This window comes from Fringilla coelebs (assembly GCF_963513975.1).
Source record: "Fringilla coelebs genome assembly, chromosome: 2".
NCBI classification, from domain to species: domain Eukaryota; kingdom Metazoa; phylum Chordata; class Aves; order Passeriformes; family Fringillidae; genus Fringilla; species Fringilla coelebs.
The window spans coordinates 311,848-380,767 of NC_140029.1; the positions used below are offsets into that span (position 1 = coordinate 311,848).

General features: G+C 59.2%; 3 protein-coding genes across 3 annotated transcripts; 2 read left to right on the plus strand and 1 right to left on the minus strand.

The window, feature by feature from the left end:
- Window positions 1–3,598: 3,598 nt before the first annotated feature.
- On the plus strand, window positions 3,599–7,119 carry LOC311166382 (olfactory receptor 52B2-like; the record flags this gene model as incomplete). Its single annotated transcript, XM_084226327.1, has 2 exons — window positions 3,599–3,671; window positions 6,131–7,119. Exon 2 carries the CDS (start codon window positions 6,166–6,168, stop codon window positions 7,117–7,119), a length of 954 nt encoding a protein of 317 aa, XP_084082453.1. The 5' UTR covers window positions 3,599–3,671; window positions 6,131–6,165.
- An 18,864-nt stretch (window positions 7,120–25,983) lies between these two features.
- LOC311166383 (olfactory receptor 52B2-like) lies at window positions 25,984–26,940 on the plus strand (the record flags this gene model as incomplete). The annotated part of the gene is made up of 1 exon (XM_084226328.1): window positions 25,984–26,940. One exon carries the CDS (start codon window positions 25,984–25,986, stop codon window positions 26,938–26,940), a length of 957 nt encoding a protein of 318 aa, XP_084082454.1.
- Window positions 26,941–34,915: 7,975 nt separating this feature from the next.
- Window positions 34,916–47,664, minus strand: LOC311166384 (folate receptor alpha-like; the record flags this gene model as incomplete). The annotated part of the gene is made up of 5 exons (XM_084226329.1): window positions 34,916–35,390; window positions 44,796–45,054; window positions 45,891–46,026; window positions 46,471–46,659; window positions 47,521–47,664. The coding sequence occupies 5 exons, from the start codon at window positions 47,662–47,664 to the stop codon at window positions 34,916–34,918; spliced, it is 1,203 nt and encodes a 400-aa protein (XP_084082455.1).
- Window positions 47,665–68,920: the final 21,256 nt, after the last annotated feature.

Here is a 68,920-nt window from a genome sequence, read left to right on the forward strand (position 1 = left end):
TTGGTTTGAGGGAGAAGGACCAAACCTGGCCCCCTGAGACCTGGGCTGAGCCCCAGAGGAGGTTTTGGGGGTGCTGCTGCTGCCCCTTCTCGCTGGAATCCGCTCTGACACCGTTCCTGTGGGAACCCCTTGCTCTGGAGCCCTGCTCAGCCAGGGGCTCCCTCTGTGGGATCCCCCACCCCTCCCTGCAGCCCTCCAGGGCTGGAGATGGGCTGCAGGAGGGGGCTGTGAGGCTGGGGGGGCAGGGGGCTGCTGGGGGCTCCCAGAGCTCAGTGCCAGCAGGACCTGGGGCTCCAGGGCAGGCTGAAGTAACCAGAGCCAGCAGGGAGGGCTCAGCTCCCGTGGGTGACACCCCCTCCCGCCCTGGGTCACACCCTGGGTCACACCTGCCCAGGGGAGCTGCACATCTTTAGGCCTGGCTCACCTTGTGGGGGAAGAGAAACCCCAAAGCCAGAGTGAGAAACCCCTGTGCCATCAGCCCAGAGCTCGGCTCAGTCACCCAGCCTGGCTGAGCCCTCAGAGGGGCCACCCCCATCCCATCCCCAACCCCATCCCATCCCCATCCCATCCCATCCCATCCCCATCCCCATCCCATCCCCATCCCCATCCCCATACCCATCCCCATCCCCATCCCCATCCCCATCCCATCCCCATCCCATCCCCATCCCCATCCCATCCCCATCCCCATCCCCATCCCCATCCCCATCCCCATCCCATCCCATCCCATCCCCATCTCCATCCCCATCCCATCCCATCCCCATCCCATCCCCATCCCATCCCCATCCCCATCCCCATCCCCATCCCCATCCCCATCCCCATCCCCATCCCCATCCCCATCCCCATCCCCATCCCCATCCCATCCCCATCCCATCCCATCCCATCCCATCCCATCCCATCCCCATTCCATCCCCATCCCCATCCCCATCCCCATCCCATCCCATCCCATCCCCATCCCCATCCCATCCCCATCCCCATCCCATCCCATTCCCAGCCCATCCCATCCCTGCTGGCCCTGCTGTCCATGTCACCGCTGTCCGTGTCCCTGCTGTCACCCTGGCGCCGGGATGGGCACAGTGACCCTCAGAAGGGTCTGGCCCGGCAGGGACAGCAAAGCTCCTCCTGTGCCACCCCTTGCGGGGCAGGGACACCTCCCACGGGGACAGCTGCTCCTGCCTGGCTGGGGACACTTTGGGTCCTTGTCCCTGGAGCTGTGCTGGGGCCAGAGCCTGCTCCAGCCCTGGTGTCACACCCCTCACACCCTGGAGCAATGCCCCTCACCCCGAGGGGATGGGGCTCAGGGAGGGGCTGCCCGGGACAGACTAGGGACAGACCAGGGACAGACCACGGACACACCAGGGACAGAGCAGGGCGTGCTCCTCTTCCTCCGGCCAGCCCTAGAGCGTGTGCCCCGCTCTGGGGACAGCAGGGACAGCCCCACACTCGCTGCTGCCAGCACACCCTCCCCGCGGGGCTCCGTCCCTGGGCTGGGCTGGCTCTGGGCTCCCCCGGCACCCCTGAAGCCCCCGGGCTGTGTGGGGCGGGCTGGGGCTGCGCAGGGGACAGGGAGGAGATGAACCAGCACTGTCACTGTGCCCATCCCCTGCCCTGTCACTGTGTCACTGTGCCCATCTCCTGCCCTGTCACTGTGCCCATCCCCTGCCCTGTCACTGTGCCCATCCCCTGCCCTGTCACTGTGCCCACCCCCTGCCCTGTCACTGTGCCCATCTCCTGCCCTGTCACTGTGCCCCCCTCCTGCCCTGTCACTGTGCCCATCCCCTGCCCTGTCACTGTGCCCCTCTCCTGCCCTGTCACTGTGCCCATCCCCTGCCCTGTCACTGTGTCACTGTGCCCCTCTCCTGCCCTGTCACTGTGCCCATCCCCTGCCCTGTCACTGTGTCACTGTGCCCATCCCCTGCCCTGTCACTGTGCCCATCCCCTGCCCTGTCACTGTGTCACTGTGCCCATCCCCTGCCCTGTCACTGTGCCCCTCTCCTGCCCTGTCACTGTGTCACTGTGCCCATCTCCTGCCCTGTCACTGTGCCCATCCCCTGCCCTGTCACTGTGCCCATCTCCTGCTCTGTCACTGTGTCACTGTGCCCATCCCCTGCCCTGTCACTGTGCCCCTCTCCTGCCCTGTCACTGTGTCACTGTGCCCATCTCCTGCCCTGTCACTGTGTCACTGTGCCCCTCTCCTGCCCTGTCACTGTGCCCCTCTCCTGCCCTGTCACTGTGTCACTGTGCCCCTCTCCTGCCCTGTCACTGTGTCACTGTGCCCATCCCCTGCCCTGTCACTGTGCCCCTCTCCTGCCCTGTCACTGTGTCACTGTGCCCATCTCCAGCCCTGTCACTGTGCCCCTCTCCTGCCCTGTCACTGTGCCAATCCCCTGCCCTGTCACTGTGCCCATCTCCTGCCCTGTCACTGTGTCACTGTGCCCCTCTCCTGCCCTGTCACTGTGCCCATCTCCTGCCCTGTCACTGTGTCACTGTGCCCATCCCCTGCCCTGTCACTGTGTCACTGTGCCCATCTCCTGCCCTGTCACTGTGCCCATCTCCTGCCCTGTCACTGTGCCCACCTCCTGCCCTGTCACTGTGCCCATCTCCTGCCCTGTCACTGTGTCACTGTGCCCATCTCCTGCCCTGTCACTGTGCCCATCCCCTGCCCTGTCACTGTGTCACTGTGCCCATCTCCAGCCCTGTCACTGTGCCCCTCTCCTGCTCTGTCACTGTGCCACTGTGCCCATCCCCTGCCCTGTCACTGTGCCCCTCTCCTGCCCTGTCACTGTGCCCCTCTCCTGCCCTGTCACTGTGCCCATCTCCTGCCCTGTCACTGTGTCACTGTGCCCATCTCCAGCCCTGTCACTGTGCCCATCTCCAGCCCTGTCACTGTGCCCACCTCCTGCCCTGTCACTGTGCCCATCCCCTGCCCTGTCACTGTGCCCCTCTCCTGCCCTGTCACTGTGCCCATCTCCTGCCCTGTCACTGTGTCACTGTGCCCATCCCCTGCCCTGTCACTGTGCCCATCCCCTGCCCTGTCACTGTGCCCATCCCCTGCCCTGTCACTGTGCCCCTCTCCTGCCCTGTCACTGTGCCCCTCTCCTGCCCTGTCACTGTGCCCCTCTCCTGCCCTGTCACTGTGCCCATCTCCTGCCCTGTCACTGTGCCCATCCCCTGCCCTGTCACTGTGCCCATCCCCTGCCCTGTCACTGTGTCACTGTGCCCCTCTCCTGCCCTGTCACTGTGTCACTGTGCCCACCTCCTGCCCTGTCACTGTGCCCATCCCCTGCCCTGTCACTGTGTCACTGTGCCCCTCTCCTGCCCTGTCACTGTGTCACTGTGCCCCTCTCCTGCCCTGTCACTGTGCCCATCCCCTGCCCTGTCACTGTGCCCATCTCCTGCCCTGTCACAGTGCCCATCTCCTCCCAGCTCTTCCAGCCCGGCCCAGGGTCGGGCGCCCGAGGAGAGAGGAAAATCACTTGCAATGCAAATGCTGGGAAAGCAGGAACTGCCCCAGCGCAGTGTTAACTGCTGTTAATGGTTAATGCGCCGCAATTTAAGCTGCCCGGGCGCGGGGCCCGGTGCTGCTCCGCGGCGTGCGGAGGGAAGGATCGGCACCCTCGGGGGGCTCCGGGCTGCCCCGGCCCGGCTCCTCTTCCCAGCGCGGGCGGCCCTCGGTGAGTCCTGCTCCGGCACCGCTGCTGCTGGGCTGGGGGCAGCCAGCCTGCAGGAGGCTGAAGGGCGGCACAGAGGTGTGTGAGAGGAATAATTTCCATGTTTCTGGGAAGCGGAGGCGGAAAGCCTTGCTGAGCTGCTCTGTAGCCCGCACACGCTCCCAGGCTGGGAACGCGCCCGGGCAGATTTAATCCCCTGCTCGGGACCCGCGCTGGCTCGATGCGCCCGGGTGACACGGGTCTGCAAGCGGGAGAGGCGGCTGGACAAATATTGGCCATGAGCTGAAGGTCTTTTCTGCCCTGAGCCGGGTTTTCTGCGGGCTTTTGGTTCAGGGAGCCGAGAGCCCTTAATGGAAGCGCTCAGAAATGCAAACGCGTCTGGCTCGGGTACCTGCGGCTGGCAAGGAAAGTCAATCAGGCTGCGAGCAGGGAAGGTTGGTCCGAATCCAACTGGTTTTCCTCCATCCCTGCCCTGGCCCGGAGCTTTTCTGATGTGTGATGGGGTTTACACAGGGCAGCGTGGGGGCCGGGGGTGAGGTGGGGGACCCAGCAGTCCTGTGGTGGGATCTGCCCAAAGCCCTTCCCAAGGCAGGAGGATTTGCAGCTTGGCTGGTTTGCATTATTCAGATCTTCAGAGATGCCCTCAGGCCATCAGTCATGGGACAGTGCTTCCAGGTGGGGATCCCAGCTCCGGCTGCCCCCGCGCCTCGGGAGCCGGGAAAACTGAGCTCAGAGCCTGGAGGGGCTGCGGGGCCAGCACCAGAGCAGAGCTCTGTGCTTGGGGCGTCCCCTGGGCTGCTTCTGCTCTGGGCCAGGATTTCTTCGTCCAAGGATCACTCTGTGCAGACCACTGTGTCTTTGCCCCTCTTAATGAAGGAGTGGAAAAGGAATGAAGCAAAAGGCAGGAAAAGAAAGGGCTCTCTCTGCTCCAGAGCCAGGCTGGGAGAGCTGGGGCTGCTCAGGATGGAGAGGGGGACCCTGGAGCCCCTTCCAGTGCCTCAAGGGGCTCCCAGTGAGAAGTGTGACGGGTGGCACAGCCCTCAGAGGTGCAGCTGGGTGTCAGTCACATCCCAGACACTGCCCAACATCGATCCTGGGGAAGGATTTATTCCTGCATTTGGGGTTTTAAAGGAACTTTGGTCCGAGCAGGGTGACAAAGTGTGTAATTTCACCTCCCTGGAGGAACCTGGAGTGCCACCACAGACACAGCTCTGTGTGTGCTCACAGATGGAGCCACTGACTGTGACAGGGCTGAGGGTGACTTTTATGACAGTTTCAATGACTTTTACAAGGGTTTTGTGGCAGTGGATAAAGCAGAGCTGGAAAAAGGCCTGGCCTGTTTAGCAGTGGGAGAGCAGAGATGTTTTCCCTCCAGCCACACTTGGTGGGACTGGCAGGACAAACAGGATCCTCTGTACCCTGGGGGCAGAGGGCAGGAGCCTTGTCACCTGTGTCCCCCTGTGCAGCCTCTCTCAGGTGCCATGGGCACAGCCAGGCTCACAGGGGGGTCTGTCCCTTGTCCTTTGCAGTGTCTCTCAGGTGCTGTGGGCACAGCCAGGCTCACAGGGGTGGTCTGTCCCTTGTCCTTTGCAGCCTCTCTCAGGTGCTGTGGGCACAGCCAGGCTCACAGGGGTGGTCTGTCCCTTGTCCTTTGCAGTGTCTCTCAGGTGCTGTGGGCACAGCCAGGCTCACAGGGGTGGTCTGTCCCTTGTCCTTTGCAGTGTCTCTCAGGTGCTGTGGGCACAGCCAGGCTCACAGGGGGGTCTGTCCCTTGTCCTTTGCAGCCTCTCTCAGGTGCCATGGGCACAGCCAGGCTCACAGGGGGGTCTGTCCCTTGTCCTTTGCAGTGTCTCTCAGGTGCCATGAGCACAGCCAGGCTCACAGGGGTGGTCTGTCCCTTGTCCTTTGCAGTGTCTCTCAGGTGCCATGAGCACAGCCAGGCTCACAGGGGTGGTTTGTCCCTTGTCCTTTGCAGTGTCTCTCAGGTGCTGTGGGCACAGCCAGGCTCACAGGGGTGGTTTGTCCCTTGTCCTTTGCAGCCTCTCTCAGGTGCCATGGGCACAGCCAGGCTCACAGGGGTGTCTGTCCCTTTCCACTGTGCAGCCATGAGCACAGCCAGGCTCACAGGGGTGGTTTGTCCCTTGTCCTCTGCAGTGTCTCTCAGGTGCCATGAGCACAGCCAGGCTCACAGGAGGGTCTGTCCCTTGTCCTCTGCAGTGTCTCTCAGGTGCCATGGGCACAGCCAGGCTCACAGGGGTGGTTTGTCCCTTGTCCTCTGCAGTGTCTCTCAGGTGCCATGAGCACAGCCAGGCTCACAGGGGGGTCTGTCCCTTGTCCTTTGCAGTGTCTCTCAGGTGCCGTGGGCACAGCCAGGCTCACAGGGGTGTCTGTCCCTTTCCACTGTGCAGCCATGAGCACAGCCAGGCTCACAGGGGTGTCTGTCCCTTCTCCTCCCTGCACAGAGCCGAGTCAGGCGGGGGCTGAGCCCGGGGGCGCCATGTACGAGCTCAACGAGAGCAGCTTCGACCCCATCACCTTTGTGCTGACGGGCATCCCGGGCATGGAGGAGTCCCACATCTGGATCTCGGTGCCCTTCTGCCTGATGTACCTCACCGCCGTGCTCGGCAACCTGCTGCTGCTCTTCCTGATCGCCACGGACCGCAGCCTGCACGAGCCCATGTACCTGTTCCTGGCCATGCTGGCCCTCTCGGACCTGCTGCTGTCCACCGCCACTGTGCCCAAGATGCTGGCCATCTTCTGGTTCGGCGCCAGGGAGATCTCCTTCGACGCCTGCATCGCCCAGATGTTCTTCACCCACTTCAGCTTCATCGTGGAGTCCTCGGTGCTGCTGGCCATGGCCTTCGACCGCTACGTGGCCGTGTGCGCCCCGCTGCGCTACGGGGCGCTGCTGACGCCCTCGGCCATCGCCAAGGCGGCGGCGGCCGCCGTGGCCCGCGGGCTGTGCATCATGTGCCCGCCCGTGTTCCTGCTGAAGCGCCTGCCCTACTGCGGGCACAACGTCATGCCCCACACCTACTGCGAGCACATGGGCATCGCGCGCCTGGCCTGCGCCGACATCCGCGCCAACGTCTGGTACGGGCTGACCACGGCGCTGCTCTCCTCGGGGCTGGACGTGGTGCTCATCGCCGCCTCCTACGCGCTCATCCTCCGCGCCGTCTTCCGCCTGCCCACGCCGCGGGCGCGCCTCAAAACCCTGGGCACCTGCGGCTCCCACCTCTGCGTCATCCTCATGTTCTACGTGCCCGCCTTCTTCTCCTTCCTGACGCACCGCTTCGGCCGCCAGGTGCCCGGGCGGGTGCACATCCTGCTGGCCAACCTCTACGTGGTGGTGCCGCCCATGCTCAACCCCATCGTCTACGGGGTGAGGACGCGGCAGATCCGCGAGCGCGTCGCCCGCCTGCTCTGCCCCGGCTGGGGCGGCGGCTGCTGAGCCGGGAGGGCTCCGGGAGGGCTCCGGGAGGGCTCCGGGATGGAGAGCAGCCCCGAGGCCGCGGCACTGCCGGCCCGGAGGAGCCAGGCGTGCCCAAGGGCTTCCAGGGAGGCTGGAGGGGGTGGCATTTCTGGAGACACGGGCTTGGCTCATCAGCACCGCCACTGCTGCTGGTTTCTCCCGGAGCTGCTTCCCCTGAATTTCCTTCACTGGCACAGACTGGGCAGGTTCAGCTGAGAAGCATCCAGGCACTCAGACCCGCTGACTCACTGTCACCTGCTACAGCTGGTTGTGTTTGCTGTCCTACAGCTTCATTTCTGCCTGTCCTTCACCTTTCCAACAGAGCCCAGACTGTGGACACCTTGTGGGTTGCCAGACTGAAGCACGGCACACCGAGCTGGACGGGCCCCACAGTGCTCACATGGCACAGGGGGGGTTCATCCTCCTGCCCTCATTGCTGAGGGACCCTGGCACTTCCTGCTGCTGAAGGTGTTTCCCTGCTGAAGTGCCCCGAGAGCTTGGGAAAGGCTTTATTGTCCCGTGTTTGGGAGAAACAGTTCCCTTAAACCGTGACTCCCAAATGCAACTCAAACCTTCAGAGTGGTGTGTAAAGGGACAGAGGTTTCCTGCACCCACCACGTCCCACAGGGATGCTTTCTGTCTTGGCAGGACAGCTCTGCCTCATCCAGGCAGTGACCAGGGAGTGCTGGCTGTGGCGCTTAGGGAGCCCCTCCTGGGGCTCCACAGCTCTCACAGCAATGCAGGAGAGGGATGGTCTGACCCTGTGTCACCTGTGTCACCCACAAAGGGCCTGGTGGGCTCCTGGTGTCACTCCTGAGATGGAGCAGATCAGCCACTTCTGCAGAACGTCCCTTTGCCCCGACTGGGGGCAGCCAGCACTGGCAGTCCCACAGCCTGGCGGGGCTGCAGAGCCCTGTCAGACCTGCCCAGGTGGGGAAAGCACTGCTGTACACCTGGAAGGGCTGCAGAGCCCTGTGAGACCTGCCCAGGTGAGGAAAGCACTGCTGCACACCTGGCAGAGCCCTGTCACACCTGCCCAGGTGAGGAAAGCACTGCTGCACACCTGGCAGAGCCCTGTCAGAGCTGCCCAGGTGAGGAAAGCACTGCTGCACACCTGGCAGAGCCCTCTCACACCTGCCCAGGTGGGGAAAGCACTGCTGCACACCTGGCAGAGCCCTCTCACACCTGCCCAAGTGAGGAAAGCACTGCTGCACACCTGGCAGAGCCCTGTCAGAGCTGCCCAGGTGAGGAAAGCACTGCTGCACACCTGGCAGAGCCCTCTCACACCTGCCCAGGTGGGGAAAGCACTGCTGCACACCTGGCAGAGCCCTCTCACACCTGCCCAAGTGAGGAAAGCACTGCTGCACACCTGGCAGAACCCTGTCACACCTGCCCAGGTGGGGAAAGCACTGCTGCACACCTGGCAGAGCCCTGTCAGAACTGCCCAGGTGGGGAAAGCACTGCTGCACACCTGGGAGAGCCCTCTCACACCTGCCCAGGTGAGGAAAGCGCTGCTGCACCCTCGGAGGTGCCTGGTTTGGAGGGGTGGTGACCTGGGAATGGCTCTGCCAGGACCTGGGCTCTGTGAAATGCTGTGCCCTGCACCTGGGCCCTCCTGGCTGGGGCTGATCCAACCCCGTGTCCTGGGGGGGCAGGAGCCCTGGGCACACCAGGTGTGTTCAGACCTGGATGACACAGGAGCTGAGATAACCCAACAGCAAACTCTGCTCCAGCCACACCAGTGATGCTGCCACAGCTTCAAAAGAAAAGGGAGAGAGGTGGATTCATGGTTTCAGATCAAAACCCCCCAAAAGTTTTTCACTTCTGCAACACGTTTTTTGCTTTCTTTGTTTTATTTTCCTCTGATTTGATCAAAGGTGGCACCCTGTGATGGGCACAGGGGAAATGAAAGTCTGTTCATTAAAGGCTGTTTGTCTAGCAGCAGAGATAACGGGGCTGGGACAAAAGCTGCTGCTGTTGCTGGGGTTTTAATGTCCTCAGAACCTTCGTGTTTGTGTTGGCTTTCTTAGCAAAAAGGGAAAAAAAGGAGTGTTTGCACAGAGCAGCCACGTGATTTTTGGTAGGAGATGGAGCTGTGAGGAGGGAAATGTGTCAGGAGAGCAGGTTGCTGTGGGCAGCTCTAAGAGCAGTCGAGCTGCCCCCGGGATTTGTCAATTCCTGGGGCTGGAGCAGCCTGGGGCAGTGGGAGGTGTCCCTGCCACGGCAGGGCTGGGATGGGATTTAAGGTCCTTTCCAGCCCAAAGGCTCTGTGCCCCATGGCTCTGTGGATCTGTCTGCTCCTGGGTGTCCCAGGGTGGTGTTACACCAAGGAGGAGGCAGGATGGTGTTACACCATGGAGCAGGCAGGACGGTGTTACACCATGGAGCAGGCAGGATGGTGTTACACCAAGGAGCAGGATGGTGTTACACCATGGAGCAGGCAGGATGGTGTTACACCAAGGAGCAGGCAGGATGGTGTTACACCATGGAGCAGGATGGTGTTACACCATGGAGCAGGATGGTGTTACACCAAGGAGCAGGATGGTGTTACACCAAGGAGCAGGCAGGATGGTGTTACACCATGGAGCAGGATGGTGTTACACCAAGGAGCAGGATGGTGTTACACCAAGGAGCAGGCAGGATGGTGTTACACCATGGAGGAGGAGGCAGGATGGTGTTACACCAAGGAGCAGGCAGGATGGTGTTACACCAAGGAGCAGGATGGTGTTACACCATGGAGCAGGCAGGACGGTGTTACACCATGGAGGAGGAGGCAGGATGGTGTTACACCAAGGAGCAGGCAGGATGGTGTTACACCAAGGAGCAGGATGGTGTTACACCATGGAGCAGGATGGTGTTACACCATGGAGCAGGCAGGATGGTGTTACACCAAGGAGGAGGCAGGATGGTGTTACACCAAGGAGCAGGCAGGATGGTGTTACACCATGGAGCAGGCAGGACGGTGTTACACCAAGGAGCAGGCAGGATGGTGTTACACCAAGGAGCAGGACGGTGTTACACCATGGAGCAGGCAGGATGGTGTTACACCATGGAGGAGGCAGGATGGTGTTACACCAAGGAGCAGGCAGGATGGTGTTACACCATGGAGCAGGCAGGATGGTGTTACACCAAGGAGCAGGCAGGATGGTGTTACACCAAGGAGCAGGCAGGATGGTGTTACACCATGGAGCAGGCAGGATGGTGTTACACCAAGGAGCAGGACGGTGTTACACCAAGGAGCAGGCAGGATGGTGTTACACCATGGAGCAGGCAGGATGGTGTTACACCAAGGAGCAGGCAGGACGGTGTTACACCAAGGAGGAGGCAGGATGGTGTTACACCATGGAGCAGGATGGTGTTACACCAAGGAGCAGGATGGTGTTACACCAAGGAGCAGGATGGTGTTACACCAAGGAGCAGGCAGGATGGTGTTACACCATGGAGCAGGCAGGATGGTGTTACACCATGGAGCAGGATGGTGTTACACCAAGGAGCAGGCAGGACGGTGTTACACCAAGGAGCAGGATGGTGTTACACCAAGGAGCAGGCAGGATGGTGTTACACCATGGAGGAGGCAGGATGGTGTTACACCAAGGAGGAGGCAGGATGGTGTTACACCAAGGAGCAGGATGGTGTTACACCAAGGAGCAGGCAGGATGGTGTTACACCATGGAGCAGGATGGTGTTACACCAAGGAGCAGGATGGTGTTACACCATGGAGCAGGCAGGATGGTGTTACACCAAGGAGGAGGCAGGATGGTGTTACACCGTGGAGCAGGATGGTGTTACACCAAGGAGCAGGCAGACCTGAGTCTGAACTCCCTGCCTTGCTCCCTGGCTGGAGGGGGGCCAGGTCAGGAGGACCTGCCCAGGAAATGTCCCCAGGTGAATGAATCACCAGCTGGGCCATTCCTGGCCAGGGGCCCGTGCCTAATGGGGCATTAGCCAGCCAAGCAGGGAGATTTATATTTCAAGGTGGTTAAAATGTCAGCTTAATAACTCACACGGGGTGGGAAAACACTGCTCCTTCCCTTCATTTTTTTTTCCCCCCAAATCTGGAGACAGCCATTGTGTTTCTAGCTCGGGTCATGGCTCTTGTGAGTGTGTTTGGATGACAGGGACAGGGACAGGGCTGGGGTGTGCCCTGTCCCCCCCAGCTCTGTGCCTGCTCACAGACAGTGGTGCTGGGTTCCTCACCCAGGGCAGAGCTCCCTGCTCTGAGCTCTCCTCCCTCAGCCCTGCCTGGCAAAGGGCAGCAGGGGCTCCTGGCAGGGATGGGTGGGCAGGGGCAGGGTCCCCCTCAGTGCCAGGGAGCGCTGGGGGCGTGGAGCCCACCTGGGAAGGGTGAGGAACCCGCTGGGAGCTCCTGGGTCAGGATGCCCCTGGATCCTGGAGGTGTTCCAGGCCAGGCTGGATGGAGCTTGGAGCAGCCTGCTCCGGTGGAAGGGGGAGAACCAGGATGACTCCATCATTCTGTGCAATGTTAATTTAATAAAATCCCATGGGAATAAATCACACGGGCTCCATTTTCTTCACGGTGGAAAAAGCCTCTCCTTTATTCACGGAACTGGTTTTTATATAATTTTTACAGACCTCGTGTGTGACCCCAGTTGGTCAGGAGCTTTCTTGCCAATTCCTTTATTGGTTAATAACAAGTTGTTACCCTCTATTGATTGGCCACTCAAACCCCGGGGTGCAGCTGCAGGGACAGCTGTTTGTAAAAGAGAGTTTCCATTTTTCCATCTGAGGGTGCAAAAACAGTTTACACAAGTGCTGGTTGTTTTTCACCCAGGAGCAGATTGTTGTGCTAACGAACTGCTCACGCCAGGGCTGCTTTCACATGGGAACGTGCAAAGGGCTGGCTTCGACAGGGCCAGCCACTGATTCCAGGAGAGCAGGCTTGGTTTTATGGAGCCTTTCTTTGTGGTTTTTCTACCTTACTACATCAAAATCCCACTTCACAGGAGGCAGATGATAAACAGCACCACCTCCTTGCTGAAATGAGATGGTAGCTCAGCCTTCGGGGCAAGTTTTGGGTGAGTTTTGATCTCATGGGTTGGAGATTCCTGCTGGTCCCACAGGTCCCTGACAGCTCCCTGAAGGGTGCTGGCAGTCAGGGAGCTCTGACTGCAATTCCCTGCCCAGGGTCTCTGCAGGCTTCTGGGGGCTCCAGTTCTACTGGTCCAAAAAATCAGCAATGGGGACAAAAACCACCCGAGAGGTTTTTAGCAGGGATGTCTGCTGACCTCCAGCTCAGAGCTCTCAGTTTCCTCTCCACCGTGGTTCCCAAAAAGCTAAAACTGTTCTGGGTGTAAAGCCCCTCCAGGCTGGGGCAGAGCAGGGGCAGAACTGTCCCAGGCTGGGGCAGGGCAGGGGCAGAGCTGTCCCCAGGTCCCTGCCAGCCCGGGCTGGGGCAGGCACAGCCCTGCAGCCTCCCTGAGCCCCGGGCAGGACGTGGGCTGTGCAGGGGGGGCTGAGTCTCGGGACCTCTGCTGGGCACAGCGACCCTGAGCTGTGTGACAGCCTCTCCTCCCAGCCTGGCTGTCAAATTAGGAGTCAGCATTCTTCTGTTCTTGTTCTCAAGGTTGTTTATTATTTCTTATCTATAACATCCTTTCTCTGACCCACCATGGTCTGTCTGGCAGGTCGGGCTGAGGCACGCTGACCCCCTTGGGGTGCTGTTGGCTTTTTATGCTAAAAACCACGTGTACAATATTTACCATAACTTCCCAGTACCCATCACCTGTGTTAGACAGTGAGCTGCTACCTGAAACCAATCCAAAAGTGCCACCATCCCAGCAGAAGGTGGAGGCCAGGAAGAAGAAGAAGAAGAAGGGCAGGACATGCCCAGATTGCTCCATCTGCCCCCTGAACCCCCATTCTAAACCCCCAAAATTCTACATTTTCACCCTCTGATAAATTCACTGTCATTCTGCTTAGACTTTTGTGGCTTGCAGATCCTCATCTAAGGTTGGTAATTGTTTTTTCCAAGGGCTAAATCAAAGGCACAGGGGTCTGGGGCTGTGTGCCAGGCTCTCTGAGCCCCTGGCAGGGTCTGCAGTCCTGCAGGGCAGCCAGAGCAATGTCCTGGGTTCCACAGGTGAGGGCTGGCTGAGTGCCCTCAGGGCAGCCTGGGGGGCTGCAGGGCTGTGCAGGTGAGGAGTGCAGCTGCAGGAAATGCCCGGGACACACCTGGCCAGGTCCCTGTGCCCCCCCCACGGGCTCAGGGTGAGCACAGCCCCCTCCCCACCCTGTGCCCCGGGCACCCCTGGGCTGGGGGACAGAGCAAGGTGGGACCTGCTGCTTCAGCCTTTTCAGGATTTAACTCCTGGCACAGCCAGAGCAGCTCTCCTGCAGCGTGTGCAGGGCAGGGAACGGGGCTGGGAAGGGGCTGGAGAATTCCTGAGGGAGCTGGGAAGGGGCTGGAGAATTCCTGAGGGAGCTGGGAAGGGGCTGGAGAATTCCTGAGGGAGCTGGGCAGGGGCTGAGCCTGGAGCAAAGGAGGCTCAGGGGGCCCTTGTGGCTCTGCACAAGTCCCTGCCAGGAGGGGACAGCCGGGGGGGTCGGGCTCTGCTCCCAGGGAACAGGGACAGGACAGGAGGAATCAGCCCCAAACTGTTCTGGGGGAGGTTCACTCTGGGTTCTGGGACAATTCCTTCCCAGATAGGAAGGAATGCAGCCCTGGCACAGCTGCCCAGGGAGGTTTGGAGTGCCCATCCCTGCAGGGATTTCACAGCTGTGTGGATGTGACACTTGGGGACGTGGGTCAGTGGTGGCCTTGGCACTGCTGGGGAATGGCTGGGCTCTGGTCTCAGAGGGCTTTTCCAGCCTCAGTGACTCTGACCCTGAGCTTTGCTCCAGCCCAGCAGCTGCAGGCAGGAGATGCTCTGCTCTCAAAGGCTCCAGCAGCAGAAATGCTCCAGCAGCAGAAATGCCAGCTCCCAGCCAGGACGGGGGAGCCAGGACAGCGGAGGGGCACCCTGATAAAGCAAACACCCCATATTCACAGTTCCCAGTGAAAAGGTGTCCCAGAATCAAGGTGTCTGTGCCAGGAGCAGTGCTGGCCATGAGCCATTGCCCCTGAGCCTCCCCTGGGTTCATCCAGCTGCTCCTGGGGCCTTTTCCTTCCACCCCCCTGGCACAGGCTGCCCCAAGAGCTCGGGGGTCCAGGGCCAGGCTGGGTGGGCTCTGAGCAGCCTGGGGCTGTGGAAGGTGTCCCTGCCATGGCAGGGGTGCAGTGAAACAGACCAAACCTTGTGTAATTCTGTGATTCTGTGACTGCCCAGCTCCTGCAGGTGAGGAACGGTGTGCTGCACTGCCTGGGGACACGCCAGCCCCCAGCCAGGCAGGATCCCTGCCCTGTGCTCCCCCTCGGGGGTCCCTGGGCTGGAGGGGGCTCCCCATCCTGCTCTGTGCTGGGTGCAGGCTGGCAGCTGGGCCCTGCTCTCTGCAGGGAGGGAGGGCAGCCCCCAGCCCATTTCCCTGCACCCTGCTCTGCCCCAGACCCTGGCTGTGCTTAAATTTAACAGAGAAATGGGATTATCAGAGAAATCTGAAACAGCTTCATTTGCCTTTGGATTCAAATACAATAATGGCAAAGTGAACCTGAGACCTGATCAATAAAGTGTAAAAGGGCAGGAATGTAATTAACAGCCATCAGGGCTCGTTTGGGCATTCAGCTTCCGTGGAGACATGGGATTTCATTTTCTGCTGCATCCACACGGCTGATAGAGTTACCCCAGCCTGAAAAAGTTGCCCCGAGGCTGGATGCACCCTGAGTGCCTTTATATTCACAGCATTGGGGTACAGGGCTCGTTATGGCACACAAAGGGGTGAATAAAGGATGAGTGAAGCAGCTGCTGCTGGACTTTGGCCAGGTGAGGCTCCTCTCTCCAGCCCAGGTCTCATTTCTGCGCTCCTGGAGAGGGCCTGGCCAGATGCTGGCTCTGGTGCTGTGTGACTGGGAGCACTTGTGCAAACACGAGCCTCAGATCGTTGCTAATGAGGTTTCTGGCCGATGCAGAGACTCTAATTTACTGATTTAATCCAGGGGAGAGCAGCCCCCCGCCCCAGGAGGGGCCTGGGGGAAGGAGCACCTGGGTGGGGGCACCTGGGGGGGCACAGGGCACAGGTCTGGGTGTCCCTGCAGCCAGGGAGGGTGTCAGTGTGTCTATCCCCGCAGCCAGGGAGGGTGTCAGTGTGTCTGTCCCTGCAGCCAGGGAGGGTGTCAGTGTGTCTGTCCCTGCAGCCAGGGAGGGTGTCACTGTGTCTGTCCCCGCAGCCAGGGAGGGTGTCCGTGTGTCTGTCCCCGCAGCCAGGGAGGGTGTCCGTGTGTTTGTCCCCTCAGCCAGGGAGGGTGTCAGTGTGTCTGTCCCTGCAGCCAGGGAGGGTGTCAGTGTGTCTGTCCCCTCAGCCAGGGAGGGTGTCCGTGTGTCTGTCCCCACAGCCAGGGAGGGTGTCCGTGTGTCTGTCCCCGCAGCCAGGGAGGGTGTCCGTGTGTCCCTGCAGCCAGGGAGGGTGTCAGTGTGTCTATCCCCGCAGCCAGGGAGGGTGTCAGTGTGTCTGTCCCCACAGCCAGGGAGGGTGTCAGTGTGCCTGTCCCTGCAGCCAGGGAGGGTGTCAGTGTGTCTGTCCCCTCAGCCAGGGAGGGTGTCCGTGTGTCTGTCCCCACAGCCAGGGAGGGTGTCAGTGTGTCTGTCCCCACAGCCAGGGAGGGTGTCCGTGTGTCTGTCCCCGCAGCCAGGGAGGGTGTCCGTGTGTCCCTGCAGCCAGGGAGGGTGTCAGTGTGTCTATCCCCGCAGCCAGGGAGGGTGTCAGTGTGTCTGTCCCCACAGCCAGGGAGGGTGTCAGTGTGTCTGTCCCTGCAGCCAGGGAGGGTGTCAGTGTGTCTGTCCCCGCAGCCAGGGAGGGTGTCAGTGTGTCTGTCCCCTCAGCCCGGGAGGGTGTCCGTGTGTCTGTCCCCTCAGCCAGGGAGGGTGTCCGTGTGTCTGTCCCCACAGCCAGGGAGGCTCTCGGTGCCAGCACAGGGCCAGTGTCGCTCACCTGGCTCCCTGACACTCCCCCAGCCCCAGGGTGGCAGGTGTGGGCAGGGCTGGGACAGAGGGCTGGGGCTGTGCTGGGCTCCAGGAGAGCTCCTGCTCCTGCCCCTGCTCCTGCTCCTGCCCCTGCCCCTGCCCCTGCCCCTGCCCCTGCTCCTGCTCCTGCCCCTGCCCCTGCCCCTGCTCCTGCTCCTGCTCCTTCCCTGCTCCAGCTCCTTCCCTGCTCCTGATCCTGTCCCTGCTCCTGCTCCTGCTCCTCTCCTGCCCCTGCCCCTGCTCCTCTCCTGCCCCTGCCCCTGCTCCTTCCCTGCCCCTGCTCCTGCTCCTGCCCCTGCTCCTGCCCCTGCCCCTGCCCCTGCCCCTGCTCCTGCTCCTTCCCTGCTCCTGCTCCTGCTCCTGCTCCTGCTCCTTCCCTGCCCCTGCCCCTGCCCCTGCCCCTGCCCCTGCCCCTGCCCCTGCCCCTGCTCCTGCTCCTTCCCTGCTCCTGCTCCTGCTCCTGCTCCTGCCCCTGCTCCTGCTCCTGCTCCTGCTCCTGCCCCTGCTCCTGCTCCTGCTCCTTCCCTGCTCCTGCCCCTGCTCCTGCTCCTTCCCTGCTCCTGCCCCTGCCCCTGCTCCTGCTCCTGCCCCTGCCCCTGCCCCTGCCCCTGCTCCTGCTCCTTCCCTGCTCCTGCCCCTGCTCCTGCTCCTGCCCCTGCCCCTGCCCCTGCCCCTGCTCCTGCTCCTTCCCTGCCCCTGCTCCTGCCCCTGCTCCTGCCCCTGCTCCTGCCCCTGCCCCTGCCCCTGCCCCTGCCCCTGCCCCTGCCCCTGCTCCTGCTCCTTCCCTGCTCCTGCTCCTGCTCCTTCCCTGCTCCTGCCCCTGCTCCTTCCCTGCTCCTGCTCCTGCTCCTGCCCCTGCCCCTGCTCCTTCCCTGCTCCTGCCCCTGCTCCTGCCCCTGCCCCTGCTCCTTCCCTGCTCCTGCCCCTGCCCCTGCTCCTGCTCCTTCCCTGCTCCTGCCCCTGCCCCTGCCCCTGCCCCTGCCCCTGCCCCTGCCCCTGCCCCTGCTCCTTCCCTGCTCCTGCCCCTGCCCCTGCTCCTGCTCCTTCCCTGCTCCTGCCCCTGCCCCTGCCCCTGCCCCTGCTCCTGCTCCTTCCCTGCTCCTGCCCCTGCCCCTGCCCCTGCCCCTGCCCCTGCTCCTTCCCTGCTCCTGCCCCTGCCCCTGCCCCTGCTCCTTCCCTGCTCCTTCCCTGCCCCTGCTCCTTCCCTGCTCCTGCTCCTTCCCTGCCCCTGCTCCTGCCCAGCGAGGGCCAGCACTGCCTAGTGCCATGGGACAGGTCCCCAGTGCCGTGGGACACGTGCCCTGTCCTGTGGGACAGGTCCCCAGTGCCGTGGCACACATCCCCAGTGCTGTGGCACACATCCCCAGTGCCGTGGGACACGTCCCCAGTGCCGTGGGACAGGTCCCCAGTGCCCTGGGACAGGTGCCCCGTCCCGCCTGGCTGTCCCAGCCCCTCTGAGCACAGCTGGCAGCAAAGCCCCTGGCAGGTGTTACGGGGCAGAGCGGGGAGATCCCAAATCCTGCCTCGGGAAAGATGAGACTTTGGGCCCCGAGCTGCAGGGAACCACGGCAGCTCCTTGAGCATCTGCTGAGGGGTGGGGTCTGCCAGGGGGGCTCAGGTGAGCCTGCCAGGTGGGCTCAGGTGAGCTCAGGTGAGCTGGCCAGGTGGGCTCAGGTGAGCCGGCCAGGTGGGCTCAGGTGAGCTGGTCAGGTGAGCTCAGGTGAGTCTGCCAGGTGGGCTCAGGTGGGCTCAGGTGAGCTGGCCAGGTGGGCTCAGGTGAGCTCAGGTGAGCTGGCCAGGTGGGCTCAGGTGGGCTCAGGTGAGCTGGCCAGGTGGGCTCAGGTGAGCTCAGGTGAGCTGGCCAGGTGGGCTCAGGTGAGCCTGCCAGGTGGGCTCAGGTGGGCTCAGGTGGGCTCAGGTGAGCCGGCCAGGTGGGCTCAGGTGAGCCGTGGGGCTGCCTTGCCCTGAGCAGGGCGGCCTCAGCCCCAGGCTGGGTGGGAGGGGGGGGGCAGCTTTCTCCTGAGACCCATCTCAGCATTTAGGGGGTTAAATACCCCCCTGCCCCCCGAGCCTGGTGAGGCGGGGAGGGCAAAGCCCTGCTGTGGGACAGGGACGTCTCTGGATTGTCACCAGCATCTGGAGAGTTCTCTGGCATCGGAGCAAAGCAGGGGCTGGAACACCTGCCTGGAATCCCAGCTCTCTCTGGGCAGTGTGAATTACCTGCTGCAACGGGAACAAAGTGTGAATTTTCTGTTTCTTCAGTCAATGGTTACATTTTGAAATGGTGTGGGGATGGAGGGAGGCAAATTGAGCAGGGGAGAGGAGGAAAACAGGCTCTTATTAGACATTTACTGTTAGATATTTACTGCCATTAGAAATTTATCCAGTATTAGATGTTTATCTGCTATTAGATATTTATCTGTTGTTAGATGTTTATTAGATGTTTATATTGATAATTGTTTACTATTATTGGATACTTATCTGTTATTAAATACCTATTATTAGTAGACATTTAGAATAGAGACTTGACAAGGTAAAGGCCTTTTCAAGCCTCTAAAGGGGGAGAAATGATGCCTCAGGTTTGGCTTTTCTATTTTCCAGGTTCTGTGCTGCTCTAGTGTGTGTGTCTGGGTTCATATTATGGGATGGTGAGCTCTGTGCACAGAGCAGGGAGACAAAACAATTCCTGCTCCAGCTGGGCACCAAGGACAAATGAGCCAAATCTCAGCCAGGAGCACAAACCCCGTGGGCTGGAGAGAGAAAAACAAGCAGGGTGGGACTGCAGGGGCTGAAGCTGGGATGGGACAATGAACTGCAAGGTGCAAATGGAGCAGAGCTGATCCCAGGGAGAGACCCCGTGCCCGGCCGGGCATTTTGGGGCCATTTTGGGTCATCTTGGGTGCAGCCCTGGCTGGGCTCTGGTGCTGCCCCAGGTGGGTCCATGCAGGAGATCCTTTGGATAAATCCCTGCTTTATTCTGGGACTCTGCCCAGCCCCTGCTCTGGGGCAGCCCCACAGGGCACCACCTGCTGAGGTGGGGAGGGGGATGCCCTGGTCCCCCCTCGGGTCCCTGTCCCACCTGTCCCTGGGAGGAGCTGGCTGCCCTGGCTGTGGTTCCCAGCCCAGAGCAGGTTCCTGGAGTGTCCATCCTTGGAGGCAGTGAGGCTCAGCCCTGGCTGACCCTGCACAGGAGTTGGGCCCCAACTGTCCCCAGTTCTGGGAGTCACTGTCGTGGGCAGGCTGTGCCACGTGTGTTCCAGAGCTCCAGCACTGAACTTTTGTCCTTTTTTAGTCACAGAAGTGCAAGGAGCAGGCAGAGCTGGCAGCTGGCAGGGGCACTGCCCCAGCTGCTGTCACCTGTGTCCCCTTGGCATGGGGGAGTCTCATCTCCAGGCCCCCAGCCCCTTGCAGAGGGGGTGTTGGACAGGGGTGGGTTCTGTGCAGCCCCTCAGGGACTGGAGGTGTCCAGGGGATGCTCTGGCTTAGAATCATGGAATGGTTTGGGCTGGAAGGACCCTAAATCCCCCCCAGTGCCAGCCCTGCCATGGCAGGGACACCTCCCACTGCCCCAGGCTGCTCCAGCCCCAGTGTCCAGCCTGGCCTTGGGCACTGCCAGGGATCCAGGGGCAGCCCCAGCTGCTCTGGGCACCCTGTGCCAGGGCCTGCCCACCCTGCCAGGGAACAATTCCTCATTGCCAGGATCCCATCTAAATCTTCCCTCCTTTAGTTCAAAGCTGTTTCTCCTCGTGCCATCCCCTCATTTCTCACTGGCCTGGGGCCAGAGCTCCGGCAGCAGCGATGGGGGCGGTGGGGACACTGCCACAGCTGTCCCCAGCAGCAGCAGCAGGGCTGTGGGTGGCACTGGGGGGACACAGGGTCGGTTCTGGGGACAGGGAGAGACCTGGCGTGGGTGTCTGTCCTGGCTGTGCATGGCAGGAGCTCTGCCCAGGCAGACAGACAGACAGACAGTGCAGAGCAGCTCTGGGGCACGGGCCCCTGGCACCTCAGGGCACACTCCCCACCCACACCCCTCGGGAGCTGTGACATGGGCCAGGCTCTCTGGGAACTGATCAGGAGATTTCTGAGGGAAGGAAAACTTCTGCAATTCAGAGAATTGATGTCAGCATCAAATACCCTGACAGCTGTGGGTGAAGCCTGAACAACTGGAGTGGTGTGGCTCTGCACCTGGGTGTCCTGGTCCCTCTGTGGACACTGTGTGTGCATTTTGCAGATGAAATTGAGCAGTGACCTGCACCCTGTGGAGACTTCTTTCCATGCAGCCCCCAAACAAGAAATGTGCCATGGGTTGTTGGGACACATTTGCCTCCTTCTGGTTTTCTTTTGGAACAAACACCCTTTTCTCAGCTGGGTAAATGTTTGTTCTGCTGGTGGCGCTGGCAGGTGCCTGCTGTGGGCACAGGGAATGGAACAGGGATGCTGCCCAAACGTGCCACTGCTGGGAGCCGTGAGGGCAGAGGGGGAGCCAGGTGTGGGCACACACCTGCAGCAGGCCCAGCAGGAGCCAGGGCTGGCTGGGTTGTGCAGTGCTGGGTGTGTTACACCCCAAGGCAGACTGGCCAGGATGGGGGGTTTAGGACCCAGGGAAGAAGGGGCTGGAGCAGAAAGGGAGGGTCCCTGGGGCTTTCCAGGAGACTTGGCCAGGGCAGATTGCGAGTGGCTGGGGGAGGTGGTTGTGCCAATGGAAATGGCTCAGGAGTCCCCTGAGCCCCCATTTCCCACCCACAGACGAGGCCCTGGGAGCCAACCTTTGCCATCTGTCCTTGGGCAGTGCCCACCACGTCCCCTGGCACGGGCAGCAGCCCTGGACGCCTCCAGGCACACCTTCCTGGCCTGGCCAGGACAGCAGACACCCTCTGCCCAGCACTCCCCTGGAGAACACTCCCTGCTGCCTGATCCTGGGCCAGCCCTGAGTGCAACACTGGCGGGCACGCCTGAAATTTGGATTCACTTGGATTAGCAGTGCAAGTGGAGAGTGATTTTTTACAGGAGCAGAGAGTGGTGGGACACAGGGAATGGGTTACACCGAGGGAGGTCAGAGGCTGTCACCTGGCAGGGTGGGCAGGGCTGGCACAGGGTGCCCAGAGCAGCTGGGGCTGCCCCTGGATCCCTGGCAGTGCCCAAGGCCAGGCTGGACCCTGGGGCTGGAGCAGCCTGGGGCAGGGGGAGGTGGCAGGAGGTTGGAAAGAGATGAATTTAAGGTCCCTTGCAGCCCACCCCGCCCCATGGTTTTGTGATTCCTGCAGTACTGCAGCCCTCAGCAGGAGCTGGCAGGGTGGCACTCCTGCCTCGGGGGCTCAGGGCTGTCGCATGCTGAGTAGCACCGCTGCTCCTGAGGAGTTATTGTCTTTATTATGGTCCAAACCTGCCCGTGCTCCTCCCCTGGGGGTGGCAGCCCGCTGCCGTGGCTGGAGCGCTGGAATGGCCCAGCCTGCAGGGAACACCCAGCACGGGGGATCCCGGGGGGCTGCAGGAAATAAACCCTGCCTGCAGAGGGATGGGGTCCCCACCCAGCACGGGGGATCCCGGGGGGCTGCACGGACGGGCCGCCCCTCTGGCCCGGGCATCAGCAGGATGGCATCGCAGGGCGGGGGGGTTTGGGGGGCGCCCCAGAGGGTGTTCCACCGCCCCAGAGGGTGTTCCACCGCCCGAAACCGGCACGGCCGCCCCGCTGCCTGTCAGCCCCGCCGGGACCCCGAGCTCTCCTCCCATCCCTGGAGCAGCCGAGCCCTCAGACCTCCTCTCGCATTCCCACGGGGAAGCTCTTCCGAATTCCCCTCACCCAATTAATCACCAGGAGCGATCTGCATAACAATAATTATTCAAATCGAGGATTGCTATTTATGGGAGCGCCGCAGCTGGCGGAACGCCCCCCGTGTCGGAGCCGGGTGCCCCCGAGGCCCGGCCGTGTTTGCCATCCCCGGGGTCCCTCCGGGTGCCGGGGGGTCCCGAGGACGGGGGGGCCCTCGCTGGGCTGGGGGGACGCGGAGCCGGCAGAACCCGCAGGGAGCCGCAGGGCCCGGTGTGCGGGGCCGGTGGGGCCGGTGGGGCCGGGGAGGAACCGGAGAGGCACCGGGCAGGCTCCGGGGAGGCTCCGGGCAGGCTCCGCGGATGCTCCGGGCGTTCCCGAGCGGGACGGGAGCGTCCCCAGCCGCTGGCACCCGCGGGGGGAGCGCCGCTCCCTTCCTCCCCGGCCGCGGAGCCGCGGAGCTGATCGTGCCGGGGATTTGGGGTTTCGGGGATTGGGGCCGCAGGGATCTCTGCAGCGCCGAGGGGCTGGCGCAGAGCCCCCAGGTTCCCCGGGAAGGTAAACAGGGCAAGAGCCCTCCCCGCCGAGCGCCGAGAGCCGCCGTGCCGTGCCGGGGACACGGACGGAGCGGGGGGACCGGGCTGCAGGGCCGGGCAGCGGCAGCAGGCACACGGCGATGCCCGCCGGGCGATGCTCGGGGCCGGGGCCGGCCGGGCTGGGCTGGACCCCCCGCCCCAGCACCGCCCGCTCGCCCCCGCCCGGAGCCGCGACCCCCGCGCAAGAGAAACGCGGCTGCGGCTTCGTTCGGTCCTGAGGAGAGCCGGGATCCGCGGGAACACCCGGGATCTGCGGGAACACCCCGGGATCGTCCCCGGGAACACCCCGGGACCATCCGCGGGACACGCCCGGGATCTGCGGGAACACCCCGGGATCCGCGGGAACACCCCGGGATCCGCGGGAACACCCGGGATCTGCGGGAACACCCCGGGATCTGCGGGAACACCCGGGACCATCCGCGGGAACACCCCGGGATCCGCGGGAACACCCCGGGATCCGCGGGAACACCCGGGATCATCCGCGGGAACACCCCGGGATCCGCGGGAGCCCCCCGTGCCTGACCCCCTGCCCAGGGCTGGGCTCGGGGGGCTCCAGCCCCTCTCGGTCCCGGCCGCAGCGACCCCAGAGCTGCAGCGCCTCCCGGGGCAGATGGAGCTTGTGATTTAGGTAACTGCTTGGAGTTTAAAGTAAAAGGGAAAGGTTTAGGGAAGAGGAATGCAGGGAGCCGCTTGGGCAGAGCTCTGCACTGGGAAGTGTCACTACAGAGTTTTATAGTGAGGAGGGTCACGGGGAGAGGCCCTGGAACGTGGTGGAGGAAGGGCTCTGATGGGTTTGGAGAAGGGTCTAAAGCTGAGGGACTCCTTTGCTCCTGGGTGCACTCAGATTGCCACTGGATCCCTGTTTATTTGCAGTTTAATATTTGCATTTTGCCACAGAGGCTGAGCTGTTGGCATGGCAGCACAGCTGCCAGCTCCCAGCACTTGTAATATCTTTTCTGTTAACACCTCACATCTGTTTTTGTTTGATGCAGTATTTATACTGAACCGCTTTTAAAAGATTACAAAATTTGTTGTTATTATTAGAGAATAGTAGCTTTTGTCATAAAATAGTTCTTCTTTTTCTTCTTGAATCAGGTATGATTTTTATTAATTTTATTTTAAAATATGATCCACTGTCATTTCATGTTTCTCTGGACACTTTCTTGGTTCAGGATGTTTTAGACATGAAATTGAGTGTGAGCAGAGAATCCAATCTGTTGTTGAAGATACAGGTGGTTTTTCAGACACAGAGTCAATATTTTGGTGTGCAACAACATCACAGTTTTTCAGCACTTTTCACCCCACTTCCTCCTGCCTTATGGATAATTCCTTCTGGTTTGAGTGTAGAGATTTAAGACCCGAGTGTTAATGCAGAAAACAGTCACATCCCACCTTGATTTGTGTGCCTGGGTCTGACTGAGCCCCTGGGGCTCTTCAGGGCTCTCCAGGGCAGCAGCACTGCCCTCCCTTTGGCTGGAGGGAGGATCCCATCTCCCACAGGTTTTCCTCCTCTGACACAAAGGTCTTTCCAACTGCCTGGTTAAATTTTAATTCTGCTAGATTTTCTCTGAAAAATGCTGCAAAGCAAATTGAACTGGGTATGAGAGCTGAAACGGGAGAAAAAGAGAGGTTTGGAGATAAGGAACGTGGGCAGCCAGCTCAGACCTGGAGTTAATATTGTTCTGTATCCTAGCTGAGCCCAGAACTCCCCACTCCTGGTGCCTGAGAACATCCTGCAAACACTTGACCATTCCTCTCTCCTCGCCTGACTTCCTTCTGCTCTGCACTGAGAGAGCACAGAAATATCCCAGCACAGAAATATTCCTGCAGCAGGAGCTGGGTCTGCCCCCAGCCACTCCGCTTGAAGTGGAAGCACTTGGAGGAAAAGTGTGTGACTGTTGTGTTAGAATGAAGTGAGGAGGAGATCAGGGTGCTGCTCCTCACACAGCAGGCTGTAAGGACAGCCTGCAGCACCGTGCAGACCAGGGCTTTGAACCTGGCTCTGAACCTGGAGCCTGGGGCTCCAAACTGGGTCTGTACCCCTGGCTGGGGTTCCAGCTGGGTCTGCACCCCTGGCTGGGGCTCCAAACTGGGTCTGCACCCCTGGGGTGGGGCTCCAAACTGGGTCTGTACCCCTGGGGTGGGGCTCCAAACTGGGTCTGTACCCCTGGGGTGGGGCTCCAAACTGGGTCTGTACCCCTGGGGTGGGGCTCCAAACTGGGTCTGTACCCCTGGGGTGGGGCTCCAAACTGGGTCTGCACCCCTGGGGTGGGGCTCCAAACTGGGTCTGTACCCTTGGTTTGGGGCTCCAAACTGGGTCTGTACCCCTGGGGTGGGGCTCCAAACTGGGTCTGTACCCCTGGCTGGGGCTCCAGCTGGGTCTGTACCCCTGGCTGGGGCTCCAAACTGGGTCTGTACTCTTGGTTTGGGGCTCCAAACTGGGTCTGTACCCCTGGCTGGGGCTCCAAACTGGGTCTGTACCCCTGGCTGGGGCTCCAAACTGGGTCTGTACCCCTGGCTGGGGCTCCAAACTGGATCTGTTCCCATGGCTGGGGCTCCAGCTGGGTCTGTACCCATGGCTGGGGCTCCAGCTGGGTCTGTACCCTTGGTTTGGGGCTCCAAACTGGGTCTGTACCCTTGGTTTGGGGCTCCAAACTGGGTTTGTACCCCTGGCTGGGGCTCCAAACTGGGTCTGTACCCCTGTGATGGGGCTCCAGCTGGGTCTGTACCCCTGGCTGGGGCTCCAAACTGGGTCTGTACCTCTGGCTGGGGCTCCAAACTGGGTCTGTACCCCTGGGGTGGGGCTCCAGCTGGGTCTGTACCCCTGGCTGGGGCTCCAAACTGGGTTTGCACCCTTGGTTTGGGGCTCCAGACTGGGTCTGTTCCCCTGGCTGGGGCTCCAGCTGGGTCTGTACCCCTGGCTGGGGCTCCAGCTGGGTCTGTACCCTTGGTTTGGGGCTCCAAACTGGGTCTGTACCCTTGGTTTGGGGCTCCAAACTGGGTTTGTACCCCTGGCTGGGGCTCCAAACTGGGTCTGTACCCCTGGCTAGGGCTCCAAACTGGGTCTGTACCCCTGGCTGGGGTTCCAGCTGGGTCTGTACCCCTGGCTAGGGCTCCAAACTGGGTCTGCACCCCTGCCTGGGGCTCCAGCTGGGTCTGTATCCCTGGCTGGGGCTCCAGCTGGGTTTGTACCCTTGGTTTGGGGCTCCAGCTGGGTCTGTACCCCTGGGGTGGGGCTCCAGGCTGGGTCTGTACCCCTGGCTGGGGCTCCAAACTGGGTCTGTACCCCTGGCTGGGGCTCCCTGCAGACCAGAGCAGGTGACTCGAGGCGTTTGGTGCTGCTGCAGGAGCTCAAGCTCCCAAATTAACCCTCTGCAGAATCTCCTGCCTTCGCTCCCAGGCGACCATGGCCGTGTCCAACCTGAGCCGCCCGGACTCGTTCATCCTGCTGGGGATCCCGGGCATGGAGCAGCTGCACGTCTGGCTCTCCATCCCCTTCTGCTGCATGTACGTGGGGGCCCTGCTGGCCAACGGGGCGCTGCTGCTGGCCATCGCGGCGGAGCGCAGCCTGCACCGGCCCATGTTCCAGCTCCTGGCCATGCTGGCCCTGGCCGACCTGGCGCTCTCCACCACGGCCCTGCCCCGCACGCTGGCCCTCTTCTGGTTCCGAGCCAGGGAGATCTCCTTCGGCGCCTGCCTGACCCAGATGTTCTTCCTGCACTTCGCCAGCCTGGCGGAGTCCCAGATCCTGCTGGCCATGGCCTTCGACCGCTTCGTGGCCATCCGCTTCCCGCTGCGCTACGCGGCGCTGCTGACGCCGTCGGCCGTGGCCAAGACGGGGCTGGCGGCCGTGCTGAGGAGCTTCTGCATCATCCTGCCCTTCGCGTTCCTGCTGCGGCGGCTGCCGTTCTGCGGGCGCGCCGTCATCGCGCACACCCACTGCGAGCACTTCGGCGTGGCGCGCCTGGCCTGCGCCGACGTCTCGGCCAACCTGTGGTACGGGCTGGCCGTGCCCTTCAGCGTGGGCCTGCTGGACCTGGCGCTCATCGCCGTCTCCTACGGCTTCATCGCGGCGGCGCTGCGGCGGCTGCCGCGCGGCCGGGCGCGCCGCCGGGCCGGGCACACCTGCGGCTCGCACCTGTGCGCGCTGCTGCTCTTCTACGTGCCCGCCGCCTTCGCCGCCGTGGCGCAGCGCTTCGGGCAGCGCCTGCCGCCGCGGGCGCACATCCTGCTGGCCAACCTCTACCTGCTCTTCCCGCCGCTGCTCAACCCCCTGGTGTACGGCGTGAGGACGCGGCAGATCCGGGACGCGGTCCTGGCGCGGCTCCTGCGCCCCAAGGGCCGCCCGCGCCGGCAGCACTGAGAGCGGGGCTCCAAACTGGGGCTCCGGCTGCCCGCCCCGAGCTCTCCTCCAGGCAGCACCCCAGTCTGCCAGCCCCGGCAAACGCAGAACACCTCACATGGCCGTCCCGGGTTTGTGCAAAATGCAGGAAAAAGGCAAAAACCGGGACGGCAGACTGGCAATGGAAGGAGGGCGACCAAAGGAATGAGACCCTGCCCAGGCACCACTTCTGGGAACCCCGAGTCCCAGACCCACGGAGGAGCTGGGCTGGAAAGGGACCTCCAGAGATGAGCTCACCTGGCCCCCTGCTCAGCTCACCTGGCCCCCTGCTCAGCTCACCTGTCCCCCCCCCGCTCAGCTCACCTGGCCCCCTGCTCAGCTCACCTGTCCCCCCCCCGCTCAGCTCACCTGGCCCCCTGCTCAGCTCACCTGTCCCCTGCTCAGCTCACCTGACCCCCTGCTCAGCTCACCTGTCCCCTGCTCAGCTCACCTGACCCCTGCTCAGCTCACCTGTCCCCCCGCCCTGCTCAGCTCACCTGTCCCCCCTGCTCAGCTCACCTGACCCCCCCTGCTCAGCTCACCTGTCCCCCGCCCTGCTCAGCTCACCTGGCCCCCTGCTCAGCTCACCTGTCCCCCCTGCTCAGCTCACCTGGCCCCTGCTCAGCTCACCTGAACCCCCCTGCTCAGCTCACCTGGCCCCCTGCCAGCTCACCTGGCCCCCTGCTCAGCTCACCTGGCCCCCCACCCTGCTCAGCTCACCTGTCCCCCTGCTCAGCTCACCTGACCCCTGCTCAGCTCACCTGGCCCCCCTGCTCAGCTCACCTGGCCCCCTGCTCAGCTCACCTGTCCCCCCCCTGCTCAGCTCACCTGTCCCCCCTGCTCAGCTCACCTGTCCCCCCCTGCTCAGCTCACCTGGCCCCCTGCTCAGCTCACCTGACTCCCCCTGCTCAGCTCACCTGGCCCCTGCTCAGCTCACCTGAACCCCCCTGCTCAGCTCACCTGTCCCCTGCTCAGCTCACCTGTCCCCCCTGCTCAGCTCACCTGGCCCCTGCTCAGCTCACCTGGCCCCTGCTCAGCTCACCTGGCCCCCTGATCAGCTCACCTGGCCCCTGCTCAGCTCACCTGTCCCCCCTGCTCAGTTCACCTGTCCCCCTGCTCAGCTCACCTGGCCCCCGCCCTGCTCAGCTCACCTGGCCCCTGCTCAGCTCACCTGTCCCCCTGCTCAGCTCACCTGTCCCCCCTGCTCAGCTCACCTGTCCCCCCTGCTCAGCTCACCTGATCCCCCCCTGCTCAGCTCACCTGTCCCCTGTTCAGCTCACCTGTCCCCCCTGCTCAGCTCACCTGGCCCCCTGCTCAGCTCACCTGACCCCTCCCTGCTCAGCTCACCTGTCCCCTGCTCAGCTCACCTGGCCCCCTGCTCAGCTCACCTGTCCCCCCCTGCTCAGCTCACCTGTCCCTCCCGCTCAGCTCACCTGGCCCCCTGCTCAGCTCACCTGTCCCCCCTGCTCAGCTCACCTGTCCCCCTGCTCAGCTCACCTGGCCCCCGCCCTGCTCAGCTCACCTGGCCCCTGCTCAGCTCACCTGTCCCCCTGCTCAGCTCACCTGGCCCCCCTGCTCAGCTCACCTGTCCCCCTGCTCAGCTCACCTGGCCCCTGCTCAGCTCACCTGTCCCCCTGTTCAGCTCACCTGTCCCCCTGCTCAGCTCACCTGACCCCCTGCTCAGCTCACCTGGCCCCTGCTCAGCTCACCTGGCCCCCTGCTCCCGCAGGTTCACCCAGAGCAGGCTGCACAGGGCCCCAGCCAGGTGGGTCCCTCTCCAGAGAAGGAGCCCCCCAGCCTCGGGGCAGCTGCTCCGGTGCTCCATCACCCAGGCAGCCGCAGGATTTCCCTGGTATGCAGCTGGAAGTTCCCATGTAAATCCCCTAAAGGAGGAGGGGGTGGGTGGAATTCCACTGCGGTGTGACAATAAATCTGCACTCAGGTGCAAAGCCGTGTACTCAGTGTGTTCTTCTGAATGGCACATGTGTAATGAAATTCATCTTAGAGAGTTACTCCTCATTAAAATTCATAGTATTGAAAAATCTCCACAAGGAGTAGCCCAGAAATAAAACCAAGTGTTGCCCTTCAGCCTTCATGGGGTGTCTTTATTCCTTAACTGCACCACTTGACCTTGCTTTGAGTGAACACGTCAGTGAAAAATCATCCTCAGAAGAATCACAGAGTGGCATTGAAACAAATTGTTGTTGTCAAATCCTGAAAATGCTCTTGCTGCCGAGTAGCTGCTTTCCTGGAGCTTAAAAATCTCCTGGGCATCAGTTTGGAACAGCAACTGGAGACAGCAGAGCAACGTCCCCCAGAGCAGAGCTGCAGCTCTGGTGCAGTGAGCCATGTGACCGAGCACGTTGCTCTCTCTAAAAATAGCCAAAAAAAGGAAAACATCTAATGCCATTCTGAGATGGAGCACAAGAACTTCCTTTCAGTAGCTCAGCTCCGTTCCTCGTTTCCTGGAGGTCACCCATGCATTGTTATTTTGTGCCAAGTGCTGAGTGGAAGGCTGGCCAGGTGCCTGTTCGGGCTGGCTGTGAGACCCCAGGGGCTGACCCTGCCCTCCAGGGCCAGCCCCGGGGGCAGCCACATGTGCAGCCCATTGTTCTCTCAATTTGTTACCAATTTATCACTCGTTTAATGGCAGCAGCCTAGTGTTCCACTCAGAATTCACCCACACAGCCACCCAGCAGGACACCCAGAGGCTTTGCAGAGGGCACAGGCCTGCCAGCTTAGGAAGGCAGAGGGACAGGGGCAGCATTTATCCCCATTGTGAGGGGTATTAATCCATTGGTGTGGTTTGACTTTGGATCAATTTTGGTTTTTTTTAATGGTAAAAGTCTCATTTTCTATACCCTCAGTTGCAATCTGAGACCTCAGCAGGTTCAGCCCTCTGGCTCAGTGCAGGGATCACTCATTTTCACCCCCAAAATAAAAGGGTTAAAGGCAGGGGAATGCTGGGGCAGTCGTGTCCATGGTGGGGACCCCTGTGACCAAAATGGGAATCAGAAAGGTGCCGGGGTGCAAAGAAGAAAGCAGAGAGGGATTCCTTTCCTTGCTGCATATTCCAGATCTCAAACCAAACCCAACCCAACCCAAAACCTGTCAGGGTTGAGTTGGCCCTTGACCTTGAGGGATTGCTGTGCAGAGGCTCCAGCACAGTCAGAAAGGCTGCCAGGGAGGAGGAGAGTGGTGCTGCCCCCCAACCCAGCACTGACAGCATTTCACCATTCCCTGCCCAACAGTGCCTTCCTTTCTGCCAGGAATCCCTGATTCTGCAGACTCTGAGGTCAGGAACAAACCCTGAGGGCTTTGCTCTGGTTTCCAGGGTTTGAGTAGCGCTGGCCCAGAGAGGATCTCTCAGTCCCCTCCACCCGACCTCCCTCTGCTTCTGTGAGCCCTCCATGGGTTTAATTCACACTGACTCTGCTCTCTGCCCTCCAGGGCCATAAATCTGTGTCTGTGTGAGAGATGTTCTGCTGAGGGCTTGTCCTGGGGATGTGTGCCCTGGGCTGGGCATTGCTCCTTTGGGGAAGAGGCAAGGAGGGATTGCTGGGGCACAGGGGTGTCCGGGCTGTTGTTTGTCTCTGCCCAGACAAGGGTGAGATGGGTTCGCTCCCTGGGCTCCAGAGGACGAGGCTGGACTCTCAGGTTCGGTCTTCAAGGTTGTTTATTATTTCTTATCTACAAAGTGTTTCTGTTGCCCAGCCGGGGTCTGACTAGCGAGGCAGCCAAAGGCACTCTGACTGCCCACAGGGCAGTCACATCTTTTTATAACAAAGACTATGTAAACCATATTTATCTTTTGTCCCCAATACTTATCATTTTTATTACCAAGTGTACCTTTACTAAGAACCTATCAAAAATACCTACGTCACACAGAAAATGGAAGACATGAAGAAGGAAGAAGAGTCATGTGGCAGGCCCCAACTCCCTCCATCTTGTTTTCCCAACCCCCCTGTACCAAAATCTTAAAATCTGTCTTTTGACCTGTAATTGTGCTATTTCTATATCCTTTAAACACCAGTGCTTCTCATATCCCCATATACAGGTGGTACATCTCTTGAAGGGTCAAAGTTGAACCACCAGGTACTTTTGGCAACATTCCAAGGCTCCCGAGCCCCCCAAGGGTTCTCTCGGTAGCTCTGGGTGTCAGGAGAGGTGCGCTGAGTTCCCAGAGTGGGGAATCCAGGCAGCAGCCCCTTGCCCACCAGTAACCCCAGCCCAGCAGGTCCCTGCCCAGCAGCCTCCCCCAGGGAGCTGGGCAGGACGATCCTGGGCACAGGCACGGCCTGGGGGTGTCCCCAGGGCTGGAGCCCCCCAGTGCCACCAGCGCTGCTGCAGCACGGCAGTGCAACCCACTGGGGCTGGATGGAGAGGGATCGGGGCTGGGGGAAACCCCAAGGCATGTCCCAGCCCTGCTCTGCTCCCTGGTGCCCCAAGGCACGTCCCAGCCTCAGCCAGGGCTGTCCTGCTCACAGGGCAGCTCCTGAGCATGGGCACAAACACAAACACCCTCTGTTACTCAGCGTGAAATGTTCCCTGGGGCAGTCTAGTAGAAATCTTTTCTGTGGCAGCCTAGCAGAAATGTTTTCTGTAGTAGCTTAGTAGAAATGTTTTCTGGGGTAGTTTAGTATAAATGTTTTCTGGGGTAGTTTAGTAGAAATGTTTTCTGGGGTAGTCTAGTAGAAATGTTTTCTGTGGCAGCCTAGCAGAAATATCTTCTGTAGTAGTTTAGTAGAAATGTTTTCTGCAGTAGTTTAGTAGAAATGTTTTCTGCAGTAGTTTAGTAGAAATGTTTCCTGTGGCAATCTATTAGAAATGTGTCCTGTGGCAGCCCCAGGCTGCTCTGTGTGCAGTGAGCCTGCTGCCCACTCTGCAGGGGCAGTGGGAGCAGGAGGGCTGGCTGGGGAGCTGGGGCAGCCACAGGCAGGGTCCCACTGAGTGTCCCAGTCCCAGACAGGGAATCCAGGGGCAGAACGGGGCCAGGCTCACCTGAGGTGAAAAGACAAGAGCGTGGGTGGGAAAGTTGCAAAAGGGCAAAATTCTGCTGGAAAAGAAAGGGAAAGTTGTTCCCCGTGTGGGTGAGACCTCAGTGCTTGGGAATGCAGAACTTGGATGCACCCAGAGCTCCTTCCTCAGGCTGGGAGCTGTCTGCTTGCCAGGACAGAGCAGGTTTCAACTACAAACACTTGGTTTATATTTTGAGTTCCTGTCCCTGACAATCCTGAGTGGGACCTGCCCAGCACAACCTCCTCAAGGCTCAGGAAATCCCGTGCTGCCCCCGAGGCAGATGTACACACACCTCTGTGCTTTATTACAACCATCATAGTTTATTTCATAAATCTCCAGGTCCCCAGCAGGGGATAATAGACACGCCAATGATTGTTCTACCCTTTCACTGGCATCTCTGGGATAAAGTATCCATGAAGGAGAGACAAACTTAGGCAAAAACTTCGAGGAATTTGTCAGTTAATCAGCTGCCTCAATATTTAGAAGTTCCCCTCAGCAATGTTGGTCCTTTTTCAAAATACAGCTGTTTCAGAGTCATGATCAAAGCCCCCGTGCCCATCCAGCAGTGAGTTTGACTTTCCCAGTTCCTCTGGTCCAGATTTTGTCTTGGGCAGGTGAATGACTCAGAATGACTGCACTGAGAATGTTTTGGGGTTTTTTTCACAGTAAATGTGAAAGTTCTGATCCAAAGAACTCATAACTGTTCATCTGGTAGATAAGGAATGAATAAGATCTTGAGAAAAAAATTGCAAAAAATGAAAATAAAATAAAAATGAAACAAGAATACAAAAAAAAAAAAAAAGAAAAAAGAAGAATGCAAATTTCACCTAGCAGCAGAGAGAAAGCAAGTCCAGGGAGAGGCCTGACTTACTCAGACAACGTGAGAGTTAAAAGAGAAGCTGAATTGATCCCAAAGTTGTCCCCAGCCTGGTGTGGTGGCTGTGATGGCTCCCCAGCACCACCCCCATCACACAGTTACACTGAAATGGGATGAACGAGGCTCTGCTGCTTGGCAAATCTGCAAATAAAGAAAACAGATGGCAAACTCTTTGTCTTTGGGGAGCCTGGAGCTGAGGACAGAAGTTCTTCTGCCTTGCCTGAAGCCCATTGCAGGGGTCTGGGGGGTAAGTGGGTCATGAAATTCCCCTGGAAATGCAGCACAGGATGTCAGAACAGCTCCCAGTGATCCCTCCAGAGCTGGTATTCTGTAACTCTCCTGTACCTAGGAACAAACCCCTCATGGATTAACACATTAATTAGAACAGAGAGCAGGGACTAAACACTCTTTCCATGCTTTGCCCTTGAGTCCCATCAGCAAAACCTCTCAGCAGTGACATCAGGCTCTGCCAGTGCCCCTGGGGTGACAAAACCTCCTGGCACTGCTTTGCTGCTCTGGAAATGTCCCAGGTGGGACCTCCATGGTCTCTTCTCTGATGTTCTGGAAATGTCCCATATGGGATCTCCTTGGTCTCTGCCCTGCTGTCCTGGAAATGTCCCAGGTGGGATCTCCTGGCAGTGCCCTGGTGTCCTGGCAATGTCCCAGATGGGATCTCCTGGCAGTGCCCTGCTGTCCTGGCAATGTCCCAGATGGGATCTCCTGGCAGTGCCCTGGTGTCCTGGCAGTGTCCCCAGCCCTGCTGGCTGGGGCTGAGCTGGGCTGTGGCAGGGAGGCTGAGCCTGAGTGGGTGAGGCACAAGCAGGCAGAGAGCTCCGTGCTCAGGGGGTGCTGGTGCCTGGCTCAGGCTGGTGGGAGCAAGGGGGGCTGCAGCTGGGGGTGCCCTCAGTGCTGGGAGCTGAGCCTGGGGTGGGCAGAGCTGTCCCTGTCAGCTCTGCCTGTCCCTGTCACTGTCCCTGTCCCTGTCACTGTCACTGTCCCTGTCACTGTCCCTGTCACTGTCACTGTTCTGGGGCTTTCGGGGCATTTAGAGCCCATTTCAGTGCCACAGCCAGCTGAGGTGTGTGTGTAGAACGGCTCTGATCAGCCACAAGGCTGGAAGTTCTTCATGCAAAGGGTTGTCCTGCCCTGGCACAGCTGCCCTGCACAGTGGTGGAGTCACATCCCTGGAGGTGTTCAGAAACCACGGGGATGTGGCACTTGGGGACACGTGGTGGTGACCGTGGGGGCAGAGCTGGGTCCAGGGTTGGACTCAAAACCTGCAGAGATCATTCCCAGCCTTAAGGACTTCCTGATTCTGTGAGTCCCCAAAGCTGCATCCCAGCACAATTTGGGTTTGATTCCCCCAGAGCTGCATCCCAGCACAATTTGGGTTTGATTCCAGGAGCTGCATCCCAGCACAATTTGGGTTTGATTCCAGGAGCTGCATCCCAGCACAATTTGGGTTTGATTCCAGGAGCTGCATCCCAGCACAATTTGGGTTTGATTCCAAGACCTGCATCCCAGCACAATTTGGGTTTGATTCCAAGACCTGCATCCCAGCACAATTTGGGGTTGATTCCCCCAGAGCTGCATCCCAGCACAATTTGGAGTTTGATTCCCCCAGAGCTGCATCTCAGCACAATTTGGGGTTTAATTCCCCAGGAGCTGCATCCCAGCACAATTTGGGGTTGATTCCCAGAGCTGCATCCCAGCACAATTTGGGTTTGATTCCCAGAGCTGCATCCCAGCACAATTTGGGTTTGATCCCCCAAAGCTGCATCCCAGCACAATTTGGGTTTGATCCCCCAGGAGCTGCATCCCAGCACAATTTGGGTTTGATCCCCCAGGAGCTGCATCCCAGCACAATTTGGGTTTGATTCCAAGAGCTGCATCCCAGCACAATTTGGGTTTGATTCCCCAGGAGCTGCATCCCAGCACATTTTGGGGTTGATTCCAAGACCTGCATCCCAGCACAATTTGGGTTTGATCCCATGGGGTTGCCTGTGCTGCCCTCTCATTTTTAGGGTGTCAAATCCCATAAAGAGCATTTTGAATGGCTCTTCACAGGGCTGGCCATGGCACCCCCAGGAGCAGCCCTTCTGGGGCAGGGTTCCTCCTGCAGGGGAGGATGCAGCGGCTCAGGAGGGTCTCACCACAGCTCAGGAGGGTCTCACCACGGCCCAGGAGGGTCTCACCACGGCCCAGGAGGGTCTCACCACGGCCCAGGAGGGTCTCACCACGGCCCAGGAGGGTCTCACCACGGCCCAGGAGGGTCTCACCACGGCCCAGGGGGGTCTCACCACAGCTCAGGAGGGTCTCACCACGGCTCAGGAGGGTCTCACCACAGCTCAGGAGGGTCTCACCACGGCTCAGGAGGGTCTCACCACGGCTCAGGAGGGTCTCACCACGGCTCAGGAGGGTCTCACCACGGCTCAGGAGGGTCTCACCACGGCTCAGGGGGGTCTCACCACAGCTCAGGAGGGTCTCACCACGGCTCAGGAGGGTCTCACCACGGCTCAGGGGGGTCTCACCACGGCTGGGTGAGGATGATGCTGAAGGAGTCCCCCCTTCCTGGGCTCCCCCCTGCTGCCAGCCCGCACCAGGGTGCTGCCAGCCTCTCTGTGTGTCCTGGCTCTGCGCTGGCCCTGGGGTCACCCTGGAGGGCTGAAGAGCCCCTGTGCTCCCTTTGCAGGGCTCAGGCAGGAAAAAAGCACCTGGAGAGCACAGGGGGATCGCTGCCCTGCCAGCCTCCATCCACTGAGCCCCTGGTGCTTCCTGAGCCAGGAGATCTGCTTTGTGGGGATATTCTTTAATGGATTTGTTTTTCCTGCGGATTTCTCCCACCGCTTGGAGAAGCCTCTGCAGATTTTGGTGTTTGCAGTTTGCTCTGACAAAATGTTCCAAAGATTAATCCTGCTGAGGGAAAAATGCCTCCTGTACCTGGCTTTAAATTCGCCACCTGCTATTTTACTTAATGCAGCTTAGTTCTAGCACTAAGAGAGAGCTGCAGCAGTTAGAGTGAGCTGCTGCAGCCCCCAGGACACCCCTGAGCCCTTCTCCACCCTGCAGTTCTTCCCCTTCCAGGCTGGGGAGTCGGGGCTCACCCACGCCTTCCTCTCTGGGAACTGTTTTACACTTTGTGGTTGTGTTTGTTCCCTGCTCCCAAAACCCTTCTGCTCCCCAAGAGGACAAGGGGAAGGTGAGAGCCTCTGCTTCATGGAGCTTTCAGAGGGTTAAAGGAAAGAGAAAGTAACTGTGAGGGATGCAACAGAGCTCTGGTAGTTAATGGGTACAACAGCTGTGGAAAGTGCATATTGTACAGCTCCAAGCAGATATTTACTGTATGTGTTCTGTTGTGTTGATCAGCAGGGCTGTATTCACATTTTAATAGTGTGGTAAATGCAGTTTTGCAGTTAAAAGGTAACTCTTGTAGGTAAAATAGGAGCTATGTAAGTGGGATATCTTTTTAAGAAAGGAATGAGATACTCATACCAGAGAGCAGCCACAGGACACCTGAATGTCTCAGAGAAAGAGAATTTATTGCCCCATGATCAGAACAAACGAACTTCTTCCTGCCTGCTCAGCCCTGCAGACGCCGTCAGGACTCAGAGGAAGGAGCTGGCAGTGCCCAGCCAGAATCCTGGGTGTGAATGGAATTGATGCACCAGGGATGAGGGGTGTGAATGTGCAACAGGCTGGTGTTTGAAGGGTTAATCCTCTGTTCACGTGGGGCCTTTTTCAGGCTGACCCCAAACCATCACTGACCCCGAACCATGGCTGACCCCAAACCAGGGCTGACCCCAAACCATGATCACTGACCCCAAACCACAATCACTGACCCCAAACCATAATCGCTGACCCCAAACCATCACTGACCCCAAACCACGATCACTGACCCCAAACCATGATCACTGACCCCAAACCACGATCACTGACCCCAAACCATGATCACTGACCCCAAACCACGATCACTGACCCCAAACCATCACTGACCCCAAACCATCACTGACCCCGAACCATGGCTGACCCCAAACCATCGCTGACCCCAACCAGGGCTGACCCCAAACCATGGCTGGCCCCAAACCACGACCACTGACCCCAAACCATCACTGACCCCAAACCAGCCCAGGGCAATCCTCCTGGGGCTGTTCCTGAGCTCTGCAGAACCAGGGCACAGCTCCCTGCTGCAGGGTGAGTCTGCCAGGGCTGACCCCAAACCATGGCTGACCCCAAACCAGGGCTGACCCCAAACCACGATCACTGACCCCAAACCATGATCACTGACCCCAAACCACCCCAGGGCCATCCTCCTGGGGCTGTTCCTGAGCTCTGCAGAGGCAGGGCACAGCTCCCTGCTGCAGGGTGAGTCTGCCAGGACGGGGCTGGGCTGGGGCAGACACCCAGGGAGCCCACAGCGGGTGGGTGGGTGGGTGGGGAGGTCTCGGCCAAGGGCAGGCTGAGGCCCCTGAAGCCCCCCTGGGGTATAAAAACCCTGCTCCTGGGCACTTCCACTGCTCAGCTGCTCCTTGTTGCTGCTCCTTTCAGCTGCCACAACAGCCAGGTGAAGGATGAGCTGTGCCCAGTGCTCATTGTTGTGGGGGTTATTTCTATCAACCAACTTACCTCACAATACCACAAATTCTGGGAATTAGAGCCCTGGGGTGGCATTCATGGCTGACCTCTGCAGGGCCTGGACACCAGAGCCTTTGGGTCAAGGTGACTCACCCTGGGAGCAGGGCAGTGATTATTTCATCCTCACTCACCAGAGGGATGTGGTTTCGCTGGGGGAGTGATGGATTCAGGGTTAGAAAGTGGTTCTGGATAAATGCTGGAAAAGTGAATCATTTTAATGCTGGGCCACTCTTCCCTCCAGCAAACAACCACAATTAATGATGCATTTTTCTGAAAACTGGGATTTTATCAGATGCCTCACCCTGCCTTTCGTATTTTTATTTTTCAAGAGAGATAATTTCTTTCATTAGCCCAAAGGCTGGAGCTGAGAGATAAATCTTGCAGAAGAACCTCCTTTCTCTAAAATGTGCTGATGAAAAAGCAGCCTCTGGTCACACTGTGCTCCCTCCTTGATCAGTGAAGCTTCCAGGGATCCTCGTGGCCCCACAGGGGAGTCAGGAGGGGAAACCCTGCCTGCATGGAGAGTTCTGAAGGGAAAATCCATGTGCAGCCAAAAATCCCAGAACCCCAAATCCCTGGGGCTGGCACAGCCCTGCCAGCCCAGGCAGTGCCAGCTGTGCCCCACGGCCACCTTGTCCCCAGCCCAGAGCACTCAGTGCCACCTCCAGGGCACACCTGCAGGGATGGGCACTGCAGAGCTCCCTGGGCAGCCCCTGCCAAGGCCTGAGCCCCCTTTCCATGGGCAAATTCCTGCTGCTGGCCCAGCTGAGCCTGCCCTGGCCCAGCCTGAGGCCGTTCCCTCTGCTCCTGTCCCTGTTCCCTGGCAGCAGAGCCCGACCCCCCCCGCTGTCCCCTCCTGGCAGGGACTTGTGCAGAGCCACAAGGGCCCCTGAGCCTCCTTTGCTCCAGGCTCAGCCCCTGCCCAGCTCCCTCAGGAATGCTCCAGCCCCTTCCCAGCTCCCTCAGGAATGCTCCAGCCCCTTCCCAGCTCCCTCAGGAATTCCCCAGCCCCTGCCCACCTCCCTCAGCCCCTCCTCATGCCCTCTCTCTTACAACACTCAGCGCTCCTGCAGTGACGCCTTTGCTCAAAGCCCGGTCCCCAGACTAAGTCTGGATGAGACTCACAGAGAGCAAAGTCTGGCTTAAGCCCAGGATCTCAAGGAAAACAAACACGCCTCCTCCTCAGCTTTAGGTAAGAATTTCTCTTTTTTAGAGCTGAGAAACCCAGCCAGCCCACGGGATTTGCAGAGAAGGGTTGGTGGCTCCTCTCCCAGCCCCACTCTTCATCCTCACTGAAATAACACCCTGCTGGTGGAAGGGGTGCCTGCCCATGGCAAGGGTGGAACAAGGTGGTCTTTGAGGGCTCTTCCAGCCCAGCCCTGGGGGGTTCTGTGGCTCAGCCCCCTGTCCCTGGTGGTGAAGATCAGCCCATGAGCAGCAGGAGCTGCCCTGGGTGCACATGAGGAACCCCAAAATGCACGAGCAGAGTGAGATGTGCAGGGCAGGGGGGATCAACACCTCACACAGAATTTCTGAATATGCAGAGCAGGAGTGCAGGGAACCCTGAGAGCCCGTGCAGCCCTTTGCCCCCCGAGGGACAAAGCCCACCCAAGCCAAGGCTGGGGTGCTCAGGGACTGCTCTGACACCCTGGGGCGCCTCCACCACACCCTGGCGCTGAAAGGAGCTGATGTCCCTCCCCAGGCCAGGGCTCAGGAGCTCCCAGAGAACCCATCACACCCCAGACAGCCCTCCCTGGCATCAAATCAGCAGGATGGCTTCTGAGGGGCTGTTGGAAACAGGAAAAAATTAATAAAAGGCAAGATAACAAAGCTTTTACAGAGAAAAACTGAATCGGGGCAAGAGGGTCTTGCTCCTGCTGAAACACCCCACAAAAGCAATTATTTCCTTTGTTCTCTTCCTTTTCTAGCAAATTATCCAGGTGGGACCTTTTGGCCTCTGTCCAATGGGCAGCCCCAGGTCTGAGGTGAAGTCCCAAAGGTCCTAGGAGGTGTCTTTTTACCAAATTGAGGAGAGAAATGTGAAAAATGCATATTTTATCATTGGCTTTTTGCAAATATTCAATTAATATTATTTGTGTTATGTTATAAAGTTCTGCTGTATTCATTTTCTCAAGTAGTGTGCTAAATATAGCTTTAGGTTATAACAGAATGTTAAAATAGAAACTATGCTACGTAAGATACTTTTAAAAGAAAGGACTCACACCTGATGGCAGCCACAGGACACCTGAATGTCTCAGAGAAAGAGAATTTATTGCCCCATTACCAGAACAAACGAACTCCTTCCTGCCTGCTCAGCCCTGCAGACGCCGTCAGGACTCAGAGGAAGGAGCTGGCAGTGCCCAGCCAGAATCCTGGGTGGGAATGGAATTGATGCACCAGGGATGAGGGGTGTGAATATGCAACAGGCTGGTGTTTTAAGGGTTAATCCTCTGTTAACCTGGGGCCTTTTTGGGGTTATTTTGCCCAGAAAAGGAACCTGGACTGTCCGTAACTCTTTGTTTTTATTGTCTCACATTGTCCCAATCCAAATTGTCCAAATTATTATTACTCTAATTATATTGCTATTTTTATAACCATTTTATTATCATTAAACTTTAAAAATTTTTAAAAAACAAGTGATTGGTGTTTTTCACACAGCTGTGTCCCAGATGTGCCCAGGTGTGCCCAGGTGCGTCCCAGCCGTGCTCAGGTGTGTCCCAGGTGTGCCCAGCTGTGCCCAGCTGTGTCCCAGCCCTGTCCCAGGTGTGCCCAGGCGTGCTCAGGTGTGTCCCAGGTGTGTCCCAGCCCTGTCCCAGGTGTGCCCAGGTGTGCCCAGGTGTGTCCCAGCCCTGTCCCAGGTGTGTCCCAGCCCTGTCCCAGGTGTTTCCCAGGTGTGCCCAGGTGTGTCCCAGGTGTTTCCCAGCCCTGTCCCAGGTGTGCCCAGGTGTGCCCAGGTGTGCCCAGGTGTGTCCCAGCCCTGTCCCAGGTGTGCCCCAGCCCTGTCCCAGGTGTGCCCAGGTGTGTCCCAGCCCCATCCCAGGTGTGTCCCAGCCATGCCCAGCTGTGCCCAGGTGTGTCCCAGCCCTGTCCAGGTGTGTCCCAGGTGCATCCCAGCCATGCCCAGCTGTGCCCAGGTGTGTCCCAGCCCCGTGCCCTGGCTGTGCCCTGCCAGCCCCAGGTGCTGCTGTTCCCCTGCAGCAGGAATTGCAGCCCCAGGTGCTGCTGTCCCCCTGCAGCAGGAATTGCAGCCCCAGGTGCAGCTGTCCCCCTGCAGCAGGAATTGCAGCCCCAGGTGCAGCTGTCCCCCTGCAGCAGGAATTGCAGCCCAGTTTGTTCCTGGCATTCCCCAGTCCCTGCTGGGAGCGCTCTGTGCGGCCTGGCCCTCTCTGCTGCGCGGCTCTGCAGAGCTCAGTGTGGATCCCGTGCTTCTCTGCCCTCCTCCCTGCCTCTGCTGCCTCACCCCACACTGTCTGCATTCCCATTTATCTTCTGTTCATGCCCCAAATCTCTGCCAGCAGCCCTCGGGCTGCCCCTGCCCCTCTGGAACTGCTCCCAGGGGAATTGTCACCCTGCCCTTACCCTGCCCTGCTAATTTTAAACCATCTCTGATTAGCCTTTAATTTCCCCCCTCCACTCTCCCTGATTTCTTTGCTGCTGATGTTAGACCGCTTCAGGAACAACAATTTATACAGGGAACCAAGGAAGTGCCCCACATCCATCACTCCCTGTGCTTCCCCACCATTTGGACAACAGAGCAGCCTGCACTTTCACCTGCCTCTTGCTGAGTGCAAATCACTTCTTGCCTTCCCATCCTCCTCTTTGCTTTCCATGCTTGTGCCATTTCCTTCTGAAAATCATCACTTCTGGTTTATTCTCTTGCCAGGGATCACCACAGAGGTGGGAATTTATGCCAGGTGCCTCCTAGTGCCCTTCTTGCCCAGTCATTGCAGTGGTGAGGTTTGGGGGAAAAAATAATTGTTATTTTGATTCCACCTCGAATGAACCCCACCCGATGTGACCTCCTGGGCACTGTCCTCGTGCAGTGTGAGAACCCCGGAGTGCTTGGGGTTGGAGGGACCCCCCAGCCCACCCAGAGCCATGGCAGGGACCCCTCCCCTGTGCCCGGCTCCAGCCCCAGCGTCCAGCCTGGCCTTGGCACCAGGAGACGTCTCCAGCTCAGCACTGCCAGCCCACCTTGCTGAGCTCCAGCAAACCTCACCGCCCACTCAGGGGCCAGAAAACATTTCTGAGCCCTGGTCAGTTCTGGGCTCCACCTTGCAGTTTTGGAGACAAGAGAGTGTATTTAGAGCAATTAGATGAAATGCATCATGTTTAAGTTAGAGAGGGAAGGTGCCTCTGTTTCATGTAAAGCAAGGAATTACTGATCAGCTGTGGCACAGGCTACGTCATTAGGAGCACTGTAAAATAAAAATGCGCCAGAAAAGCTTCTGGAAACAGCTGCTCTGATCTAAAACCCCCTGAAAGTATTTGAAGCTCTACAGAGCTCTGCAGCCTGGACTTGTCCTGGCCCAGGCAGCCCTGCCTTGCCCACGGGCAGAGGGGGAGACAAAGTTTGCCACGAGATCCTCCCCCCGAGTCCTGAGGAGCAGGAAGGACCCCAAACACTGCCCTTGGACCCCAAACACTCCTCTTGGACCCCAAACACTGCCCACAGACCCCAAACACTGCCCTTGGACCCCAAACACTCCTCTTGGACCCCAAACACTGCCCACAGACCCCAAACACTCTCCACAGACCCCAAACACTGCCCCAAACACTCCCCAGACCCCCAAACACTGCCCACAGACCCCAAACACTCTCCACAGACCCCAAACACTGCCCACGGACCCCAAACACTGCCCACAGACCCCAAACACTGCCCACAGACCCCAAACACTGCCCACGGACCCCAAACACTGCCCACGGACCCCAAACACTGCCCACAGACCCCAAACACTGCCCACAGACCCCAAACACTGCCCACGGACCCCAAACACTGCCCACGGACCCCAAACACTCCCCACAGACCCCAAACACTCCCCACAGACCCCAAACATTGCCCACAGACCCCAAACACTCCCTTTGGACCCCAAACACTCCCCACGGGCCCCAAACACTCCCCACAGACCCCAAACACTGCCCATGGACCCCAAACACTCCCTTTGGACCCCAAACACTCCCCACAGACCCCAAACACTGCCCCAAACACTCCCCCAAACACTGCCCACAGACCCCAAACACTGCCCACAGACCCCAAACACTCCCCTTGGACCCCAAACACTGCCCACAGACCCCAAACACTGCCCACAGACCCCAAACCCTCCCCACAGACCCCAAACACTCCCCCAAACACTGCCCCAAACACTCCCCACAGACCCCAAACACTGCCCATGGACCCCAAACACTCCCCTTGGACCCCAAACCCTCCCCACAGACCCCCAAACACTGTCCACAGACCCCAAACGCTCCCCACAGACCCCAAACACTGCCCACAGACCCCAAACACTGCCCACGGACCCCAAACACTCCCCACAGACCCCAAACACTCCCCACAGACCCCAAACATTGCCCACAGACCCCAAACACTCCCTTTGGACCCCAAACACTCCCCACGGGCCCCAAACACTGCCCACAGACCCCAAACACTGCCCATGGACCCCAAACACTCCCTTTGGACCCCAAACACTCCCCACAGACCCCAAACATTGCCCACAGACCCCAAGCACTGCCCACAGACCCCAAACACTGCCCACGGACCCCAAACACTGCCCACAGACCCCAAACCCTCCCCACAGACCCCAAACCCTGCCCACAGACCCCAAACCCTCCCCACAGACCCCACACCGCCCCCCCAGCTGCCCTCCCTGGCCCCTGGCTGCTCCCCAGAGGGGCTCTGGGTGAGGCTGGTCCAAGCCCAGCCCAGGGCTGGTCAGTGGCTGCTGCCCAGAGCTTGGCACAGCTGTGACTGAACCTTTGCAGGGTTTAATCCCCGGGGCTGAGCCTGGGAACCCGAGTGGGTTTATGTCAATGACAGATCCATGGTGGTGCTGGCTGGGTTACCCAGCACTGCTGCTGCCCAGACAGGCACTGCAGCACCAGTGTGACATCTCACACAGCACTGGGGCAGCTCTGCTGGAGCCAGCACAGCCCACTGCTGAGCCAAGCTGGTGTCCCTGGGCTGTGCCAGCTCAGTGCTGTCACCTGCGGGTCCCTCCTCAGGAGCTTCCCCTGCCCTGCCCCACCTTCCCCTCGCTCAGGGTGTGCAGCTCTGAGGGTGAGGAGTCAGCCTGCTTTCTGCTTTGTCCAGCCCCAAAAGCAGCAGCAGGGCCCCTCTCCCCAGGCAGGCACCCAGCTCTTCCCACCCCAGACAAGCAGAGCAGCAAGTCCTGCCCAGCTCCTGCAGTCTGGGACCCTTCCTCCTGAGCCCAGGGCAGGTGTGGCAGGGCTGAGCCAGCTCACCTGGGCAGGGGCACAGCAGGGACAGCTCTGCTCCTCTGCCCCCACCTGCAGGGCTGCCCCAGCCTGGGCCAGCACAGCCAGGACCTGCAGCTGCTGGAGAGAGCCCAGAGGGACCACGGAGCTGCTCCAGGGCCCCTCTGGAGCCAGGCTGGGAGAGCTGGGGGTGCTCACCCTGGCAGGGTGGGCAGGGTTGGGATGGAATTCCACCCCTGGATCCCTGGCAGTGCCCAAGGCCAGGCTGGACACTGGGGCTGGAGCAGCCTGGGGCAGTGGGAGGTGTCCCTGCCATGGCAGGAGAGTGGAAAGAAACGAGATTTGGCATCTCTTCCAATCCAAACCATTTATGATTTTATGATCTTTCCTTCCCCCAGGCCAATTCCTCCATTTACAGACCCCACACCCAGCAGCACCCCAGGGCACTCCCCTCCTCAGGAATATTTCACATCAGTACAACAAGGCTGAAACAGAGCCAGACTTTATTACCAGAGGCACCTTCAGGGAGTCACAGCAGCTCAAACACCCGGCACCAGAGCTCAGCCAAGGGGGGAGCGGATGGGCAGCAGCTCCCGCAGCAGAGCAGAGACCGCCCTGCTCTTCCCCAGAGTCAGAGACGAGGAAATCCCTGCCCTGCTCGGCAGAGAGGCGGTCCGACCACACAGCCAATGCTGAGCGCTGGGACAGACGGACAGGGCTGCTGGTGCCAGCTCCTGCGGGCCGTGTCCCCTCGCAGAGCGGTCACGGGGAGCCCCATGGCCGGCAGCCCCCGGCCCCCGGCGGCGGGGGCAGCAGCAGCGGGGCCAGGGGCAGCAGCGGCAGCAGCAGCAGCAGCGGGGCCCGGGGCTCAGCCCGCCCGCTGCCGTCGCTCTGCGGAGCCGGGGTCCCCTCCGGGCCGGCGGAGGATCTCCTCCTCCCCGCGTAGTACCGCGCCACCGCCGCGTTGGGGTTGCCCCGGGCAGGGTCGAACCACATCTGGATGCAGCGGCCGCTGCCGCGGCGCTCGGGGCTGTACCTGAAGGAGCCGGACCAGATCTTCTCGCACAGGTCCTGGGGCCGGGGGAACACCCGGTGGAAGGGCCGGCACTCGGAGCCCCAGGGACAGCGGTTGGTTCCTGGGGACACAGCGGCGTGGCACTGGGACGAACCCCCGGGAGAGCACGGCCCGTCCCCCGGGAGGAGCGGGTCACCTGCCCGCGGCCACACCTGAGCCGGGCACCGGGGGCTCGGCCACCTGCTCCACACCCCACAGAGGCCAGAGGATCTACAGTTCCTGTGCCTGTGGTCACCCCGAGGTGTTAGAAAGTCCTTTTCCTCCCAGGCCTGCCCCTGAAGAAGCCGAGACTCCTCGGCTCTGGTTCCCAAGGTTGTTTGTTCTCTCTTATCTATCACATTCTTCCTCTGACCTGCTGAGGTCTGTCCAGCAGGTCGGGTTGTGGCACAGTCCCTGCCCTTGTGGTGGTGTTATCTTTTTATCCTAAGAACTGTGTGTACTTTATTTACAATAACTTCCCAGTCGCTATCACCCATGTCAGACAGTCTGTCTCTACTCCAAACCAATCCAGAAGTGCCACCACCACAGCAGAAGATGGAGAACAAGGAGAAGAAGAAGAAGGACAGGACATGCCCAGATTTCTCCATCTTGCCTTTTGAACCCCCATTCTAAACCCCCAAAATTCTACATTTTCACCCTGTGATAAATTCACTGTCATTCTACTCAAACCCTTGTGGCTGTAACTCCTCAGACAAAGCTGGTAATTGTTTCCATGGGCTAAAATCAAAGGCACAGGTGTCTGTGAGTCCATCCCAAGGTCTCTGAGCCCCTGGCAGGGTCTGGAGCCCCCAGGGCAGCCAGAGGAATGTCCTGGCCTCTGGCAAGAGGGCTCCTGGCAGCAGTGGCACTGCCAGTGACCTGCCTGGGGGTGAGGAAAGGCTCCCTGAGCCCACCAACCTGTGGCCCAGTTCCAGCCCTTGTGCCAGTTGTCCTTGCAGGTGAGGGCGTCCCTGCAGTCCTGCCACCACTGCTCGCAGTCCTCCCTGCACAGGGGCACGTGCAGGATCCTCTCCCGCCGCCAGCTGCTGTCCACCTGCAGGGCACAGGGCCAGGCACAATGGGCAGGTGGCACCTGGGGGATCTGCCACAGCCCAGATCCCCCAGCCCCTCCCGGGGCCACAGCTGGTCCCAGAGGAGCCTCAGCCCCAGCACAGGTGACTCCTGACACAAGGAATTCTTCCATCAGTCAGAGGCCAGAAAAGTCCTGGGAATCTTTCTACCCTGTGGGAAAAGCTGAGGCAGCCTAGATATTGGAGAGAAATCCTTCCCTGGCAGGGTGGGCAGGCCCTGGCACAGGGTGCCCAGAGCAGCTGGGGCTGCCCCTGGATCCCTGGCAGTGCCCAAGGCCAGGCTGGACACTGGGGCTGGAGCAGCCTGGGGCAGTGGGAGGTGTCCCTGCCATGGCAGGGTGGGAATGGATGAGTTTTAATGCCCCTCCCAACCCCAAGAGCTCCAGGACTCCTGGGTCTGAGCCCACCTGCTGGATCCAGGGCCCCAGGTTGGGGGAGCACTCGTACAAGCACGTGTCCTGGATGAAGTGGCGCTTGCATTTGGGTGGCATCACCCCACAGTGGTCCCAGTTGAAGTTGTAGAGGTAGGACTGGTCCTTGTGGGCCTCCTGGCTGGTGTTGGCCGTGCAGCAGGCGTTGTCCTTCCAGGGGGAGCACTGCAGCAGAGAGGGGACAGGCTCCAGGGGCAGAGCCCACAGCAGCCACAGCACTTTGTCCTCTGCAGCAAACTCTGGGTCACTGTGGCCTCAGGGGCACTGCAGCGAGGCAGAGCTGAGCAGCAGCAGATCAGCTCCTGAGCAGGAATTGTGCCAGCCCAAGGGACAGAAACAAACCCCCCTTCCTCTGCCGAGGGGCTGGGCAGAGCAAGGAGGGCGTCCCACACTGAGGGAACAGAGGAGAGCCCTCCCTCCCTCCCTCCCTTCCTTCCTTCCTTCCTTCCTTCCTTCCTTCCTTCCTTCCTTCCTTCCTTCCTTCCTTCCTTCCTTCCTTCCTTCCTTCCTTCCTTCCTTCCTTCCTTCCTTCCTTCCTTCCTTCCTTCCTTCCTTCCTTCCTTCCTTCCTTCCTTCCTTCCTTCCTTCCTTCCTTCCTTCCTTCCTTCCTTCCTTCCTTCCTTCCTTCCTTCCTTCCTTCCTTCCTTCCGCTGTGCTCTGGGGTACCCAGCCTCAGGGGTGGCCCTGAGCTGGCAGCTCGCTGTCCTGTCCCTGTCCCTGTCCCTGCTCTGTCCCCGTCCCTGTCCCTGTCCCTGCTCTGTCCCTGTCCCGTCCCTGCTCTGTCCCCGTCCCTGCTCTGTCCGTGTCCCTGCTCCGTCCCTGTCCCGTCCCTGTCCCTGTCCCGTCCCTGTCCCTGCCCTGTCCCCGGGCCAGCAGCTGCAGGAGGGCAGCACACAAGGATCTCAGAGCCAGAGGGGCTCCAGCCCCGGGCGGGCGGCGGCCGAGCCCCCAGAGCCCGCGGTGAGCAGGTACCAGTCAGGTGTGCCAGCCAGGTGTGCCAGCCAGGTGTGCCAGCCCCGCTCCTACCTGCTCGTAGAGCTTCCCCTCGGGGCCCGGCTCGCTCTTGTGGTGTTTGGCATCCATGCAGACGTTCAGCAGCGGCTCCTTCCCCGCCTCGGCTGCCAGCGGCACCAGAGCCACCGCCAGCGCCACCGCCAGAGCCACCGCCATCCCGGGAACGGGCTGCGAGAGAGGGGACAGCGCTGGGGGACAGGGGACAACGCTGGGGGACAGGGGACAGAGAGGGGACAGCGCTGGGGGACAGGGGACAACGCTGGGGGACAGGGGACAGAGAGGAGACAGCGTTGGGAGAGAGGGGACAGCGCTGGGGGACAGGGGACAACGCTGGGGGACAGGGGACAGAGAGGGGACAGCGCTGGGGGACAGGGGACAACGCTGGGGGACAGGGGACAGAGAGGAGACAGCGTTGGGAGAGAGGGGACAGCGCTGGGGGACAGGGGACAGAGAGGAGACAGCGCTGGGGGACAGGGGACAGCAGAGAGGGGACAGGGCTGGGCAGAGGGGACGGCCCCGGAGAGGGGACAGCCCAGGAGCGGGTTTGTGGCGGCAGCACGAGGGAGGTGCCGTGCAGCCGGGCAGCTCCTCCAGGGCCAATACAGCACATCTGATGGCACCAAGGACACGGAGCAGCCCCCCCAGGCAGCTGCAAGGTCGGGCACCGCTGTCACCAGGACAGCACCGCCGCGGGGACAAACAGCCCTGGGAGAGCTGGGGCTGAGCTCTCCATCAGCCCAGAGCCAGGAGGGTGCTCTGGGACACCCACTCCCCCCGGGGTCCTTCTGCCTCCCCACTGCTTCAGAGAGGAGCTCCCAGCCCTTGTGCACCAAGGCAGGGGGAGTGCAGGGCCGTCTCTCCTGAGACAGGGAATGCACCAGACACAGCACCTGGTGTGGGCCAGGAGATGCAGGAGGCCCATGGTGACTTCAGGACTATGCTAAGGCAGGAAAACATTTTCTTTATCTGCATCTGAGACTTGGAAAGCCTCTCCTGAGGTCTCCACTGGAGAGCTGAATCACCAAAGAATCACAGAAGGCTGGAAGGAATCGTGAAGCCCATCTCACTCCACCCCTGCCATGTGCAGGGTCACCTCCCACCACCCCAGGGTGCTCCAGCCTGCTCTGATTTGAGCAATAAAAGACATTTCACACACTGTGCCTCAGCCTCCTCTGCCTGCCTAGAGGCTGGGACCAATTTTATAGTCATTTTCTAAAAAAACCCAAAACCCAACCCCACACCAATCAACCAACATCAAGACTTAACCAAGAAAATTCCTTCCCATTCCTCGTTGACACAGCACAAGGGCCTGAACCAGACACATTTTAAGAAGAATTTTGCCAAACACAGAAGCAAGACAAAGCATTAAAATAGCAAAAAACGCCCCAGAAAAAGCAGCTACAGGCCTGAGGAGACAGACACAGAAACCTGAGAGCTAGGAAGCAGCTCACTTGCGTTACAGCTGCATTTATGCCCCCAAATCAGTCAGCCTTACCAGCCCGAAAAGCCTCTCCCTCTCTCCACCACTCACAGCAGCCCAGCAGCTTCCTGGGCAGCTTTTACAGCAAAGCTGCTGGCACGGGCGCCGGCCCTGGGGAGGAACTACCCCCTCTCTTTAAGGAGCTGGTGCCAGGCTTTGTCAGCACAGGGAACAAGGGTTTGGGTGGCAGCTGGCTGCTCCTGCCTGGGAGAAATCCAGTTTCCTTCCCAAAGCAGGTGTGTGCCCAGCCCTGCCCCTTCCCCACAAACCCTCTCTCCTCCTCTCACCGGGATCTGCCTGAGGCAGAAGAGCCCAGGAGGGACTGACCCAGGGTATGGAACAAGTCATGGAAAAAATGCAAAAGGCAGCCAACGACACAGAGACTGCTGCCTCGGAAGGAAAATGACAACTCCCACCACAAACCCAAAATGCAGAGCTGAGGGGGAGCAAGGCACCTCCTTGGAGCACCTGAGCACATCCAGCCACAGCCTGTGGAAAGCCCCTGCCCTCGGCATGGGGGCAGAGTCTTCCTCCTGGAGCAGCTTGGGGGGCTGACTTGCTCTTTTCTTCACTCACATCACTGCTGTTCCGGGGATGAATCACTTGCCTGAGGAGCAGATCCTTCTAAATTTCATGTGTGAGCACTTTAGGCTCTGGGTGCACCCTGCTCTGGTGATCACAGAATCCCTGAGGCTGGAAGAGACCTCCCCACCTTGTCCCCAGCCCAGAGCACTGAGTGCCACCTCCAGGGGACACCTGTACGATCTGCTTGTAGGAACGGGGGTGGTGATGGTTCCTTAACTGATCTCAGAGTGCAAAAACCAACACAGAAAGGGGATTGCAGTCAAAACAAATGCACCTTTATAGAATGACCACAGCAAATGAGATAGAGGGGGAGAAAAGATAGAGAAAGAGAGAAAAACAGAGGGAGAGGGGGGGGATATAGCTACCAAACGTAGAGACCATGTCCTTTGGTCCAAGGACCCGCCTGTTACATCCAGGAGATCCCAAAATCTCTGGTTAACTCAGAGGTTTTTATTATGATAACTCTATGGAAAATTGCGAGGGGGGTGTACAGACACAATAAAGAAGAGATGTAACAGGGAGTCCATGTTCTCAGCAGTAAGTGAGAGTCATTGTCTTCTGGGTCCAGCCTCAGGTAGTGCTTGGCAAAGCCTTGCTTTGGTCAGCTCCCTCCCCTGGGTCAGGGGTTTCAGTCCCAGTCCTTGGAATGAGGGGGAGCTTCTCCCATCTCAGTCCGTCTCTCACGGTGGTCGTAGAGCAGATGATGGCTTCTGTGTGAGGGGGGACCACCAAAGGTTACCCCAGAAAAGCCCAGCCGGGCCAAGAGGGGGGGAATTCCTGGGCCATTGTTAGGAAACAGGTGCCAGCATCCAGGGTGGGTGTGTCACCCCCTTGGCAGGCCCTGCCAGAAGCTGTAGACACAGCTGTGAACAATGCCTTGGCAGGCCAGAATTCCCATCAGGGCCCTCGGATCTCTGGCGTTCCTCCACCACCGGCAGGCCAGAATTCCCATCAGGGTCCCAATGTCTGTCCTGGGCACGGTAGTGAGGCAAATATGGGGAACTTTCTCAACCTGCAGGGATGGGCACTGCAGAGCTCCCTGGGCAGCCCCTGCCAAGGCCTGAGCCCCCTTTCCATGGGCAAATTCCTGCTGCTGGCCCAGCTGAGCCTGCCCTGGCCCAGCCTGAGGCCGTTCCCTCTGCTCCTGTCCCTGTTCCCTGGCTGTCCCCTCCTGGCAGGTAGAAAACAGCTTTGTGCTTCTGACCCCTCACACTGGAGATGTCCCTGAGTAGGTCTCCCCCATCCACTTTGGACCCTTTGCCACCCCTGCTCCCTCCACCAGCAGAGTTTTGCCCCTCGAGGCTCAGGACTTGGCAGTTTCAGATGCCCTGCACTGTCCTGGCCACGTTTCCTGCTCCTTGCCAGGGAATTTCTAATATCTGGTTTGTTTTTGGAACTGCTGATCACTGAACTGTGTTGTAACATTGTCAGAGCAGTGACAGCTTGTTCCTGAGAGATAATTGTCAGCCACCAGCCTGTCATCTTCCATCTGACGTGTTCTCCCCAGCGCATCGCTGTGTGTTCATCTCAGCTGCTTTTTCTTTGAAATCTGTTGTTCCACTGTTCGGTGACTCAGTCGTTCCAGGTGTCACGTCCCACTCCTGTGAAGAAGGGAGCACCCAGGAGTCGTAGGTGCCCAAAAGAAGGGTCACAAAGGAATGGCAAAAGCCAGAAGGGTCCCAAAAACAAAGCTCACCAGGTTTTATTGGCCAGCTCCACACTTGGTGTGGAAATCAACACATGTTTTGCCCCTACGTTGTAATAGTGAGAGAAATGAAAGAGTGAAATGAAAGAGGGAGACAGGAGAGTGTGAAAGAGAGATTGGGTAGGAAAGGAGATCACCAGTCCTGGCCCCAGCATTGATCCAAGCAGGGTGGTCCTGGGGCACTGCCCAGCTTTGGGGACACTTTTTGTAGGAAACATTCCCCACCCTGGCATCCAGCTTCCTGCTCTTCGTGTGAGCACGTGCAGCCTGTTCTTCTGGGCCTTTCTGGAAACTGCTCCAGGGGCTCTGGGGGTCTCCTGGCAGATCCCTCTCTGCTGGATCTGCTCTCAGTGAGCAGTTCCTGCCCTCTCCTGACCGCGGGGCTGCCCTGGAGCTGCCCTTTGTGTGGTTTGGTCGCCACAGACCAGAACAGGGAAGTTGGCCCCAAAACGGTGCTGCCCCAGGAGGGCACTGCCCCTTCTCAGACACATCCTGCTCTAATCCTGCTCTAACTTTCCTGCTCCAGTGGGCATCAGGAATTTGAGGTGCAGCAATGCTTTGACTCCTTCCTGCCCAGGCTTCTGCACCAGGGACTTCTGCAGATTTTTACAGCTGGTCCTGGAGCCATTTGGTGCCAGCACACACTTGGTTGACTTGATGTTTATCCAGACAACATTTGCTGGAAGCAGAAATCATAGAATCAAAGGAGTGTTTGGTTAGGAGGGACACTAAAGCCCCTCCAGTTCCAGCCCCTGCATGGGCATGGACAGCTTGCACTGCCCCAGCTTGCTCCCAGCCCTGTCCAGCCTGGCCTGGAACACTTCCAGGGACAGGGCTGGTCCATTTACCTGTGGTTCAGCCCTGAGTTACATTTCCTGTGACCTTTCCCTGCACAGACACCGTGTTCACAGGTGTGCAGACCCCCCCATTGCTCCAAAAAACTTTCCAGGCTGTCCCATGTGAATGTCCAGACCTTGTCCTTGTGCATGGGATGATGCAGAACACGGGGAATGTCTCCCTGTTGTCCTGCCTGAATCCCTGTACCCTCCCTTACCTAAATATGCTGCCTTTTCCCACACTAGATGCTCATTCTTTGCTTTCTTTGTCCCTCCAAACCCCTTTTGTCCCTCTCTGAGTTTCTATTTCCTTAAGTGAGTGTTGCAGAGCTGTTTGTAGCCACGAGGTCTCCAGCAGCAGCCCATGCCCATGCCTCACTGCCCTGTGCCCCTCTGTACCACACCCTGGTCCCCTCTGCCACCCTGGTAAGAATTTCCCTGCACTACCTCAGTGTGCTGGAGCCTTGGATCTCTCCCCTCAGCACAGAGTCCTGCTGCTCTCTGCTTCCCATCGAAGGCACGTTTGCACCAGGCAGTGAGGAGCAAAGAGCCATAGCCACGGTCTGAAGGAAAGCTGGTGAGAACAAACCCACAGGACAATTCCACAGAGCAAAGCTGGCACGGCTCAGCTCCCTGAGACCTCGCAGATGCAGCACAAAGCCCAGGGCCAGCAGTGGCCACGCTCTGGGCTGTGGGTGCAGGACCTGTGTCCCAGCTCTCAGCCAGGCTGGGCACAGAATCATGGAAGGATGGAAGGGTGTCGAGTTAGGAGTGGGTCTTGGGCCTTCAAAGAGACAGGAGCAGTTTTTGGTTGGTGTAAGGTTGTTTATTTAATGAACACAGCAGCCTCAAAGGCGAAGGGTTCAGAGTATTAAAGTCCATGCTAAAAAAAGCAAAAAGCTTTCTGGCACATAGTCCCAATGTTTAGAAGCAGCAACTCCTCTTTTACCCCAATACAGGGGGATTTTATTCATAAATCATCTAATCAGCTAAAAACACGATCCTAAAACATTCTTCCTACACCTCTCCTGGCTTAATTCTAATGTATGAAAGCAGTGTGAGTCCTTACCCAAAATCTACACACACAGTTCTGTCTGTTCACACAAATGGTTCTATCTGTTCTATCTAGAAATGCAAGCAGTGTTCTGCTATGCTTTCATGATGTCTGGAGCTGAGTTAATTTTGTGCAAGGTATCACTACTGAACTTTGAACTAGGCTTTAGGGCCTTTTACTGCTAACACAGTCTCTTAAGATCTATTTCTGCTGACTTAAAACCAAAACTTAGACTCCTACTTCATGTCTGTGAGCTTAATATATTTCAGTTTCTTTAAATGTTCCAGTTCAATCCCTGCAGTCCTTTCTGTCTCTGAGGGACTCAGAGAGGCTTTTATTTCATGTATTCTAACAGAAGGGTTTGGGTTGGGAGAGACCCTAAAACCCATCCAGTCCCACCCCGGCACAGGCAGGGACACCTTCCACTAGAGGAAAATAAAGTTCCAGAGAAGAAAGGAATCTCTGCAGTCTCTGTGTCAGAGGGGCTCCCAGCTGGCAGGGGGAGCGTGTTCCCCCAGGATTGTGCTGATGGCAGTCCCCGTGGGAGGCTGAAGGGGCTCCAGGCTGCCAGGGGGGGCTGAGGGTGGCACTGCAGCCTGGGACAGCTGGGCACTGATCACCTCCCTGCCATGGAAACAGATCCTGAGCTCGAGATGGGAGAGTGCTTGGGAAGTCAATCCCACAGAATGCAAACACCCAGCTGAGTCACAGCAGCTCCTTGCTATCATTAACCAATTTTAGCAGGAATAAACCAGTGCCTGAGGACAGACTGTGCTGTGGCTTTGGGCCTGATTTGTGCCCAAATCTGTGCCGCAGTATTTGGGTTAAATTTCATTATAGTTGGTGCTTTCATTCCAGATGAGGACTGTCTGACCAGAAAGGAGAACTGGAGAAGGGCCTGGGGTCCTGGTGGGTGCCAGTGAGCCCAAGGTCACCAGGAGACCTTGCAGGGAGGTGGCTGAGCCTGATCTCTGGGGCAGTGGGGCTCTCAGGCTGGGCAGCACTGGGCTCCCAGTACCCCACACTGCCCAGCCCTGCCCAGCACTGGGCTCCCAGTACCCCACACTGCTCAGCACTGCCCAGCACTGGGCTCCCAGTACCCCCACACTGCTCAGTCCTATCCAGCACTGGGCTCCCAGTACCCCACACTGCTCAGCCCTATCCAGCACTGGGCTCCCAGTACCCCCACACTGCCCAGCACTGGGCTCCCAGCAGCCCCACACTGCCCAGCCCTGGGCTCCCAGTACCCCACACTGCTCAGCCCTGCCCAGCACTGGGCTCCCAGTACCCCACACTGCTCAGCACTGGGCTCCCAGTACCCCACACTGCCCAGCTCTGCCCAGCACTGGGCTCCCAGTACCCCACACTGCCCAGCACTGGGCTCCCAGTACCCCACACTGCCCAGCTCTGCCCAGCACTGGGCTCCCAGTACCCCACACTGCTCAGCACTGGGCTCCCAGTACCCCACACTGCCCAGCTCTGCCCAGCACTGGGCTCCCAGTACCCCACACTGCCCAGCTCTGCCCGGCACTGGGCTCCCAGTACCCCACACTGCCCAGCACTGGGCTCCCAGTACCCCACACTGCTCAGCCCTGCCCAGCACTGGGCTCCCAGTACCCCACACTGCCCAGCCCTGCCCAGCACTGGGCTCCCAGTACCCCACACTGCCCAGCCCTGCCCAGCACTGGGCTCCCAGTACCCCACACTGCTCAGCCCTGCCCAGCACTGGGCTCCCAGTACCCCACACTGCTCAGCCCTGCCCAGCACTGGGCTCCCAGTACCGCACACTGCTCAGCACTGGGCTCCCAGTACCCCACACTGCCCAGCACTGGGGCAGGCTCTCCCAGTCCAGCAGACAGTGATGGGCTGCAGGTGCTGCACAGGGTGGGGGGGTTTAATGCCAATCCCCCTGCTTTAGCCTTGACAAGATGTATTCCATGCACACTTCCACGTATTCCTTGCTTTAGCCTTGACTAAGGTGTGCATTCCATGCACACTTTCTCTACTGCTGGGGAGCAGGGCTTTGAACACCTGCACCTCCCACAGCTGGGCTGTGCTAATCCCCAGTATTGCAGTGATCAGCCTGCCCAAGATTCACAAACTGGTGAAAAATTCTTCTCCCAGTGCTGACGTTCTCGTGGCCAACATCTGCTGCTGGTCCTATTGCCATGACTCCAGTTGTGTACAGAGCAAAAATCGGGGCAGTCCTGCACCACCAGAAAGCTGCAGGAAGACACATGTGACCCCACAGTCATGGCACGAGTGGGCTGGAGCTGGGGGTCTGTGCTGGAGGCTCTCTGGGTGGTGGGGTCACACAGCTCAGAAAGACAGCGCAAATTATGTTAAAATTAAAGGGCAAACTCATCGCCTGGTGCCTACTGGAATTACTGCACAGACTTGGGTGATAAAGTTCCACCTGAGAGTTGTGAATTCTCACAATGATCAGAGCCTCAGGCTGGGCCAGGGCAGGCTCAGCTGGGACAGCAGCAGGAATTTGCCCATGGAAAGGGGGCTCAGGCCTTGGCAGGGGCTGCCCAGGGAGCTCTGCAGTGCCCATCCCTGCAGGTGTGCCCTGGAGGTGGCACTGAGTGCTCTGGGCTGGGGACAGGGTGGGGACTGGTCACAGCTTGGACTTGATGGTCTTTTCCAATCTCCATGATTCTATTCTTTGATTCTCTGATTCTGTGTTCTTTAAGGTCCCTTCCAATCCAAACCATTCCATAATTCCATGACTCTGTGTATGCCATTTTTATGGTCAGATGTGGAGTTGTGCCTTGCACACTTCATGTGGTTAATTTGGAGAAATGCCCATACCCTGAGTGATGTCACTGCATAAATATTTGAACCAAACATAATTTCCTCTATTGATTTCCCTCCCACAAAAAGGTCTAATGGAGAATGAGGCTGTGCCTGCTTTCTTTGCTAAAAAAAGAATGAATAAATACCTCAATAAAGTCTAAAATATTCTATAGCAGAGTGCTGGATATCCACGCTATTGTGCCAGGGATATCAGCAATTTCCATCAGTTAATTAGGGAGCAGAGCCCACAGGGATCACAGGGATCAGCCAGGGGTTATCAGTGAGAACAGTTATTGTTGTGGGCACAAAGGGGAGTTAAAGATTAACCAGAAAAGCAAATGAAGCTCCCAGAGATTGGCAGATTTAAGGACCAGCTCTGAGGGTCTGCAGAGGAGCTGACAAGGGAGGGAGGCCCCACCTCGAGGAGGGATTCCTGCCTGATGCATCATCCCAGACAGGCTGGGTAAGCTGTGAGACCCACCACCAGGTGGGTTTGCCACAGGTCTACCTGGGGCTCCCGGGCACAAATGTACAGGCATACCAGAGAATCAAGGAATCAGGAAGTGGTTTGGATGGCAGGGGACCTTGAGGATCATCTCCTTCCACCCCTGCCATGGCAGGGACACCTCCCACTGCCCCAGGCTGCTCCAGCCCCAGTGTCCAGCCTGGCCTTGGGCCCTGCCAGGGATCCAGGGGCAGCCCCAGCTGCTCTGGGCACCCTGTGCCAGGGCCTGCCCACCCTGCCAGGGAACAATTCCTCATTGCCAAGATCCCACCCAGCCCTGCCCTCTGGCACTGGCAGCCATTCCCTAGGTCCTGGCACTCTGGGCTCTTGTAAATAGTTTCTCTCCATCTTGGAGGTCTTTTGCCACTTTAATGATTCTGTGATCCTTGGGGCAGAGAGGTCGTGGCAGTTATCCCCCTGCACCTCCCCAAGGCACGTGGGTCCTGTCTCTGACTGACAGAGGTTCCTCTGGTTCCTCCAAGGCTGTGCAGGAGAGCAGCCTCTCACGGGGACTCAATTTCTGGGCTGTCTCCCTGCTCCAGGAAAAGGAGAAATGAGACAAAAAGGAAGAAGAATGGAAGAAAAAACCTCTCCATGAAGGTCCTGACATGGCACCAAGAGCCATCTGGCATGGGGCAGCCTGTGTGACTCTGTGGAGATGGTTCCTCTCCTTGAAGACCTGAGGAGCCTCCAGCACAGGCTGAGGCCAGAGCGTGATGGGACTGGAGGGAGCATCCCTCATCCCCATCCACATCCACATCTGCATCCCACCTCCCTCATCCTGCATCCACACCCACCTCCCGCATTTGGATTTTCCATGTCCCCCACCTGCCTCTTGCATCCTGCATCTGCCTCCTGCCCCTGGATTCTGCATCTCATCCCATCTCCTGCCTTTACATCTGCCTCCCACATCCAGCATCCACATCCCACATCCCACCTTCTGCATCCCACATTCCACATCCCGCATTCCACATCCAGCATCCCACATCCCATATCCCACATCCCGCATTCCACATCCCACATCCCATTCCCCCTCCCACATCCCATCCACCTCCCCCATCCCTACCCCCGCCCGGTCGGTCTCCGCCGCCCCGCTCGGGCCGCAGCCCCGGCAGAGGGAGGCATCGAGCCGCGCTCCGCCGTTCGCCCCGCGGGGCCCGCGCCGGGCCGGTCCCGGCAGAGGGGACGGGGACCTGCGGGACCCCGGCCCGCACCGTCCCTCTCAGGGGCACACTGCACCCGGCTCTAGCCCTGCGGGTGTCCCCGGGATCCCCAGTTACCCTGCGGGCTCCCAGTTACCCTGCGGGCTCCCCAGTTACCTTGTGGGCTCCCAGTTACCCTGCGGGCTCCCAGTTACCCTGCGGGCTCCCCAGTTACCTTGCGGGCTCCCAGTTACCCTGCAGGCTCCCAGTTACCCTGCGGGCTCCCAGTTACCCTGCGGGCTCCCCAGTTACCCTCCGGCTCCCAGTTACCCTCTGGGCTCCCAGTTACCCTCTGGGCTCCCAGTTACTCTCGGGGCTCCCAGTTACCCTCGGGGCTCCCCAGTTACCCTCGGGGCTCCCAGTTACCCTGCAGGCTCCCAGTTACCCTCTGGGCTCCCCAATTACCCTCGGGGATCCCAGTTACCCTCGGGGCTCCCAGTTACCCTCGGAGCACCAGCCAGGGGATGTTGCCCCAGGAGCTCGGGCTGGCACTGCCTGTCCCAGCCTGGCCATGGGCAGGTGCCTGCGGAGGGGTTTGGGCACAAGGAAAACCCACAGTGTCACCTCAGTGCCAGACCAGGGGCTGTCTGGGGACCCAAGGGCTCTCCTGTGGGTTTGTCTCACTCCTTTTTGAGCCTGGGGAAGCTTCTGCCACCCATGGTGTGTCCAAAAGTTCCTTCCCACGGGATGGGGTCTGAGGGCAGCTCTGAGGGGGAGGACAGGGGGTCTCATCTGTGGACAAGGCTCTGCCAGCATCTCCAGGCAGAGATTGTCTCAAGTGGCACTTGGGGACATGGCATGGCAGTGCAGGGGGTTGGAATGAGATGGCCTTTAAGGTCTTTTCCAACCCAAACCTGTCTGTAATTCTGTGATTCCCAGTCTAAATGGGCCAGCTGAGGAGACTGAGCTGCAGCATCCCCTGGAAGCTCCAGCAGCCTAATTAGTGCCCGCTAATTGTGGAATGACCGTTGTTTCCAGCAGGCTGGTCGTGCAGGCTGAGCCAGGCAAAACGCTCCACGTGAAGCAGAGGCAAAGCAGGTAGGACAGAACTCGTGTAATTTTAAAGAGAAACCACCTGGTTTCTGGGTACTGGCTGAGCCCAAAAGCCATGTTTCCACACATGTCCCTTAGCAAACCCAGGAGCTGTTCCGGTGTCAGCTCCTGTTTGGGACCCCAGCCCAGGTGTGCAGGGTGACCCTGCCAGGCCCAGACCCCTCTCCTCCTGTGACCTGCTCACACACACAGGACCAAGCCTGGATGGCCAGGGATCATGGCCAGGGATCATGGGCTGCCTGGCGCCTGGTGGCCAAAGGCCGTCCCCGAGAGCTGTGCCTGTCCCCAGGGCCACCAGAGCAGCAGTGCCACGTGGGCATGGCCAGCAGCAGCCAGCCCTGCTCCTCTCAGGCATGGCCCGGGCAGGACACGACCCTCGTCCTCCCGGTTCCACCGCTGTGGGCACCGCAGCCCCAGAGCAGGGCAGGAGCCTGTCCAGAGCCAGGGACAGGGACAGGGACAGGCCCTGGGCCCCACTGTGCACTCTCCAGCTCCAGAACTGGGCCTTTACAGGCTCTGCTCCCTGTTGCTATAGGACACAAAATAAAACAATGTGCACATGCAGCTCTCTAAGGTAAAAAAGAGGGTGCCTAATTTCTGACTCTAACATTTATAGTTTATCAAAAGTGACAGTGGATTGGAAGGGGACAATGCCACCTCTCCAATGACACTGGACAAACCAACAGTCCACCAAATTTCTTTTCCTCTATAAAAGAATGCAAAACAATAAGTTATTTACATAAAGTGTTCGAGAAAGTTACAAGAATGTAAACATCAGAAGGCTTAGAAAAACTTAGAAAGAACAAAGTGACAGCTCCCCTCGCAGCCATCCCTGGCTCCCTGCAGGGCTGACCCAGAGCTGCTGGCTGTGGGGAAGGTTCTGCAGTCTCAAGAAGCTCTCCAACAACCATCCCCACATCACACTGAGTGGAAGGAGGAGGAGAAAGTCATCTTCAGGCAGCAGCAACTGACAGGGCCAGTGAGAGCAGCACTGGAGCTGCCAGAGCCCAGCCCTGAGCGCCCCGAGCCTCTGCTGTGCCCATCCCTGCCCGCCCTGGCCCCAGCTCTGCACAGCCCGTGCTGGATTCTGCAGGGGGCTCAGGAAGGGCCTTATCTCGGCACCTTTTGTGCCACCACCAGCTCTGGGGCAGGGCTGGGCTCTGCTGAGCCCGAGCAAAGCTGGGGCCGGCGGGTGCAGCCTCAAATCACAGAGTTATTTACTGGGTTCCTAGCAGGGATGGACAAACCGGGCACAGAGGAGGCTCCCCCAGCCACTGGGGCTGGGACGGGGCAGAACAAGGACTTTTGGGCAGGGGTTTTTGGGACAGGGGTGCAGGTGCTTCCCACACCTGGAAGCTGCAAACCCTGGGGAGCAGCTGCCCCGTGGCTCCAGCCTCGTGCTTGGGACACCTCTGGAACTGAGTGGGGCAAAGTGACCCTTGTCACTTAGGGTAGGAGCAGCTCACCCCCAGCTCTGCTCTGCTCCCTCTGCCTCTCACCACACCAGGACCCCACCCAGGTTTTACCTCTGAGGGTGGAGAAACCCCGAATCAGCAGAGCTCAGCACCAAACCCTGCCTGATGGAAAACCCACAGCCAAGGCCAGGGATGGCCTTGGAGCAGCCAAACCCCAGCACCCCTGCTGGAAATCCAGGCACTGATGGGAGCAGCAGGGTCTCACGGCAGGTGGGGGGTCCCAGGAGAACAAGCTGGGTCTGCCTCAGTCACTCCTGCTGTTCTTCCCTCCCTGCTTTAAGCTGTGCCTCAGTTTCCCTGCCTGGAAAAGTGGATTTGCTGCTGTTTGTGTAAACAAAAAACTGGTTGGTCCTTTTGCCTCATCCTGAGGGTCTGCTGGTCCTTTTGCATCCCCCAAAGGTCTGTGGTCCCCTGGGCATGAACCCGCAGAGGCTGCCCCAGGAAGCTGCCACATTCCAAGCAGAAAGGAAAAGGCGCTTCCTGGGGCAGTGCTGGTGCCTCCAGACCCCCTCTCAGGGCCTGTTTGGAAGGGACTTGTGAAAAACACAAGCTCCTGGGGGCACAGGAGATCCTGTGTGAATTTTGTGCCTTGGAATGCCTGGAGCTCAGTCTGGACAGCTTTGTGCTTCCCAACACAATCATTGGTGCTGTGGGTCACCCTAAACCATATGCACCCAAATGCTCCCCAGTCCCCATGGAAGAGGCTGGGTTGGGAGCACAGCAGGAGCTTGGCTGGAGCACACCTGGCTCAGCACCCACCTCCCTGGCCTGGGGGCAGGTTGGTCAAGGGGACTCTACACCCCCACACTGGCTGGGCATCACTGTCCAGTCAGAAGATCCAGGCTGGACAGGGCTTGGAGCAGCCTGGGACAGTGGAAGGTGTCCCTGCCATGGCAGGGGGGTAGAAGTGGATGGGCTTTAAGGTCCCTTCCAACCCAAACCAGTCTGGGATGCCATGATGCCAAGATTCTAATTAAAAAACTCTAAACGTTTTAAGGAATTCTATTCATTCTGAGGAAGACTTTATCTTGCTGTGTCCCTGGCTAGGAGCAGGACATGGGACAGCAATCATGTCCCTTTCCTGAAGGGGATCTGCCCCTGCCAATGAGCATTTCGTGGCATTTTTGGAGAGCAGCCACTTTGTGCCTCAGTTTCCCCAAGGGAGCCCTGCCTGTGACCAGCACAGGGGGAGCAGGGGAGGAGGAGGAGAAGGTGTGAAATTCCCTCTCTTAGGGAAACAGGAAAGTTTCCAGCAGCAGCTGGCACCTTCCATCCCCCTTTCACCAAGGTGCAGCAGGGCAGTAGAAGGGGTATGGAGAAGAGGGGCTGGGTCTCAGGAGGTGTCCTACCACCCCTCTGGGAATGTAGATCTCCTGAGCCTGCCAGGGCTCTGCCTCACAGACAGAGGAGGCTCCTGAGCCCCTCGCTGACACAGCAGTCAGCAGCCTGTGCTGGGGAGTCCAGAGCTGCCCTCCTGGTTCTGCTAAGCAAAATAAAGAATCCATTTAAAAAGCTGTCTGTTTTCCCCTGGCTGCCCCTCTGGCTCAGCAGAAATGTTTTCTGCTGTGTCAGAGTCTGACTCAGCAGAAAAGGGACACTTCCCTGGGGCCAGGGGCTGCCTTATCACTGCCCACAAGGCTCCTGTTTGTGCCACCCCAGTTATCACCCCTGAGCACGGCCAGGCTGGGGCCAGCACCGTGACTCAGCACCCTGAGCCTGTGCAAACTCATCCCCCCAGTCTGTGATGGGAGAGCCCATAAACATCCCATAAACTGCAGAGAATGGGTTCCAGACCTGGGCATGGGGGTGAGACCCCTCACCTGGACCCCAACTCTGACCCTGATCCTGATCCTGGTCCTGATCCTGACCCTGGTCCTGACACTGACCCTGGTCTTGATCCTGACCCTGAGACTGATCCTGGCCCTGGCACTGATCCTGACCCTGGTCCCGATCCTGAATCTGGTCCTGATCCTGGCCTTGGCACTGATCCTGACCCTGGTCCTGATCCTGACCCTGGTCCTGATCCTGGCCCTGGCACTGATCCTGACCCTGGTCCCAATCCTGACCCTGGTCCTGACCCTGTCCTGACACTGTCCCTGGTGCCAATCCTGGCCCTGGTCCTGATCCTGGCCCTGGCACTGATCCTGACCCTAGAACTAATCCTGACCCTGGTGCCAATCCTGACCCTGGTCCCAATCCTGACCCTGGTGCCAATCCTGACCCTGGTCCCAATCCTGACCCTGGTCCTGACCCTGACCCTGGTCCCGATCCTGACCCTGGTCCTGACCCTGGTCCTGACACTGTCCCTGGTGCCAATCCTGACCCTGGTCCTGACCCTGTCCCTGGTGCCCATCCTGACCTGGGTCTCAGAGCCCCCTTTTGTGCCTGGGTGGGTGAAGAGGAGCCTCAGACAGCTGCATGCCCTGGGCTGGGTGTAACGGGGTCTGTGGGATGTGCCCTGAGCCCACCCCAGCTCAGCTGTAGTTTGGGGCTCCCTGGTTCTGCCCAGTGCTGGTGCAGGGCAGGGCAGAATGAGTGATGGAGCTCAGGCCAGTCCCTGACTCACTCACAGCCCTGGGACCCCTGAGGTGCTGGGATGAGCCCCATGGTCCCTGTGGGGGCAGTGGGAGAGGCTCTGCCACGGGCTGCCCCAGAGACCAGGTCCAGTGCCTCACCTGGGGCAGGGGGAGCTTCCCTCAAGCCCCAAACAACTTCTCAGCCTCTGCAGGGGGATTTTCCCCGCTTCCAGCCGATTTTAGGAGCCCCTTTTGCTACTTGAATAAGAGCCTAGTGGCAGGTTGGGGTCAGGTGTGCAGTCAGGGCAGGCCTGCCCTCCCCAAACCAGCCCCAACACAGGAACAGCGCTATCCATTGCCAGCTTTAAGGCAATAAAGGCAGAACAAGACCCATAAAGCATGTTCTGACCCATCTGGTGCCATGCCCTGAGAAGGAGGAGAAAAGGCCTTGCCTGACCTGGAGTCATCCTCACACACAGAAAACCTTTTGTTAGCATGTGTCCCAGGACTGGGAGGTCCAGGACAGCTCTCGTGGTTCCCTGACAATGCTTTTTGTGGAGGTCTGTGATGGAGGGAACCTTCTGCAAAGCAGTGAGGGGCAGAGCCAGCGTGGCCTGTGGCAGGTGCAGTGCTGGGAGCACTGTGAGACCCCTCGGAGCTCACCTGGCCTGGCACAAAGGGTGCTGGAGCTGCTGAGGGAGAGCAAGGCCCTCACTCTGAGGGGTCTGGGGGGCTGAGGGTACCTGCTCAGCACCTTCTGCTGCCAGCACAGCACAACCAGGCATGGTTCAGGTGCTTGTCCTGCAGCAGCGCTTGGCTCAGGCTGTCCACGGAGCCCTGGGCTCCTCCAGGGGCCATGGGGGACGGGAGCTCTGGGGAGGGGGAGAGCAGCCCCACGGCTGCAGGAGCAGAGGGCAGGGTCCTGAGGAGAGTCCTGTCCATCCTCCTGGTCTGTCTGAATCCTGCCTGGGGGCACCGGGCAGGGATGGAGGAGACCCTGAACCTCTGTCCTGGAACAGCTCCCAGCTGCCCTGAGAAGAAAGCAGGATAGGAAAACTCAATGTACCCCATGGACAGGAGAGGAGAAGGCTCCAGGGAGAGCTCAGAGCCCCTGCCAGGGCCTGGAGGGGCTCCAGGAGAGCTGCAGAGGGACTGGGGACAAGGATGGAGGGACAGGAGCCAGGGAATGGCTGCCAGTGCCAGAGGGCAGGGCTGGGTGGGATCTTGGCAATGAGGAATTGTTCCCTGGCAGGGTGGGCAGGCCCTGGCACAGGGTGCCCAGAGCAGCTGGGGCTGCCCCTGGATCCCTGGCAGTGCCCAAGGCCAGGCTGGACACTGGGGCTGGAGCAGCCTGGGGCAGTGGGAGGTGTCCCTGCCATGGCAGGGGGGCACTGGGGGGGCTGTGGGGTCCCTCCAGCCCAAAGCACTGCATGATTCCACAGCAGAACTGCATCCGGTGTGGATGGAGACCTGTCCATCCGTCTGTCCAGCCCCCGAGCTGACCCCGCCGGTCCCCACGGCCGGAGCCGCCCGGGCCGGCCTTATCTGCGGCTGCAGGCCGGGGCTATCGGGGCCGGCCCCGGGGAGGGGCTCTGGGCTGCCCGGGCCGATAGGGGGGAGCCTGGGCCCGGCCCGGGCGGGGGTCCCGGCTGATAGCCCGGCGTGGGCCGGGATGGGCCGGCAGCCCGAGCCCGGGGCCGGGACAGCTCCGGAGTGGGCACGGGGCCGGGGGGCACAGCTGGAAACCCGCCGGCCTCCCTCAGCCCGCCCTTCCCTCCCCTCCCGGCCAGCGTTCCCTCCCTCAGTGCCCCTCAGTGTCCCTCAGTGTCTCCTCAGTGCCCCCTCAGTGTCCCTCCCTCAGTGTCCCTCCCTCAGTGTCCCTCAGTGCCCCCTCTGTGTCCCTCAGTGTCCTATCCTCAGTGTCCCCTCAGTGTCCCCTTCTGTGTCCCCTCAGTGTCCTATCCTCAGTGCCCCCTCAGCGTCCCCTCAGTGTCCCTCCCCCAGTGTCCCCTCAGTGTCCCCTTTAGTGTCCCCTCAGTGTCCCTTCCTCAGTGCCCCCTCAATGTCCCCTCAGTGTCCCTCCCTCAGTGTCCCCTCAGTGTCCCTTCCTCAGTGCCCCCTCAGTGCCCCCTCAGTGCCCCTCAGTGTCCCCTCAGTGTCCCCTCAGTGTCCCTCCCTCAGTGTCCCCTCAGTGTCTCCTCAGTTCCCCCTCAGTGTCCCCTCAGTGTCCCCTCCAGCCCGGGTCCCTCCTGTGCTGGGATGGAGCCCAGCCAGGGCCAAGGGCAGAGCAAACCCTCTAGGAAAGCTCTGCCCTCAGCCAGCCCGTCCTGCAGGAGCCTGTCTGCAATGAAAATCCTGCTTTTGCCCCTTTCCGGGTGGTTTTGCCCGAGTTCTTGTGCTGGGGGATAACTCAGAAGCAGATTCACTAAAATTTGGCTTTCCCCCCGCCATCCTGGCCCTCAGGGCTCACCCTGTGTCTCTCACCCTGTCACCACCCTCTGGAGCAGCTCTGGACCTCCAGCCCGTGGCACTGGGGTGGCTCCAGTGCCACATCCTGGTGGATCCCTTTGCAGGGACACAGGGACAGGGATGGACAAACAAACAGGGTCAGGGCAGGTCTCCTGCTGTGCCCAGCAGGTTCTTGGGCATTTCGGCTGCACGCTCCCCCAGCAGCGTCACCCAGGACTCACATTCCTGACCCAGGAGATTTCCTGTAAAATCAAAGCAATGCTGTGAAAGGCTCCAAGTCAATTAAAACATGTTTATATGAGAAGTGAGGCACATGTTGGGATTCCTGGGGTGCTCCTCTGCAGGGCCCAAAGCTGGACACAATAATCTTTGTAGGTCCTTTTTCAGCAGGAATTTGCCCATGGAAAGGGGGCTCAGGCCTTGGCAGGGGCTGCCCAGGGAGCTCTGCAGTGCCCATCCCTGCAGGTGTGCCCTGGAGGTGGCACTGAGTGCTCTGGGCTGGGGACAAGGTGGCCGTGGGGGCACAGCTGGCACTCCATGGGATTTTCCTGGGATTCTGTCCCTTTCAGCTCAGGATATGTTTCTATGATTACATGGCATGAAGGTCAAGCTGGAGCAGTCAGAGCAAGGGGCGCTCCACACCTCTTGGAGTCAGACCTAAAAGGGTTAAATCTGGATCCTGAAATGAGAGGACTTTGTTGGGGGCAGAGAGGAATTCACTTAACCTCCACTGCATTTCCCCTGGCTGTTACAGCAGAGAAACAAACAGGAATGTCTTGTGCTGAGAGCAGAGTCCCTCAGTGGGGATGGCACTACAACTCCAGCCTGCCTGGGGTCTCCACTGTGGAGCCCCCACACCTCTGCTGCCTGTGGTGTCTCCCAGTATCCCTCTCCCTTCTAAGGAGAAAACTGCATTTCCAGAAATTATTTTCCACCATGTTCAGGCAACAACCAGTCCCAGCCAGGGGCAGTTGTACAAATTGTGGTGATTCAGACACACTAATTCTGCATTTCCCTGCATTCATCACTGACCCCATCCTGAATGGGCTTAGGGCACCTTCTCTGCCCCTTTCCATAAAATCTGGGAGCAGCTGGCTTTGCTCTGCTTCTCTGTGCCAGGGCCTGCCCACCCTGCCAGGGAACAATTCCTCATTGCCAAGATCCCACCCAGCCCTGCCCTCTGGCACTGGGAGCCATTCCCTGTGCCTTGCCCCTCCAGGCCTTGTCCCCAGCCCCTCTCCAGTTTTCCAGGGGTTCTTGACACCCCCTGCTACCCCCAGCTCCATTCTGGAGCCAGCCCTTCCTGGGTGCCTGCAGCAGCAGCGTGGTGGGAAATCACCTCTGCCCTCCGAGCCAGTCCAGACTGGCCACAGCCAAATGGGCCAGTGGGGCAGGAGCTGAGGGGTAAATTTAGAGGGGCTGCAAAAGGCCATTGCCATGACAGACAGTCCCCAGGCACAGGGACAAGATCCTAATCCGATTAAGAGGCTGATTCACCTGCTGTTATTCCTTTGCTGTTGTGCCCATCTGAAGGGATTTAGAGGTTAAAGAGCTGCTGTGGGGATAAAACCGATCATTAGAGGGATCACTACAGGAGAGCAGCATGGAGTGGGCCTGTCTGAATGGAAATTACTTCTGCCTCTCTTTCTCCTCTTTCCTCTGCCTTCCTCCTTCCCCCTCAGCTCTTTATGGCCATCATTAGCCATCCATGAAAAGTCATCTTGCTCCCACACCAGTAAAACCCGGTAAAACCACCAGTAAACACTAAAACACCAGTAAAACCAGGCTCTGGTGGGTCACAGCATGGGACCAGTCCTGCAGGCTTCTCACCACAAGCCATGTCTCTGCCTGTTTCAACAGGCTCCAGAAACCCAGCATTTATTAACCACATTTTAAAAAAATACTGTTAATGCTGCAGTCAACCCTCCCCTCCAGCCTGTGTGTGTGTTTGATGTTGTGCTGCCTGTCCCAGGCTCACCCTCCTGCTGCCCCTCCCTGAGCATTTCCCTGCTGCTGGTTCAGATGCAGCAGAAAAGCATCATTATCTTTTCCCTTTTCAAGCTCGGCCTTGGAGAGCTGAAAATGAATCTCCTATCAGAGAGGCGAGGCGAGTGCATTGCTAAGAACAGCCCCAGATGCAGCCTGGGTTTAATTTCAATGCCAGGCAATTCAGGCTGCAGAGAGGTAATAAATGCAGAGGCCACTGAGGCAGTTTATTGTCATCCCCAGCTGGGCGAGCAGCTGCTGGCTTGGGATGGGAATGCCTGCCTGGGAATTCGGGGCTGCTCTATTCCATCACACTCCTTGTGCTCTACAGGCTGAATTTGTCACCTTCTGGAGTGCCCAGATGTGCTGAGAAGCAGGGGTGTGTCGTGTGCCTGCTGTGCAGGTGAGGAGCCCAGGCAGCACCCGATACCTTTATCTGCCCCACACAGCCCCACTGCCGGGGCTATCAGAGCCTGCCTGGAGCTGCTGCAAGTGCCTCTCCCACGGCCCAGAAATGGAAAAAATTAATAATGCCTCATAGAGCCCTGTGGTGAGGAGCAACAACGTGCCTGCAGATGTGAATGCCCCAAGGGGATCACGGTGATGGGCTCCTGCCACTGTGTCTCCAGTGAGATCACACAATGCCAGACTGGTGCAGCTTGGGAGAGACCCTAAATCCCCCCCGTGCCCCCCCTGCCACGGCAGGGACACCTCCCACTGCCCCAGGCTGCTCCAGCCCCAGTGTCCAGCCTGGCCTTGGGCACTGCCAGGGATGCAGGGGCAGCCCCAGCTGCTCTGGGCACCCTGTGCCAGGGCCTGCCCACCCTGCCAGGGAACAATTCCTCATTGCCAAGATCCCACCCAGCCCTGCCCTCTGGCAGTGGAAACCATTCCCCCTTTGTCCGGGCCGGCTGTTGTTTGTCTCTGCCCAGACAAGGGTGAGATGGGTTCGCTCCCCAGGCTTCAAAGGATGAGGCTGGACTCTCAGGTTTGCTCTTCAAGGTTGTTTATTATTTCTTATCTACAAAAATTTTCTTTCTGCCCAGCCGGGGTCTGACCAGCAAGGCAGCCAAAGGCACTCTGACTGCCCACAGGGCAGTCGCATCTTTTTATAACAAAGACTACGTAGACTATATTTATCTTTTGTCCCCAGTACTTATCATTTTTATTACCAAGTGTACCTTTACTAAGAACCTATCAAAAATATCTGCGTCACACAGAAAATGGAAGACATGAAGAAGGAAGAAGAGCCACGTGGCAGGCCCTAACTCCCTCCATCTTGTTTTCCCAACCCCCCTGCACCAAAATCTTAAAATCTGTCTTTTGACCTGTAATTGTGCTATTTCTATATCCTTTAAACACCAGTGATTCTTATATTCCCATATACATCTCTTGAAGGGTCAAAGTTGAGCCACCAGGCACTTTTGGCAACATTCCAAGGCTCCCGAGCCCCCCAAGGGTTCTCTCGGTAGCTCTGGACGTCAGGAGAGGTGCGCTGAGTTCCCACACCCCTTGACCTATTTCTGTCTCCCCATGCGAGAAGTCCCTGTCCAGCCTTCCCAGAGCAATGGGCCAGTATCAGTCTGTAACTGGAAGATTTCAGAGATCTGGATGAGACTTCTTAAACATCCCAAAGACAGACCAAAGCCCCAGATTCAGAGGATCCTGGAATGGTTTGGGTTGGATAATCACCCAGTTCCAGCTCCTCCCAGAGCAGTTTGCTCCAAGCCCCATCCAGCCTGGCCTG